The sequence below is a fragment of the Solanum verrucosum genome, unplaced genomic scaffold (assembly GCF_900185275.1).
Source record: "Solanum verrucosum unplaced genomic scaffold, falcon-dt-bn FXZP01000150.1, whole genome shotgun sequence".
NCBI classification, from domain to species: domain Eukaryota; kingdom Viridiplantae; phylum Streptophyta; class Magnoliopsida; order Solanales; family Solanaceae; genus Solanum; species Solanum verrucosum.
This window is the reverse complement of record NW_026020371.1, coordinates 1,620,202-1,692,290: the sequence shown is the minus strand read 5'-3', so window position 1 is coordinate 1,692,290 and position 72,089 is coordinate 1,620,202. Positions and strand designations below refer to the sequence as shown.

The window sequence follows — 72,089 nt, the reverse complement described above, 5'->3', positions numbered from 1 at the left end:
CTAAGTGTCCTAATTGTCAACAAGTGAAAGTTGAGCATTAGATACCGTGAGGTTTGTCCAAGACATTAACATTCCTATTGGAAGTGAGAAGATTTGACTATGGACTTGTTGGTTTGCCTCGCACCCGGCGACAACATGAATTGATTTGGGTTATAGTAAATCGGATGACGAAATCGACTCATTTTATAGGCGTAATTCTGAAGATAAAAGATACATTTTCTCCTGTTTCTTCTATCAAGCCTTAGATTCAGTTATATATCTTCTCCTCTTTCTTCTATCAAGATTTAGATGACATCAATTTTTAATCATTTTATCTAGTAAACAAATTTAAGGTTTAATTGATCCATCTAACTTCATAATTTTCTTAGACTTTGTTTTCTATTAGATATAAATTACAATACCTAAATATTAACAATATTAAGATGTGTGTAAAAGCATCATATTCTTAAAAGCCTTTTCAAATTATTTAACACAATTTTTTATTCGAGATATTTTAGAGGTTTGTGCATTGACAACTGACAACTCAAAGCATGCATCAATATCCACCACCATAAATGCTGCATGAAATAATTAAATAAAGTGAATGATATTTCAATAAAAATATGATATTTCTTTCTACAACTAAAACCTTCAAATTTGATGTTCTAGAGTTAAACCCCTTTCTTTTGTGTATACAAAAAATCAATCTTTAGAATACACGTATCATCAAATATTTCTCAACATTCTTTTAATGATTAGTATTACACACATACAAATAATACATGATATAAAGAATCCTCAAACAACTGCATGTGACCGTAGACATATATACTCAAATAAATGACTCAATGTTTCAAATCTCTCATGACTTAATTAATGTTATACTTTATCATGCAACTATCAACTAGCATCAAGGTAATCAGAAAATTCTACAATACTTTTAATTATTTAAGAAGAACTTAGACTTGGTTAATGTGAAGTTTCTCCAAACAAAGAAGGTGTAACGACCTGTTCATGTCGTTATAGAAAAGCCAACGGGAGAAAATTTGGGGCCGAAAAACTTTTTCGTAGTATTTGGATTTTCCCAACCTTGTCCAGATTACGAAATCGGAGTCATTGAGGTGTAGGGAAATCTGGTAACAATCGGGTGAATCATTTATGATTTTGATTACATGAGTAGTTACATAACTCGTTAAGGAATCCGTACGACTTTACGAAATTGAATTCGGGCGAGTAGAACTCCCGGAATCGATCTTAGCGTAAAGGGTATTTATTGAGCATCGTGGGTTAGAGGTGTGTTGTGAAATGGGAAATTTTGGAATTCTTGAAATAACTCTCTGTCTCGAGAATGCCGCTTTGGCGCTGGGTTTTGCCGCTTTGGCGTGGCCGCTGTGGCGGGGTGGTGGCCGCTGTGGCGGGTCCGACGCGAATTAAAGTCATTAATAAACCCCTAAACGACCTCATTATGCATTTTTCGACTTTTAGAGCTAAGGAACGACCCTCAGGCAACTCATACTTGTTTTTCACCATTCTTGAGGCTAAAGGTAAGCTTTTCACTCCCCGAATCCATTTTTTGATTCGTAGAACGTAATAGAATGGGTGAATATTGATGGAGGAGGGTTTTGTTATAGATTCTATGGTGGAAACAACCCTAAATTGGATAATTGGGATCATGAGTTTGATCTAGGGTTAGAATTGTTAGTAATCCGGGTAATTAATGATTGTTTATTGATTCACATATTATATTGATTGTTTGTAGATCAAGAACAAGTGGAACGAATCCAAAAAGGGATGGATCAAGTTTCTTAGGGTTTCAAGCTTGTTTCGAGGTAGGTAATGGTTATGATTCTATGATTGTGTGTTGTATGCTTGTTCTTGCTTCATTATGATACTTGTATATGTATGAATGTTGCAATGTTGATCACACTTGTTGTAAATGAGATACATATTTGATGAATGCCATGAAATCATGACTTAAATGTATGATTTTGATGATATACTTGTGATTGTGATTGTGGTGTGTGAATGGGATCGGTTGCCACGTTCCGGCATAACTAACTTGGATCGGTTGCCACGTTCCAGCATAACTATGGGATCGGTTGCGACGTTCCGGCATAATTATGGGATCGGATACCATGTTTCGGTATGCTAACTTTTTGGGTTTGGGTTCCATGAGAGGACCAATGATTTAATATAAATGTGAAGTTGTTTGTTGTTAGTAAATGTTGATAATGTTGGTATGTATGCGTGTGATTATAATGTTGTTTGACTTGTTTATGTTGCATTAGTGGGATAGCCGCGTGATCCTACCAGTACACTATGGTTGTATACTGATTCTGCACTTGCTCTTATTTTTGTTGAGTACAGGGTATCTTCAAGCGGCTATTGACAGACCTCGCTTAGAAGATCAATGATCGTAGTTCAAATTCATGGGTGAGCCAATTCTTTCGGGCTGCCATGGAATTCTCTTTCGTCTATGTCCACCATTTCCAAACTTATATGTTTGTTTTAGTTAGTTCATTAGTATGGGGTTGTATCCCCTCTTGTTTAGACTTGGTTCATTGTTAGAATGTTTTGGTACATTGACTTTCAGGTTCTAGGTTATTCTTCCGCATTGTTAGTTATTATTGTTAGAGTTTTATTAGAGTTTATGGGAACTCTATTTTTATTTCATTAGTGTTTGATTTAAATGCCTTAGTTTTTAGATTATTTGCTTGGTTTGAGTTGTAGTAGTGGTTCTCCCACCAGAGTGTTAGTGTGGGTGTCAATCACGACGGTCTGGATCATGACAGAAGGTAATTACAACTCCAAGTTTGGGTGCCACTATTAATATTCAATTTTGGTCCTTCACAGTCTAATTAATTTTCAAGTTTCTTCAATTTCATATAATTTGAAATAATTATTTTTGGAAATAAAAAATACTTAAAGATCAGTTTGAAATCAATTATTGTCGTTTCTCAATAATAAATAATTATCTTTATATACTTATAATATATAGATTTATATAATTTTTACTTAGGATAGATATTTGAAAAATCATCTTACCAAAGAAAATAGTGTTTTATTTAAGCATGCATTTTATTTCCTCCAAAAATTAATCAAATTGCATATTTGGTATTTTTACGAAATAACTAAATCTTTAATGATTAAACAATTATTTTATATTGTTATAATTAAGAAACTTTATAAATTAATTAAGTGAATTATCCTTCTTGAACTCCAACGGACTTGTTCCCTTTGAAATCTTTTAATTCTATTTCTTGTGGTTTACCTTATTGTAACATCTCAAAAATTTCCAAGGTAAAATTCAAATCATTCTTTGTATGAGGATAGGTTCGAACCAGATGATTTCTTATTGTGCGGAGAAGCTAAGGTCAATTTCTTAGTGTGAGAAAAGTTTTAGAGATGAATTAATGACATAAGAATATTCTAACACAAAGTTGATTTGAAATCACATTTACTAATTGAGTTACGGTATAAATTTTTAGCAGAGTCAACTTCAATCAATCATATATCCTAGAGTTTGAAGATTTATATGTTCCATAACAATGAAATTAAAGGTACTTGAGCCTAGTTTCCAACGCAATAAACAATGTTAATCCGATAATTTTTCAAGAATTTATGTCCACACTGCCTTGTTGTGCATCGGTTGCACGATAAAAATGCCCCAAAATTGTGGGTCACTTCTTTAATCCGAAAATTTTCTCTAGAAAGAGAAGCTCTCAAGAATCCAACTTTCTCCAAGCTTCATCCATCATTTAAAGTATGATTTACCATAGAATATTGATGATCTCTTTATCTACACACTGATTAATACCTTCTATTCATAGAATCCATAGGTTTTCAAAACAATCCACCTCTAAGGTTCAACAAACGAATTCTTGCCATCTTTTTTTTCAAAGACTTCACATTGTCAAAAAATTGGAGTGTGTAAGGTATTTAAGGCTACGATAGTGAGGAACTTAATTATTCATCATGCCATACATCTACAATTTCAAATATATATATTTTTTATTTTATTTTATTTTTTTTAAAAAAAAATTAATTTTTTTTTTTTTTGTTTTTTGTTTATTTTTAAAATTTCAATTAGAAAGCTCAAAGTTGGGAACTTTACCCCAAAGTCTATGATTTTGAATCCTCTTTATTTCAAAGTGTTGATTCTTGAGCCTATTATATTGAAATTATTATTATTCATGTTGGTGATTCTTGATTAATGGTTCGTGCTTACTCTGCCATATGGACCATTTCTAGGTAAAGTTATTTGAAAGTCTTATCATAGCATTTCAAATGCATTGTTTTCATGACTAAAGTATATTACAAGTTTTAAAAAGGTATTTCAAGAAAGAGTTCAAGAAAATATATTAGCTACAAGTGCATTATTTCGAAAAAAGTGAAAGTACATTTTCTTGAAATTCTTTTATACCTATTTTAAAGATTACTTAGTTACTTAAAAGATAGTTTGCAATCTTTCATTACAAATAGATATAATTTTCAAAGAGAATAAACTTTTATCATGAAAACTCAGAACATCAGTATATTTGAGATAGTTGTGAGCATAGTCTCACCAATAGTATAGTTTTACATATTTGAGTAAAGTCTCATACTTGATTCAAACAAACAACAATTTATCTATTTATGTAGATTATTTTGTAAGGATTGTTAAGAATTGAGAAGATGCGGGTTTAGAAAATCTAAGATTCATAACGACGTGTCACCGTAGAATTTGAGTATATACCGCTTTGTCGATCAACTCCTTTTGCCTAAATGGTTCATTAGTGATCCACTTTAGAAAAACAAGTTCTATACCCTGGAAAGGTATAGGGAAGCCCTCCCCAACTGAGATTGTAAGTTGGTGCAATATGAGCTCACGTCGTGTATACCGGTGGTAAGAAACTTCCCAAGAAAAGTAAAGTTATTTTATTTTCAGTATTTGTTATTGTGCTTATTTTCAATCATAAAGTTTTGTGTTAAAGTATACATGCATGCATTACTATTCAGTTGACTTTATTTTAGTCTATCTTCAGCGTTATTCATTCATCTCAGTATGTTCAGTTTTAGTCAATTATTACATTCTGCTATTTTACATATTGTACATTTTATGTACTGACATCATTCGATGTTGCCTCATTTTATGATGTAGATTCAGACACTCACAACAGACAGACACATTATTAAGATCACTTTCCTCTAGCTTTGGTGAAACTTTCTTTCCTTTGGAGGACTCCTATTTATCTTGAGAATTAATAGTTAGTAAATGTTAGTAGTAGATCAAGCTACTCATGATAGTAGACGCATTATTAGAATCACTTTTCTCCATTTTTGTTGATACTTTCTTGCCTTCATAGGGCTCAAGTTTATCTTGAGAATTAGTAGTTAGTATATGTCATTAGTAGAGTATTTAGGTAGGGTCTTGAACCTGTAACCTTATGTTAGAGGCTTCATAGACGAGTCAACTGAGTTATGGCATTCACCATTGTTGTACAAGCATATGCATAGCATACAAATATCAAATTTTCAACTATATATATAGTTACTAAGCTTGGTTTCTAAGTTACTGCATCGCATGCTCATCTTTTCAAAGTTTCCACATTAGTCAGTATTCAATCTTATAGTATGCCATGCCAAGGGTTTTTTTGAGCCAGCAATGATTCTGAGTGCAACCACGTTTAGTGTGTAGACTCAGTCGTGACACTTATAATTTGAAGCCATTATAGATTTCATATAGTTGTTCACTGCCTATGTTGAGTAAACAATGGGATTTGGTCATGATTTTAGTAGAATCAATAAAGTTCTAGCTTGAAAGAGTAAATTTATTTCTTTGTGTTCTAAATACAACTTCATTATACAATATATAAATTTAGTGTCTTGCTTCTTATTTCGCGCATCTTTTCGATGATCAAGTTTCATGGTATCCTAACTTGTTTCATTTGCTTAAAATCTTTGTTATATGGGTTTTGTTTTCAGCTACACCGTTTTTTGATTGATTTCTCATTATTTTAAAGACTGAAATGTTGGAACTCTTTATCCTACAGTTACAAATTATGTACCTATAATTGAGCATGACCAGTAATGACCTTCATATCCTATTGATTTGTTGTCAAGATTGCAATCTTATTTGCTCTAAGCCAATATCATGTTGTCTCAAATACTCCCTGTTGAGTTTCACGAGATTAATTGGAATGGGGGACACTCCCAAAACTAAATTTGCACAATAGCCACTTAATTTCTTTTTTATTTAATTTGTAGGGTTAGGGTTAGAAAAAGTGAAAAAGTGGGGTTGGGTTGTGCATGGGCCTTTTCATCACTTTAAGAACTTGGGGATAAAAAACAAGTATATAAAATATCATTTTCATCCCAACACTTCAACATTAAATAAATTCATCCCTCCAAATAATTATCTTACAATCCCAAGGAATATAAAAATTATTTAATAAAATAGGATAAACATTTTCCGAGGAAACCTCAAAACACGTTATTAGAGAACGCTTCGTCTTCCATCAACTTGTTTTACCAAAATCATCAACCTTCATCTGACCATTCTCCAACATAGGTCTTCCATCTTCCATTATTGAAAACATAAAGAAAAAAGAGATCCTATAATCGTTTATGAAAAACGAAGTGGAGTTTGTCTATTTTTCATCAATCTTCTTCCCAATTTCAGTTGAAGCTTTTTCAATCTTCTTCCCAAGTTTAGTTGGATCTTTTTCAATCTTCTTCATCTGAAGTAAGTTTAATCGTGTTTTCAATAACTTTTAACTTATTTGATTTGTTTATTGAGATAGTGTAGCGAAGTTTAGATGCTTGCTTAAAGTTCTGAAAATCTCACCCATTTTAGTTCATGCTTTTTATTTGGAATCAGTACTAACGTTTTGCTTTGGATAATGCATATAAATTTTTGATTTTTTATGTTTATCGATTTTTTGAGTTTTTATGTTTATATGGCCTATCGATTTGAAAGTTTTTACTGTATTTTGGTCGACTTTAATGGTATTTATTTCAATGGCATTGTCGAATTTTGTTGGAACTGATACTTTTTTTCATATTTTTTTTAGCATTACTCTGTTTGTATTAATAGACTAGTGGTCGATATTTTGATATGAAAATCATGTTTTTGTTTATAATACAGTATGGCTAAAACTAGAGGCGGAATTGTTAAAAGATCTATTTCTAAGCCTTCTAAAAACAAGAAAACAAAGGCTGAAGAAGTTTCAATATCTTCAAAAAAGAAAAAAATTGTAGTTGAAGAACCTAAGTCTAACTCGAATTTTGATACAATGGCTGAGATCGACAACTATGAGGACAATAGTGCCCAGACTACTGACGATGTTGAATCTAGTGAAGAAAAAACTGATAGTGGAGGTGAGGAGAGTAGTAGAGATAGCCGAGATACTGGAGATGAGGATGATGACCCTTGTCCTTGCCAATCTGTGCAAGAGAAATCTCTGGTAAGTCCTATAATCTAACTACATGGATGGATGAGTTAGGATCTTTTCCAGCGAAAATTTCTGTGAGAGCAAGAATGACTCTTTATCGTGATTTTAGAAATGTTTTAGTTCAAGAAAAAATTTATAATGACTTTAAAGGTACTTGTTTTGAACATTTAAGACATATTCCAGAATATTACAAGTTCAATAGAAAAATGGTCAATTATATGTTGTTGCGTCATGTAAAAAATGATTTAAAAAAATTTGCATGAGATGTGATTCTGTGTGAATGATAAGCCTGATTGTTTTGGCTTAAAAGAGTTTGCATTGATTACGGGGCTCAATTGCTCAGCATACCCCCGTGATGCAAAAATGAAAAAAAGTTCTTTAGAGAGGTGAGAAATTTTATTATAAAGTGACCAAGAATAAGAATATCACTACTACAAAGTTGATGAGTTTGATTAAGGGTACCAGATTGAATAAGGAGCAGAAGTTGAAGTGCTCTTTAGTTTGGTTTGTCCACTTGATGTTGCTTGCCCATGATCGATCTAAGATTGTGGATTCAAACCACATTAAGATGGTCGATGATTTAGATTTTTTCAAGAGTTATCCGTGGGGAAAAGAGTGTTTTGATTTAACAGTGAAGTATTTGAAGAACAAAATTAATCTGAAGAAGCAGAGTGAAGTGTACAATGAAAGCATCGTATGCTCTGTATGGCTTCCCCTGGGCCTTTTTGGTACTTATTATCATTTATGTACTTGATTTATAATAAGCTCTTATATATTTATATAGTATTTGATAGTCTCTGTTTATTTATTTGTTATTTTATTTATGTCAGGTTTGGATATATGAGGCTTTTCCTCATCTTGGTAAGTATGCAAAGAAGTCCTTGGATTCTCCTCTGCCCATTCCCCGTTTACTTAGATGGCACACGACAAAGAGCGATAATATTATCGAAGGTGATCCATTTAAGTACAAAGGTATAAGTTTATTTATTATTATCTAGAAATTTTTGTAAATTAGTGAACGTCTTGTACTATTTATATATTTTTGTAGATTGTGGATCCATACCTCATACCTAATGTCCGTGAGACAAATCAAAATTATATGGCAACATTAAAGCCATATACAGACGAAGTGAAGGACATAATCATTGATGCCTTAAAGGCCAATCTGAAAGGTGTCACTATTCTGGAAGTCGCCCCTACAACCCCTTCACTCCTGCGGGCTACGTCTATAGTAGAGAATGAGGAGGATGAAATATTGGGTGAGAACAATTCCAACCAACCTTGTGAGAATTCTGTTTCAAGTGGACAAAAAAATAAAGATGATAATTTGTGTGAGTGTGTTGCATCCCTTGAACTATCAATGATGGAAGTTGTTGCTTTTATACGAGATGAGAAATTGAGGAGAGCTCAAAAGACAAGAAAAATGAAGGTAGACTAATTTATATACTATTTGTGTAAAATAATTTATTTGTAAGAATGCTAAGCCATTAATCTTGCAGCAGTTAATGAAAGACTATATAGCACCAACAGTTGATAAAGATGGTGCTGCAGTTGATGTTGATGAAATCCTTCCATTAGCAATAGTCGATGAAGATCTTGTTGCAGTTGATGAGTACTTTGCAGAAGAAGTTAATGAAGTTGTAGAAGAGATGAAGGAAGGAGAAAAATAACAAGAGGAGGAAAAGAGGAGAAGATGGAAGAGAAGAAACAAGAGGAGGAGAAAATTGAAGAAAAAGAAGAACAAAGGGAAGAGAAGCTGGAAGAGAAGAAAGAAGAAGAAAACAAAGAAGAGGAGATCGAAGAGGAGAAAGAAGAGGAGAAGCAGGAGAAGATCAAGAAAAATAATAAGAGAAGTAGGAAGAGGATCAAGAAAAAAATGAGGAGAAGCAGGAAGAAGAAGAAATTCCAGTGGACGTGATGGGTATTGTTATGGAGCTCAATGGTGATGAATAATATACTGGGGTTTTAAGACAATATGTTTTTGAAGTGGGTTGTAAGACATTGGTTTTTGAAATGGTTGGTTTTTGATGGTTGATGATTAAGACAATTGGTTTTTCAAAGGGTTGGTTTCTGGTTGTCGACTATTAAGACAGTTGGTTTTTTAGATAATTAATTTTTGGTGGTTGAATATTAAGACAATTGGTTGTTGAGGTAGTTGGTTTTTGAAGTGCCTTTTAAGACAGTTGGATTATGTAAATGTTATTTTTGTTTTGATGAATATTGTTGTCAGTTATCGACTTTAAATTATATATATAATGCATTGTCTTACCATACAAGAAAGACTTCATTTTATTAATAGACTGCAATACTACATAAGTAAAAGATATAAGATTGTACTACTGCATCCCTGTTACACATTTTCAAAAAGCAACAACTAACAACAGACCATACAATATTATTTTTAGGCCTTTCTCTTTTTCTTTAGCCAATATCAACCATTGTTTTAATTGATCCCTATCTATTTCGGTGTCTTTTAGCAATCCTTTAAAGTGATCCCTCTGCTCTTCGAATTCTTTGTATAAAGTCAATAGCAAATCCCTATTTTCTTCGGAGTTTCGAAGCCTTTCTAATATTTAAAATTTGGTAATGCCTTGAAAATATGATGTCTTGAGTCCCGGACTCAATTTTGATGGGCTGCTCGTTGATGAATCATTTTCAAGCCACTTAAAAAAAAAGCATGCACCAATTGCACAGTTAAAGAATTGTCGACCTGGGTTCGTATCGGTGTGTGAAGTCCTCAACATAGCTAAATTACCACAACGACAAACGTAAGGCTTTTTTGCATTGGATGTTTGAGATGCTTGAGACATAATTAAAAGAGATGCTTAAGTATTTTAAAATAGAATAAGATGGACGAGTTCATGAATCATTCTTTTTATACACTAAAAAAGCAAATGTTACCATTGAAAAAGTAGCAATTTGTACTTTGTTACCGTTGTAAAATTTGGATAATTGAGTATTGTCACTGTTAGTCAAAATATATAGATAATTAAGACAGCCGATACTTGTTCATGTGCTTGGTTTATATTGTAACAACGACATCTACACTTCAACAGTAATAAGGTATATACGGGTTGATATCATGATCCAAAAATGATCTATACCGCACCTACTAGAATATGACGCTTAAATATAGACCGTAGCTAGTATAATTTAAAAGGGAGAATGATTAACTAATAATAAACTATATTATTGAAATTTATTCAATTAAATAAGTTTAAACAAGTCATTTAAGGGTCAACATACATTGGGGGTGGAGATAAATGATATATGAGAAAGAGTTGTAGTTATACAATCAACATCTTCAATGTAATGTGTGAGAAAGCACAAGTATGTTGAGAGAATGTTGATTGTTCAACCACAATGCTTTATTGATCACCACCCATACATTATTGATCACCACCCTCAATTTGTATGGAACCTTACATAATGTTTTGGAAGAGTTGGGACTGAACAATCAACATTCTCTCAACATACTTGTGCTTTCTCACACACTACATTGAAGATGTTGATTGTATAACTACAACTCTTTCTCATACATCATTTATCTCCACCTCCAATGTATGTGGACCCTTAAATGACTTGTTTAAACTTATTTAATTGAATAAATTTCAATAATATAGTTTATTATTAGTTAATCATTCTCCCTCTTAAATTATACGAGCTACGGTCTATATTTAAGCATCATATTCTAGTAAGTGCAGTACAAATCATTTTTGGATCATGATATCAACTCGTATATACCTTATTGCTAATGAAGTGTAGATGTCGTTGTTACAATATAAACCAAGCACATGAACAAGTATCGACTGTCTTAATTATCTATATATTTTGGCCAACAGTGACAATACTCAATTATCCAAATTTTACAATAGTAACAAAGTACAAATTACTACTTTTTCGATGTCAATGTCTGATTTTTTGATAATTTTTTAACGTGTCGTTTGGTGAAGTGTATATCTAAGTCTTACTTGTATTAGTTATATGTTTGATTAGTTATGCATAGGTAATTATTATGCATTTTTATATTTTGGGCATTAAAACTAACATGCATGAGAAAAATTCACAGTTTTAGTGGGGAAAAAAAATATAAAAATAAATGTTTTGGAAAAAAATACATTCTAATGCATACATTAAAATCATTGCATTACCATAAATTTCCATGTATTAATTATACACACCTTAATACACAACAAGTGGACTTATTAATAAACATTTATAGACGGTGTACAAAATGTATGTCATCTATATAAGATCATGAGTAAATTCGATAATAATTGACATTACATTGACCAAAATATTGGGGTCCAAAATAAACAACACCTTCACATCCAGTAGCTTAGTTACAAAAACATAACTAGTCAAAACTATCTAAGATTTGTTGTTGTTCATACATGTGGTTCTCTTGTGTCCGGATCTCTTACAGATTGAACATTTGTTCCTCCTCTTGCTTTTGAAATTCTCACTGTTCTTTTCTTCCTTCCAAGCTTGGTATCGACAAGGGGTGGAAAAATATTCACACTTAGCAATTCTTCTGGCACACACCATTCCGATTTGATAGGGACAACATTAATAGATTCAGAGTATGCAAGGAGGTATGTTTCAGCTTTATATACAGGCGAAAAATATTCATAGATGCTCATACCATACTCAACTCCATGCTTCGATCTCAAAGCAGCCATTGCGTGAGCGCATGGTATCTTGACCAAGTCATATTCCCTACAAGAACATGACTTTTCCAGTAGGTTAACAGTGGAAGTAGAACCTGGGCCGAACACGATGAATTGATTTCCATCCCCAGTTATGTTCTCTATGTACAAGGAGTCACCCTCGATCATTTTTTTTCTTGCAATCCTTTCGGCAGCCGGCACCATTTTATTACCCTTTAATTTAAGGACATATGCATGCCTCTCCCTAAACAATTCTCCAAATCTCTTAGCAATTGAATTAAATATGAGTGCCACGGGGTACTCTCTCTCGTCTATCAACATAGCGTTGTGTGACTTGGCAATATTTGTGGTCATCACATATACATGTTGCCTAGGAAATGTGCTCTGCTCCACTTTTCAAAACCAACATCATGCTCAAGGACAAAGGCTGCCTCAGGGGATTTGTCCTTGAATTCTAAAAAATGATCGTTGAACTCCTTCAAAGAATATGCCTTTGCCGCGTTGTAGTATAGATAGAGGGAATCTCCACATTGGTGATTTACGCGAAGATTTTCACCAAGGTGCCTCATGCAATATATGTGATGAGCATAACTGTAAACCTTTACAATACCATTGGCAATGCTCTTGTGTCTATCAGAAATAAAACATAAATCTGATTCATCGACTACAATATCCTTCAACTTTTCAAAGAAGAACGTCCAAGATGCATCGTTCTCTTTGTCCAAGACACAAAAGGCAATTGGATAAACATGATTCTCTGTATCTTGTGCAACAACACTCAACAATACTCCCTCGTATTTACCATGTAAATGAGTGTCGTCAACCACAATTACCTTTCTCATGTGGGAAAATCCCCTAATGCAAGCACCAAAAGCTAATAAGTAATACATAAATCTATGATTGTCCCCGCTTACCATGATACAATAGCTAGAACCAACATTAAGAGTGTCGAACATATATGAGAAGGCCGGTAAGCATGAATATTTGTGCTCTGCTGTCCCTCAAACCATTTCCTTGGCAGTCACACCTCATTTCCAACATTTCCAATAGCTTGGACTACAATGAAAAATAGTCCTCTGAATCACTTTAACATTTGGACCCTTGCCATCGCGATAAAGATTCACACAAAGCGACACAATGACTTTGGACGAGAGTTTTCTATGGCTGTTGATGGCATGTTCAACACCGCAACTGTGATCACTAATATACTTGTAGATACAAAATCTATCCGAACACTTATATTTCTTTGTCCGCAGCATCCACGCATAAATACGAGACACACATTTCACCTTTAAGTATTTACTACAACTCTTCACTGTAGCAAAATCAAAAGATTTTCTCGCCGCTGCTTCGGCTAATAACAATTGTAGCTCACTCTTGGTAATGAAAGTTTGATACATGTAAAAATTAGTTCCATTAGAAAAAGAATGGTTGGGTAATGAATGTTTGATACATGTAAAAATTGCCTGGCTCGCAGGCTTATCACCAAGTTGCCTGGCTCGCAGGCTAGCTCACCAACCTCAATTACGCTTGCAATCATATCATCATATGAACCATTGCGACGCAACGCAATGGGAACTACAGTCTTACTAAAATATTTCCAATACCAGCTTTTTGGAGTCTTCTCCCACACTCCCATATAGTCACCACCAACAACAACAAATTCAGCTATTGCCATATATAGACTACACTGATAGATGCTAGATTACGATATCGGTAACTAGCGATCGATGACTGGTACAGAATCTGTACAAAACGTGAATGAACAAGAATGGGTTCAAATCAAGCTCGAAATGGAAAACATGTATCTATAGTCCTTCTAAACAACTAAAGTTTATCTAAAAACGAGTTATGAAGTGATTTTGGAAGATTTTTGCAAGCTTCAAGAATGGCGGTAATTTTTTTTCTTTGAAGCTATTTGAAAGAAAATGGTATAAAAATGGAAGCAATGACTAGAATGATGATGATTTCACCTGCGAAAGCTAAAATATTATCAGAAAAGTCACCGGAATCAGCTAAATCAGCTACAAAAATGACAGCATTTTGGTTTCTTCTTGCAGAGCTTCTCCAGGTAAATTTTTTAATAAATGGAAAAATAAAAAACAATACCACATTTGTGTTGGATGAGTGGGAACCAAAGTGTTGTATCAAAAACTTGAGAGTAGGATGTTGTATGTTTTGAAAGAATATTGAGTGATGTCATATATGGTGTCTAAAGTACTATTTTTAAGACTTTTGTCTAAATGTTCTATTAAGTTTGGAGAGTGGCTATTTTTCCAACTCTCCTAAGTTTCACAGCCAACTGTGATAATATAGTTGTTTTGATTAAACTTTGTTCCTCATTGGGTTGTCAGTTGGTAAATTTGTGTGGTTGCTTGTTTGCCTATTTTATTGTCACTAAATGAGTTGTCGTTCTTTAAAATTCTCACCAATGTTCTGTTCAAAAGCCTCTCCAATAGCACAATTTGGGATGAACTATTTTATGCTAGAGTATAATTTGTTTGACTTGGACATGTTTTTGTTTGACTTGGACATGTTTATGTGCTAATATTAATACTGCATGTTTGAGGCTAATTAACGCATATTTTTTAAAATATATTCACGTTTTAATAGCACTTCTTAATTAATTTCATTGTCACGATCCAACCCGTCGTGAATGACACCTACACTAAACCCCCCTCCCCCCAACACACAAACAATAAACCAACTTTAGAAGAATATTTTAATAAGTAAAACAAGTCTTTATATTCAACCATTGTCAAACATTCACAAAAAAACCCGCCTAGAATCTGAAATTCATGCACCAACCATTTGTATCCCGTACTAGGCATGGTATCTGAGCTAACCATTAGTCATACAAACACAATCACAATCACAATCATAATGAAATATAATCACCCTTGCAACACAAGTAAACAAAAACACTTTCATTGCATAAGATTGTCAATGTTGAAATTTGTCTCATGAGTTGTTAATTGATGTTGAGTTGGCAGGATGACATAACTACTGATGTGTTTTCTGTTTTCAGAAAATATATTTTTTCTATTTTATTTTCAGTTGTGAGTTTCCTAGTCTTTAGGCATGTAGTTCTTGGTAGACTAAGTTCCTAGTTATTAGGAAGACTCTGTTTTTTGAGTTACTGCATTACTTACTGTAGACAGTTAGGGTTTCTTCTATTTAAATATATTTTCTTTCAGCTTAATAAAACTCTTTTCTTTTTCTTTTGCCGTATGATTTCTTTATCTGTAAACACCAACAAATTGGTAATTAGAGTCCTCATCTTAAGGGACCTGTGAGTGACTTGTGAGTGTAGTTTGAGTGAACAATCATGAAAGTCCCTACATGTTTCCTTGCAAAGCCATTAGAACACATGGATTCTATACACTCATTTGGTTCTTATGCTATTTCTCCACTAGTGTTTTATGGAGAGAACTACCAAGTATGGGCTATCAAGATGCAAAATCACATAGAGGCATGTGATCTCTGGGAATCAGTAGAGGCGGATTACAAAATTCATGTTTTACCTAGCAATACAACAATGACTCAGATCAAGCCTCACAAGGAAAGGAAGACAAGAAAATCCAAGGCGAAATCTTGCTTATATGTTGCACGTTTACCTACAATTTTTTCCAGAATCATGGCATTGGAATCGGCAAAGTCAATAGAAGAATACCAAGGAGATGAGAAAATCAAAGGTATAAAAGTTATGAATCTCATTAGAGAATTTGAGATACAAAGAATGAAAGATTATGAAACTGTCAAAGAATACTCAGATAGGCTTCTTAGCATTGTGATCGAGGTAAGGATGTTAGGCAATAAGCTTCCTGATAGTAGAGTTATTGAGAAACTTCTTGTTACATTACATGTACAAGAGCAAAAAGGCTAATGAGACGGGTGGGGTTAGTAGAAGGTGCACTTCAGGCCAAGTTGCAAAACTATCTCGGAAGAAAATACTAGAAAACCAAAGGGAAAAAGAATTATGCTGAAAATAATCAGGTTTCCGCTAGTAATAGAAGTAGCCACAATTCAAGCAACAACTGCCATGACCCGAGCCTACACCCTGGACATGGCCGGCACTCGAGAGTTATTCTTGGTCCCCAAGCAAACCCTCATCATGGTTGACTACAAGCGGAAGCCTAACTCAAGCATAGATAAGCATCAAACTGAAAGAAACATTTAAAAAAATAGTTTACTGAATCTCAAAACTTTGCTGAATATATTGAGTATGAAACATAAGTTTATAAAATATCTGAAAACTGAAAGACTCTCCAAAAGAGTCAATCTATGAAGCCTCTACTATATAAAGATGAGTGTCTGAAAACTGAAGACTCTCCAAAAGAGTCAATCTATGAAGGCTCTACTATACAAAGATGAGTGTCAGGACTAGACCCACGACTCCTCAAAAGAACTACTACTAACAACTCAAAAAACTGGAGTACTCCGAAAGCAAGGAGGTCTCACTCTTAAGCAGACGAGCGGATTAAATGATCTCAACAGACTCTTATTGAGGATCCTAAGAACATGTATCTGCATCATTAAGAGATGCAGGTCGAATGACATCAGTAATTGAATGTACGAGTATGTAATATAGCTGAATAACAAATAACTGAAATAAAGGACTGCAATAGATAATAATGTACTCAAGCTAAGTATAAAGAAATAAATGATTTAAATCATTAAAGCTTTACAAAATATTTTCTCATCTCTGAACTCAACATAATAAGTGATATATAAAAATACTCTTTCACTCTATTGGGAGATTCTCTAACCAACAATCATTACTATGAGCTACATGATGATACAGTGTCTCGCCCATGCTGCCAGAATTGTCCTATACCTTGCTGGGATATAGGACACCTCAACTAAGTAGATCCACTAAGCTCTGCCCGAAGGCAAATATGATTCATCTAAAAAGTTTGATCATGTACCCATGTTGGCATACATGGTTTATGAGGAATGTGAGTTGGTTGAACTCATCCCTATATCGGTGCTCAATACTACTCCCAGTAATATTTTTTTTGGTAAGTAAGATTTTATTTACCAAGTGAGAAATACATCCCGGGAAAAAAATGTAGTTTGGATAGCTCCCAAACTTACACTATCAAGTATCAACAATGTTGAGCTCTACTAAGAATATCATGTATGATCTGACTAACTACTTGATCTAATGTTATGTGCCGAGTGTGAAACACTTTAACTCAATGTTTAAAAAAACATACTCTTCCTCTGGTTTGAGATAATTGCTCAAACTGTCCTCTTAAAAGGGGTAACTTCTCTTGAAATATCTTTGAACTCATAAATCATTGAGAAATCAAAGTTTCTCTTTTATCAATGTAAAAACTAATACATTTTGGAATACTTAGTCCCCTTATACTCTTACTCAATTCATACTTGAAGTCTCTTTCTCAAAAATATATCAAAATCATATTATGATATGATCATTGATGACTCGAGAAGTCATACTGCATAAACATTGATGGCATAACTAGATATCATACTGCTTAAACATTGATGGCATACTCGATTGTCATACTAATCATGTTTTAGAAACTCCTTCTCAAAACTCATCTTTACTTCTTCAAAAGCTTAGTTTAAACTCAAGTGTCGACTTTAAAAAGCTTCTCAAGATTTATAACATAATTCATAGGATTCATGCCAAATTATGGACATGAACGACTCAACTCAGGGATTTTAATAGCAATATGAAGACTCAATACTCAGAACTCAAGAACTCAGAACTCAACGATACTACTCATCTCACAAATACTCAATTCATAGGGTTCATAATGAAATATAGACATGAACGAATCAACTCAAGAATCTTAATGCATAACATATAGCAATTAAATAATTAGGAATAGAATTTAAAAAAGAAACAGGAACTCGAGAACTCAAAATCAACTCATCTCATGAATACTCAAATCTAGGGGAAGAATCCTACATCTCTCTTTGACTGATTTGAAAGTAGATGTAGGGCGTGAGGACATACTAGTCCAACACTATGATAGTCTTACATACCTGAAAGAACAAGGTTCTTGAAGAATCTTGAAGAATCCTGAAGAAGAACTTGATTAGAAGCCTTGAAACCCTAGCTTGAAGTTAAACAATCAAGAAAACCTTTCTTGAGATTCTTGAATTAGTTTCTTGAAATCTCTATGGCCAATATTATGATTTTCCTTAGTGATTCATAATTGTATGGAGGAATTTGAGTTGGAAAGAATGGAATTCTTGGAGAAAGACTTACCTTGAAGAACAATCTTGGAAAAGATTGAAAGAATCTTGAATGGAGTCTTCTACTTGATTTTTCCTTAGGGTTTTGCTTTAGGGTTTGAGAGAGAAGAGAATGATGAATTAAGAGATGAAGATATGATTGTTTTGGGTCTTTAAATAGTCAATAGAATATTTTAGGGTTTTCTTAGAGGTAAAAAGACAAAAATGACCCTTTTTAGTTTTCCCATCGGTTAATTCGTCACTACACTATATCAGGTTACTAAAATGGTCATAACTTTATACTCAAAACTCGGATTATTGCGAAATTGGTGGCGTTGGAAAGAAGATTCAAATACCATTAATTTGGTAGGTCATGGGTCACGTAAATCTTAATATTCTAAGAGATATTGTCGTTTGAAGTTGACCCAAGTAGAATCTTACATCAAAACTTAATCGGTAAGGAAACTTTCAACTCAACTTTGTGCTAGGGGATTCTAGTGACCTTAATTTATATCCAAAATCATTCCCACACTAAAGAATTTACCTTTACACATATGGGAAATTTAAGAATCGCCCGATATGACCCTATAAGTAAATGAAAAATGGTTCGAGTCTTAACTTAGAAATTTTCGGGGTGTTACAGCAACAGAGGAGAAGAATTCCCTCCCTGTCAATATTGTGAAAGGAAGAATCATCCTCACTTCAAATGCTAGAGAAAGTCGGATATGAGATGCCGAAAATGTCAAAAACTTGGGCATGCTTAGATCATCTGCAAGAAAAAAGTACTTCATCAACAAGGAGAAGTTCAAATTGCAAATCAACAAGAGGAAGAACAACTATTTCTTTGTCCTTAATTTATGAACATCCTGATCCAGAATTGCAATTGGCTCCTCTTCGTACTAAAGCTTACCCTTTTTTTCCAAACCTCATCACCCTTTTCATTAGAGACACCTACAATAAAACATGTTCGCCAACCTGAAATGCTATATCACTTACCTTGCAATCTCCATTATTTTTTCTTCTCTAAGCTGCCAACAACATGGTTTGGATTCCCCTTACCTTTTCTTCAGATTTTCTCACCCACTCAACAACCAAAGGTTTCACATATACCATCTCAAACCACCCTATGGTCGATCTATATCCCCTCCCATAAAGTGCCTTAAATGTGGCCTTTTCTACACTGGAGTGATAATCGTTGTTATAGGAAAATTCACACAACGGTAAGAACTGATCCACATGGCCCCCAAAGTCAATCACATATGCTCTCAGCATGTCCTTCAACTCATGAATTATCCTCTCCGACTTAACATTTGTCTATGGATAAAAGGTTGTGCTGAAAGTAATTTAAGTTCCTAATTCTTCATGTATCTTGCCCCCAGAACTTAAAAGTAAACTACATACCTTGGTCTAAAATGATAGAAAATGGCACATAATGCAAGCTTACTATTTTTTGACATATATCTTAGCCAACTTTTGGGAGTTTTAATCCAATCTGACTGGAATGAAGTGGGCTGATTTAGTCAACCTATCAACGATAACTCAAATTGAATCATACTTCCCCGAGGTCTCAAGAGTCCCACCACGAAGTACATGGCTATCATTTCCCACTTCTACTAAAAAATATGGATTCTCTAAAGCTGTCTGGAGTGCCTTTTGTGCTCATACTTTACTTGCTGGCAATTATGACACTTAGAAACATATTATGTTATGTCCCTCTCTATTCTAGACCACCAATAAAGTCTCCTCAAGTCTCCATACATCTTGGTTACAGCCGGATAAATCGAATATTGTGAAACATAAGATTCTACCAAAACTTTATGAACCAATTCATCAACTCGAGGAACACAAATCCACCCTCTAAAATTAAGCACCCTGCCGGCGTTGAATGTGGCATCCAGAGCCTCCCCAGATACCACCTTGTTCTGAAGCTTATTCAATTGCTCATCCTTAAACTACTTGATCTTGATGTCTTCAATAAAAGTGGGCTTGAACTCAATACTGGCCAACACTCCTCCCTTTTCTGAAATACCCAACTGCATGAACTTGGATTCTATAGTTTAAATCTCTCTAGCAAAAGGTCGCTTAAACACCCCAAAGAAAGCCAAACTGCCCATGCTAACTGTTATGCATCTACCACCATATTGGCCTTACTCAAATGGTACTGGATGGTTATGTCATAACCCTTCAACAACTACATTCACCTCATCTACCTTAGATTCAAATATTTTTCGGTGAACACATGTTACTGGTTGCGATGATCAATAAACACCTCACACTTGACACCATAAGATAGTATCGCCACAGTACCCAAAGTTTAATGTAAAGCATCATAAAGCACAATAAAGTATTTACCTTCCTCTGGCAATGATTAGATAAGGGCTGTAGTCAAAAATGTCTTGAGATTTTTGAAGCTCTCCTCGCATTGGTCAGAAAACACAAAGGATACCTCATTTTGGGTCAACCTAGTCAAATGTGTGGCAATGAAAGAAACGTTCTTGACAAACCTTTGGTAGTAGCTAGCAAAGACAACAAAGCTCCTAAACTTAGTCACAAAGCTAGGTCGGACCTAATTCTTAACTGCCTCAATATTTTGGAGATCCACCATAACCCTTTTTTTCCAAAACAACATACCCTAAAAAGGCCAGCAACGTCAACCAGAATTTGCCCTTAAAAAATTTGGCACACAATTTATGTTTCCCCAAGATACCCAGAACAATGCGAATGTTCTCTGCATGCTCCTTCTTACTCTTGGGGTAGATCAGAATATCATCTATAAACACAATGACAAAGGCATCCAGAAATGTCTTGAAGACATCATTCATCAAACTTATAAAAGTTGTCGGTGCATTAGTCAATCCAAAGGACATTACCAAGAAATCATAATGCACATATCGAGTCTTGAAGGTTGTCTTAGGTATGTCCTCAGGTCTGAAATTTAACTGATAATACCTTGACCTCAAGTCAATCTTTGAGAACACTGAAGCACCCAACAACTGGTCAAAAAGATCATCTATGTGGGGTAAAGGATATTTATTCTTGATAATGACCTTGGTCAACTGTTTGTATTCTATATATATTCTTATAATACCATCATTTTTCTTCACAAATAAGACTGGAGCACCCCAAATGGAAATACTGGGACGAATGGATCTCTTATCTAAGAGTTCCTGAAATTGAGTCTTGAGTTCCCTCAACTCTATCAGATCCATGTGATAAGGTGGGATAGAGACTGGGGGAGTTCTCTACTCCAAATCTATACAAAAATCAATATCTCTATTTGGAAGCATACCAGCAAATTTGTAGGAAATACCTCTTGAAATTCTAAAACTACTAGGATTGACTCAAAAAAGGGGACTTTGCACTAGCATCTCGAAGGTGCGCCAAGTAGGCCAAACAACCCTTCCTCACTAGCCTTTTATCCTGAATAAAAATATATGATATTTACTGGCTTGGTCATGTATACACCTTCTCACTCTAATATAACCTTACCCGAGATTTATAGGGTTATTGTCTTAGTTTTACAATTTAGCACAACATAATAAGGTGACAACCAAGTCATACACTAGATCACATCGAAGTCTAGCATATCCAAAATTACAATATCTACCCAAGTCTAACAAACCAGAGGTATCATAGAGCAAGCACGGCATACATATGTTACTACCACTAACTACTCAACTAGGGTAGAAATATGAATATGGGCATCAAAGATATCACAAACAAGTCAAGTCTCAAAGAAAATTTAACATATATATGCAAAAGTAGAACCCGGATCAAATAAGACAAGAGTCATTCGGTCACATACAAGAATAATACTTGTTATCATGGTGTGAGATGCCTCGGCCTCTAGCCTACCTGGGAAGATGTAACACTAAGCTCTATCATTATCTTGGGCAACCCCTCTACCTAGTTGCACCGCTCCCCTCTCCACATTACCATTTCCTCGGTTCCCATTACCTCCTTAGTTGCCCCTTACCCTATCATGTGGGATTTCTCTACCAGTACCACCTCTACCTATTGGAACTCCAACTCTAGTATGATACTATATCGAGTTACCTACATGTTTATAAAGGCATTCTTTCTTAAAGTGACCCCTCTCACCACAGTTGAAGCATTCTCGATCAAGTAAGTGATTATTGGCTGATGAATAAGAAGCTCTTTGACCACCTTGAGCTAGAGACTATTGTGTGAGCCCAGAATAACCACCAGTTGAAGCTGGTAAATCCGATTGGATCAAATGATGAACACACTTGCTAACGAAGAATCTTGGAATAGGAACCACGAAAGTTGTCCATATTCTTGGACCTCTTAGCCAATGCATTGGCCCTCCTAACCTACCTAACATCTTCCAATTTCATCATATAGTCGGTCACCTCATTGAAGCTCTTCCCTGTAAAAATTATGTGCATTATAAGACCTGTAATACAGTGTTCAGACCCTTCACATAAAGGTGGATTCTCTTCTCTTCGATGTCCACAATTTGAGTAGCGTAATGAGACAAGACATGGAACTTAGCCTCATATGCTGCTACAGACATGCTACCCTGCTTAAGAGCCAGAAAAATCATCTTTCTTACGATCGTCAAGAGTTCAAGGTACATAATTCTCTAGAAATAGAGTAAGGAACTGAGTCCAAGTCAATGGAGGCAGAGCTGATGAATGACACTAGACATAAGGTTTGGCTTCACTCGACAATTGGAAGGTAACAAACTCAACCCCATGCTATTGTATAATGCCCAACTTATGCAACCTTTCATAGTAGTCCAAAATGAATGCAAACGCATCCTCATTCTCTATATTGTGGAACACTAGAGGCTTTAATTTCAAAAACTTATTTAGTGTTTTGTTCCGGTCATCATAGGGCCCAATAACAGATAGAAGAATGTGTTATTACTTGAAGTTTCATCCATCCTAGGTGTTGTAGTAGAAACACGATGAGTACTTGGAGCCTGAGTAGCCGACACAGTGGGAGTGGCTCAGCTGCCTGCCAACCCACTCAGAAATGCCAACACATGTTGAACCACTTGAGAAGACATAGGAGGAAAACATGTACCCCTAACATGTGTTTCCACCCATAGGTTAGCATTCTCCTCAATATCCACCTCAACCTCTTGTTAAACATTAATAGAGGGTGGGGGAGGGGTCGCCTACCTTGGACTAACCACTGTTCGAGCACCACCCTTGGTGGGTGTTTCCCTCCCTCTTCCCTTTCCCCTTCCTCTGCCCCTTCATATTCCTTTTCTAATGCAACCCTTGTTTTGATTGTTCCCCTACTGGAACTGGTACCCTAAGTCCATTACATCTAGTATCAACCATTAACGGAAAGAAGAGCGAAGGAAGTTAGATACCAATTTGGATCGTCAGATACCAATTAGAATCACGTTATAGAATGTAGTAAAGAAGAGAAAAGATAGTTTCCTAAGTCTTATAGCCTCTCGAAGAAAAAGTACATACATCTCTGTACTATTGCATAAGACTCTACTAGACACATTCTGGACGACGAGATCAATGAATCTAGATCTCTGACACTAAATTTGTCACGATCCAAACCTCCATGAGTGGAACCCATATTAACCCCCACCCCTACCCTAGTGGGAGAACCAACTATCTACCAATAGATAAGTAATAAACCAACTTTAAAACATGTTAATAAGTAAAACAAGTCTTTATATCAACTGTAATATTGAATGCATGGTACATAAATATAGAAACTTTATCTGAAAGCATCTCATGCATATATGCTGAAAATACTGAACATGAACTGATCATGAAAATCCATACATACTGACTGAAACATAACAATTCTACGTCTTCTGAGGGTCCATAAAAATATAGTCTAACAAACCTACGGAAAATCATGAGAAAACATATGCTTATAGACTGCTAACAGAGAGAAATAGAATTACTTCGAGATTCATGCTAATATAAGAACCCTAAGATTTTTATGTAATTCCACATCTGAAAATATAGGAATTTCTTGGGACTCAATGGGTGAAAGAATACTCATTAATGAAATCTCATATACCTGGGGTTGAAGTCTTAGCTTGAATCCTTGAACTGACATGTGAAACTATGAAACCCTAGTTCTTGCTTGAGAGGAACCTTGAGCATAAAGAATTTGATTTCTAAGTGTTGGGGTGTGAATGGGGAGGTTTAGTCGACTAAATTGCCCTTAATCTCACTTAGTATAGGCCATAATGATATAGCATAGGGAGTAAAAGAGTGGGAAAAAATCAAAACAATACTCAAAGAAAATTGGCATCGACCAGGTTCCCCGAGGCCATCTACGGTCTGTGGATTGATCTATGGGTCGTAGATACCTCTCGTGGAAATCAAAATAAATATTGAATTTCTGAAGTTCCTTTACGAGGCCCATTAATGGTCCGTAGTTTCAACTACAAGCCGTAAACATGGTTTGTAAAACTCAGAAAAATTACACGTTTCAGGACTTGTTTATGAGTATAACTATGGCCCATAAATTGGTCTATCAGCCGTAAATTGGACTCGTAAAACTCAGGCTAATCCCTAGTATCTGAAGTTAATCTACAAGCCTCATCTACTGCCCGTGATTCCATCTATAGTCCGTAGATGCTGCTCGTGGATTCCAATGTCTGTAAAAAAAAAATTAACTTGCCATGATCTGATCTAGACTTAGATTTTCTGAGGTGTTACACCAGTCATCTCAGTAATATACTTGGTAAACTCCACTTCTATGTCACCTCATTCTAGACTTAGAATATGTCTAATATGAGTTTGTGAGGGTCCAGTCCTGACTATATGACAGTTGTACAGTTTCTGATTTCAATAAAGGCTTCTTAGAGACTGTGATATTGTATATATGAAGTCATTTATTTCACTTGTATCAGTTTGCCAATTGACCTTCACTTATATGTATAAATAAAAAATAAATATACAACTTTATTAGTTATATCACTTGATTGTATTCACTTGTTATATCCCACATAAACATGTTTGTTACCATTCAAAATAACAAAATATGTATATTGGATATCTTACAAAATGTATAAGCGTTCACAAAACTTTAAAGGCTAGTATCACGATACCAATTCAATGACAGAATTAATTATCAATTTTCAAGCAATCACCATGAACGTGTGCGTTTGGTATAGAGGAAAAATATTTTTTCTTGAATTTTTCCATGTTTGATTGGTCAAAATATTTTTCAAAAACTTTTTTTTCTTAGGAAAACAATTTTTGTAAAAAAATAAATAAGAAAAAATAGATTTCCTAATAGAAAAAAGGAAAAACAAGTTTCATAGTTTCACTGAGGGGATATAATGTATTTGTTAGAGATTCATATGAACTCGATATATTTACCTCAAACTCTATATGTATGTTAAATTACTCATTAAATAAATATAAATAATATATTTTGAATCCAGTAAATCAAATAAATTATGTTAGAATTTCAAACTCGAAACTAAAAATGCAAATCTTCGATCCGGCTATGATTTCACTGCATGAATGTGATGCTCCCAGTAATGTAGACAGTAGACAATCTAAAATCAATCAGAATCCATGCTAACTACATGGATTCTCCCCTTTTCGAGTTTCAATTCATGTATAATACATTTATATCCCTTGTAGTGGTGTTCTTTTCTCGAACCCTGCATATAAATGCATTTGGGGTGAGTAGTGCATCAAATTGTCCTTTATGTATAATCAAGATTACTCATATAATCTAATTCATTCTAAACGAATTAGCTTTGAGGTTAGAGTTAACAAATTTTATAATTGTGGTATTGGACCAACTAACGTACACCTCAACTAGTTCTACATATGTTATCTTCCACCAATACAATTTACAAATAACCTTTTAACCGCTAAGACTCTGAAAAAACCTTACTTATAGAAATTTGTCATAGGGTCAAGCAGACTTGAAAGGATTGATTAATTCATAACTAGTTACTTATAGTTTTTATAAACAATGTACTTCATCCTCTTTAATATAAGTTGTGGATCAATAGACATAAATTGCCTTGCTGATGGTGACATACAAATTAATGTTATTTATGTGAGACACATAATGAAATTTTGTCAAGATGGGGTTGTTGTGTTCCAATTATAAAAAAAAATTGTCAGCATTTAAAATGGTTAACATTTCACAGTGAAAAAAAAAAACCACTCCAAAATTCAAGGACTAACTATGCAGAAGATATGTTTAAGGAATTGATCGTTTAGTTCACTATTTAAAATAGTCTCCTTTAAGGAATTTGTGAAATATGGATTCGACACTATACACATGCAAGAATAAAAAATTACTGGCATAACTTTAATACATTTTCATTCTATCTATCTTGTTAAATTGATCGCAAGTACTACTAAATTGACAAATCTTGCTTTGTTCACAAGTTATGTCAAGCCTGACATAACTTATACTATCTTAATTCTATCTATCTTGATTAGCGAAACTTGCGTGTATTTTTCAAATGTCCACTAGTTTCAATTAACTAACAAAATTTAAATTATTTACGTTTTTGGATTGGCAAATCTTGTGTTGTTCTATGTAAGGCTATCTGAAACAACTGAATGAATCCACATTGTTCATGTTGCTTCATTTAAACTCATCTGTGTTAATATGAGAATAGCATAACTAAATTTACGAGCACACGAACAAGAAAATACTAAAAGCATCCATAGATGGCGTATGGCAGCTGGAAACAGACACTAAATTACATGTTGAAACAACAAAAGACAAAATCAATTGAATGGTACTCGCGATTCCCTGACGGAACATCTTTCATAGGACGCTAGAAAAGGACACAAAATAAATGCAAGGAAACAATGGAAGTCAATCATGCCATTGTTGGAGAAAAGCAGTAAGGAAACAACAAGACAACACCAAAATTAGTAGCAATCAAGATCAAAATATCCAATTCATCAACGAGTACGAGCTAAAGCAGGTTCCTTATTGCGGTTTAACTTTGATCACTTGTCCCTTTCCCATGTATTTCAAAACATCAACTAGAGATTCCCACTCCAATATTCATGTACACAACTGCCTACTCTATACAAAATGCAAGTATCTTCTCCCAGATGTCGCAATCTACCAATAAAAAGACATTCTAGCACCTTTGGGAGACCGGCCATCTCAGTCGCATACAGAAATCACAGAATACAAAGATAGATGCAGAATAGCAAGTGCCAATATCTCTTCATTCATTCAGGAAGTTTCTTCCAGGCGAAACATCGTGATCTCTTGCTGTTTGAAGTACCGACGGTCCTCTTCGTCAACAAGAACAAGATTCAAATAGTATTTCACACTAAATTTGTTGTTGATATTGCGGTATGTTGGTGTCAGTTCATATGGACTAAGGAAGAGTCTAATGGGTATTGATTCACCTGTCAATCGAGCACAAATATCAACAATATATAACCACAAGCCAACGAAGAAGATGACTGCTCAACTACTAAAAGATGACGGAGTATACCTCTGACTGGAGCACCATCCATCAACTCAAACTTGGCCAGCGTCTCTGTTTCAACATGGGTATTTGCCCCAGAACCTGTTGATTCTCGGCGCCTAATCTCAAGATCCATGTTCTTTATCTTAATTCTTACAAGGAGAAAATATATTTTTCCTATGATGACATCTTTCAGGTGATACCTGTTATGAATTATAATACACATTAGAAAAGGCAATTACAATCAATAGATGCTTCCATGCAAAAAAAAAAGACAACCAACATATACAGAACATGTTTTTTTTTCAGGATCAGAGCACACAAACACACACACTAACTAAACCAAAGCTGTTCCCCTCGTGCTAAAGCAAAACATCTAAAACCAGGAGTTAGTTCACTTCAGTAAAGATTGCAACATTGTAATAATTGAGACGGTGTTTAGTGTAAAAATCCAAACACAATATATTTTTAACATTTTACTCACTTGCTTTTGTTGTACTCAAACTCAATATGGAGGCAATCTTCAATACCAACTTCCATCTGCAAGTTTAAACAATAGAAACCGATAAGCACCCTTAGCAGTGCAATTCTCCTCAGATCTAAATGTCTCAATATAATCACCATGTCAGCCATTTTGTTACAAGTACCATGCCCATTAATCAAACTTTTGAGTCGTTTACACCCAACCCAGCAAGCTGTTTAAATTACTTTCCTTTTCATGTCTCTGTGACAATGCTATATGTAAATGTAAAACACATTAAAAAGGAATACTACCTTAATACTATTGTTGATTGATGGAGGCGGGCTATAGTTGCGCACCTGATTCAAAGAAGTCAGATAAATAACTCAGTAAATAGTCAATATAGTTACACTCGAGATCTCCATGAAACAGATTTAAATTGGAAACTAACTAGAAAAAGAGATTGAGATGCAGAAACTATTATCTGATATCCAACCCTGCTCCTTCTCCCGATTTGTTTTTTCTTTTTGGTGGTTCCACCAAAATGCCCTAGACTCCTTTTTTCTTTGTGATAAAGGATGAATTCTGAATGCCCTTAATATTCAAAGGAAAGAGGTAAAGGCTACTAGACTAGATGATCAAATTCTGTGCTACACTAAATGAGTGGTGAGCGTAGGCTATTGAAAGGGTGTATATGTTCGATAAAGATACCAAGAACAACAACAACATACTCAGTATCTATATCCTTTATCTTTTTTTTTTGATAAAGCAACCAAGAGCACAGGATTGATTTATTAACTCTAAAAATTCAAGAAATGGAAAGAAAGAAACATATGTAATTAGGACATCATAAAGTATGTCGACTATTTAAGATTGACAAAATATGAAAGGAAGAAAGAGAATGTTACCACGAAGTCTTGATATTCAACTATGCTACCGGCATAACCACGGCTGATAGTAATTTTAAGGATATACCTAAAGCCAGCACAAAATCCCAGAAAATTATTGTTAGTAATCTGGCATAAGATCTATCAAGCTGCTGACAAGACAAACATTTCAGCCAGAACATGCAAACAAGGACTACCAGGAACAACAAATTAGAAAACATAATTGGCACACCTACACTACACAAATAGAATGGCCATTCTTTGGTTCAACTCACCGTGATTTAATTTCGGAACACCTCCCTCAATATTAGTTCTATCTTCCATTCAGCTCTTTAAAAATTTATATCACCCCTTTTCAAGACCTCAATAAAATGGTAGAATGATAGCCCATTTTTCTCTTTTTGGTTAATTAACTGTTCCTTCATATTCTTCTGGCTAATACGAGTTTTTTCAGTAAACTGCCTCACTTTCAGACATTTGAGGTACTAATTAGCTCTATCTTTAAGGACGACCAAACAAAACTTTCTTGATTTCCATGTAAAGAAAGAGAGATGCAGAGGGAAGAAGTAAATGAAGATTAATAATGAAAGAACAGGTTTAACATACACTGACAAGTTCAGTCAATGTTCAAAGTCCAAACATTCTCAGATGCCTAGGATATAGACATTTACTAACTACTCAAAGCATCCAATTTGAATATGAGGAAAGAGATTCCTATGCCAAAATGAAAATTCTGATAAAATTAGCTTATTTATAAGAAATGAAAACAATCTATCTAAAGATGAGAGAAAGAACCTAGCAGAAAATGATGCAAAATGCACCTTCCCAAAATAAAAGATCTTATTCTTACACTTCCATTTAAGGCATAAAAAGATTCTTTTTCCTAGTGACAATGATGTCCAGGGAAACTTGTGCACGCTTAGACTTAATCCACCGGTTTACCTGCTACCACCCACTAGCACAAGCATTGGGTAACTCTGTCCACCAAGGCTTAGACAAATAGGAAAAAATCACAAGGCTAAACTCACAATTCTCCCCCACTTCATTGACCACTCAACCACACCCTTGGATGCAACACACAAAATGAAATGCTTCATACATCCTGTACTTCTTTTCCTTCATACCTCACTCTATCATCTCCAATTTCCATTCTCATCTTCACTCAATTATTTTCTTTACTTCCTTAGACCATCTCCAACCCTACTCTATTTTACTCTCCATTCTCTATATTTGGAGAGTAAAATAGAGAATGTCCTCTCCAACCACTCTCTATTTTACCCTCTACTCTCCAATTATAGAGAGTTGAATAGTAGTTCTCCAAATTTGGAGAACTACTATTCACACTCTCTATTTCACTTTTTGAATATTATATTATTATTTCTACTATTTTGTAATTAACATATTATTTTTCATATAAGGCTATTAATTAAATCTCTAATATTTGCAATTCATTTTAAATGTAATATAACATTTTTTTAAAATATTTAATTTTATATATACTACTTTCATCTCGAATTAATAATATTTTAAATATTTTTTTAATTTTCGTGACTTTGTGATACAATTTGATGTTATTATTAATTTTCACTATGAAGAATGCACAAAATTTAAATGATAAGATAAAATTTTAATTAAAAAATATAATACATAACATAATAATTTAAATACAAGATAACAATACAATACAATGCATAACATAATAATTTTAAAAATCACAACAATAATTTAGTAATCCGGTAGGTCGTTTCTAGATTTAACGATATTCGAAAAAGGAATTAGTGTATGACTTAGAGAAGTTGTGGTTGTGCTTGTTGATTTCTTTTTTCAATTATTCGTAGTTGTTCTTTAGAAATTCAGAATAAAATATAATTTAATATTAAACAAAAAAATTCAAAAAAATATTTTTTTATATAACATGAAATTATATAGGATGATTATTTGGAAAAAGGAAAGAAAAGATTTATATTATGGAATAAGAAAACAAAAATGAAATAGAAATAATAATATAATATTGAGGAGAGAGAAGAAGATTCTTTTTTAGAGAGTAAAATAGAGAATTGGGTTAGAGTTGGTTGTTTGAAAAAATAGAGAACTCTATATTTAGAGAGTGAAATAGAGTGTAGGGTTGGAGATGCCCATAATCAATTAGGCAATGGTTGTGATGATGAAATTGGTTGGTGGTGTTGATGGTAAAGCCTGAAAAATGTGGTGATTGACGATGTGGTGGTGGTAGTTGGAAGCTGTGCTAGTTGTGATGGTGGGGGTGGTTGACAGTAGGGATTGATCGCAGTGGTGGTAGTGTTTGATAGTGGTGGTGGAGGTGGTAACGACGGTGACTACATTGGTGATCAAAGAATGTGTGGTGGTTGATGATGTGATGGTGGTAATTGGCGGCGGTACTAGCTAGGATGGTGAAGTTGGTTGGTAGTAGGGATTGGTCGTAATGGTGGTGGAGGTGGCGATGGTGAGGGAGGTGGCGTAAATGGATATAATTATATTGATGGAGGTGATAGGTTTGTGTGGTATGGCTGACAGTAGTGGTTGGCAATGATGGTGGTTGTGATGACAGAGATAGTTGACGAGATAATGGTGGTTGACAATGGTTGTGGTTGATAAAGACCTAGAGGGTATTTGGATTGGCTTATTCTAAATAGCTTTTGGCTTTTAAGCTCTCTTTTATATTTGGATGTGTTTGGGAAAGACAAAGTGCTTTTTAAGCACCTACTTTTAGGCCAAAAAAGTACAAAAATAAGCTAAAAGTCAAAACTTGGGTATGACCAACTTATGGCTTTTAGCTTTTAGCTTTATACTTATAAGCTACTTAAAGAAAGTCAATCAAAAAAACACTAGTTAAATGCTTAAATCTTACTGAAACAAATGCACTTAATGGCCTAAGGTTTGAACCATTCAGATTCAAACCTCCATTAAGTACAAATAAATGAGACTTCAGATCTCATCGCATGTCCTTTCATGCCATTTTATAACTACACGAAGTCATCACTATAAACTTTCAAAAGAAGGTGCTCCACTCATCCTAATCTCAATTTTCAATCGATCTTTGGAAAGATACATCCATTGGATAAAGGCATGGAAATCACTCCTTCATTGAGAAATTTTAATCACTAGTTCTCATTACTCTCATGTCCCAATATATGTGACACTCTATCCTATTTTAGTCAATCCCAAAAATAATGACATTTTTTCTATATTTAATAACAATTTTACTTTAAACTTGCAATCTTACCCCTAATGAGAAGATTTATAGCGTAGGAATTTTGATGACTTGTTTTAAACCACAAATTTCAAAAATCTTTCCTTTTCTCTTAAACTATGTGCCCAATCAAATATCTTCACATAAATTAGGACGAAAGGAGTATATAGAATGACTAACTTTCGAGAGACTAAGTCATTACATAATACCTGACTCCAAAATATATATTATTCTAGAGATCACACTATGCACGCTACACTCACTAACATCTAGCGTTCTTGTGGAAACTGAATCAATACCTTTACAAAGACAATCCATCTGCAAAGGAAATTCCGAAGGTAGAGTTGAGTTGAACAAGGAAAGAGCCCTATGGACTAGATGGATCCAAGGGCTACATCAGAGTGAATCCTAGGCATGGCTAGGACATTTGTTCAATTGGGTTTTCGGAATGCTTGGACAACAAGATAATAGTTGCAGAATTAGGAAAACCTTGAATATCAAAGGTAGCTACATCACTGCAAAGAGATACTACTATTGACAGTTTGGTGTTATTTTTTTAGAATTGGTACTTATTGAGATTTACTTATCCTTATATACATGTTGAGTCAGCATAATTAATTATAGCTAGAATTAGTTAGTGCTGGTGTTAGTCAGTTACACTTGTCTGTTACACAGTTAAGTAATTAGTGATTTAGATTAGTGACAGCTAATTGACAACTGTATAAGACCATCTCCAACCCAACACCAAATCATATTTTGGTGTCAAATTTGGTGTTTTAGTGCTCCAACCCAACACTAATTCTTACACTACTTTAGTGTGTGAATAGTGTTACACCAAATTGTGCAAGACTATTCATCAATACCAAATCTCTGTTATTTATACTATATAAAACTTTTGAAAATAAAAATATAATTATATAATATCAAAGAGAGAAGAATATAACGAAAATATTATTTTTTAGTGTAAAATTTAGTGTAGTGAGTTGGAGATGGTTTGCACTAAAATAGTGTAAAATTTGGTGTTATGGACGGGAGATGCCCTAAGGAACTAGTAATGTGTATACATTCAAGTACATTCTCTCAGAAATGAAGTTGAGTATTATCATCTTCTCCAAAATATCTCTCAACGGTGCTTCTATGGAACCATTTGTGCATTGCTTCTTAGCTGCATCTACAACAACTTCAACTTAGTTTTTGATATGGTGTCAGCGCCAGGTTCTTCTGTTTGTTTTCTTCTCGAACCTTCGTCGTCGAAGGTCGTGATTAACCCATAATTGTAGGTTTTGAACTAGAGTTTTCCCATATCCAGTCAATTTGATTGTTTCGATTGATCCACGTGGCGATTGAGCAACGCGAAAGGTCTATTGGTAGTGGAAATGGTAATGGATAAGTTGATTCCAGCAATCCATTGTACATGCGTCCTTCCGATAGTCTTGGTACAATGATAGTTCCAGTTCCCTTCGATGGAATGGGATAGCAATCCTGGAGAAGAAGTATTCTTCGCGCCCTAATTGACTAGAACAAATTAGGTTTTATTAATGGAGAATGTAAGAAACAAGAGCTCAATTCCCCCCAATTCTGGCAGTGAGAGAGATGCAGCGACATGGTGACTTCCTGGATCTTGAACTCTCTGTCTAAAGAGATAGTGTAGAGTATGTCAATGATTCAATGGAATTATGGAGAGAGCTCGAGGACAGATATGATCAGACTAATAAGGCAAAGCTTTACCAGATTCAGAAGGAAATCAATGATTTGACTCAAGGTAATCTCGACATCACTACATATTACTCGAGAATGAAGAAATTATGGGAGGAATTGAGCACCTTAAGCAACAGAAACCAGTGTACCTACACTTGTGTGTGGGGAGCGAAGGAAAGTTCACACAAGGCAGAACAGGATAGTAGATAAATTCAATTTCTTATGGGGGTGAATGAAGTCTACACCGCAGTGAGGGGGAACATCTTAATGATGACTCCCTTTCCTTCTATGGCACAAGTTTTCTCAATTCTGATTTAAGAGGAGAAACAAAGGGAGTTTCGACCTAACAACATGATGAACATGGATTCTGCAGCACTTGATGCTAGGTCATCTGGGACGTGAAACTTCAGGATAGCACTCTTCCAATCATAGCCCAAATTACCTCTCTAATGGTAACATTGGAAACCTCTCCAAGGGAAACTATGTGGACAAGTCTAAGTTGTTTTGTGATTACTGTAAAAGGACGAGGGACACAAGGGCAAATTGCTACAAGCTAATTGGATATCCCGCACCAAACCCCCAATCAAACCATCACAATCAAAAGTTCAATGCCACTAAGAATTTCAACGTAATCCAACACAACAATATAATCCACCTCATAGATACAATAAAGGAAAATGCATTGTGGCAAATGTACATGGGATGCCAGTCGATATGTTGTTTGGAAAAGGGGAGGAACCTGAGACAAAGGAGGATGATCAACCCATTAACATGTCCAAGGAACAATATGGTAATGTAATGACTATGCTGCATCACTTCCCGATGAACAGTTTAGGAGAACACACAAACAACCTCAACTTGGGAAATGGTTCAATGAACTTTGCAGGTATTGTGGTTTGCACTTCCTCAATTGATTTTGGCAAACCTTCATGTAGACATTTTGAATCAAAATCTAACTTATGGATATTAGACTCGGGGGCTTCGGATCATATGTCCTTTAACAGACTTTCTATGACCAACATTAAGACCTTGCCATATCCTATTTTGATAAGCCTACCTAATAGATATAGAGTGAAAGTAATTGAATTAGGAGATGTGATACTTACACCTAAAATCATCTAGCATAAGGTGCTAAATGTGCAATCTTTCAAGTTTAACTTTATTTCCATCCATTCCCTCACAGCAAACCTCAAAGGCATTGTCTTGTTTACTGATACTACTTGTTTGTTGCAGGCCCCTTCCATGAAAAGGCCTCAAGAGATTGGTAAGTGTAGGGATGGTATCTAATTCTTGTGTTCAAGATGCTTGGGAAATGGTAGTGCTACTTCCACTGCTGATGCTTCTACCAATGTTGATGTTCCTTGCTTCTGCATTTTAAATTTTGTAGCAAATAAACAAACATCTTCTTTTCATTCTCTTCATTCATGTCATTTACTTTCAGATGTAAATAACTCCATTTCAAGCAATAAGAATGAACATTCTGTTTTCACTCCTCACTTGTCTCACAATGTAAATTTGTTGTGGCATAATAGGCTTGGTCATGTTCCTTTTGCAAAAATGAGAATCATAACCTTGATACCTGCCAGTTTTTCATGCAAACAACCTTTCTTATGTTCACTTTTCCCTATGGCAAGACAAACTAGATTGCCCTTTTCAACCACTGAATCCATCAAAGTGTTTGAGCTATTACATGTGGATCTGTGGGGACCTTACCATGTGCCTACTCATGATAACTACAAAGATTTCATCACCATGGTGGATGACCATAGCAGATCCACATGGACACAATTGTTAAGTTGTAAGAGCAATGCTCTACAAGTGATCAAGACTTACCTTTACATGATTGAAAATCAATTTAGCACCACCTTGAATTTGTAGACAATGAAGCCACTTCTTTCTTTTTGTCAAAATGCATTGTCCATTAAAAGTCTTGTCCTTACACACCACAACAAAATGGTGTGGTTGAAAGTAAACATAAATACTTGCTTGAGACAGCGAGGGTGTTGTGGATGCGAGGAAGTCAATTAATTTAAGTAATTAATTATATTTTTAAGTAGATTAATTTATTATTTATTTATAATTTAAGTAATTTTATTTATTATTCTAGAATGGGGTTTATGTTTCATAGTTTCATAAGGATTAGGTTAAGCTATAGTTATTAGTTTGGAATAGGATTTAGGTCTCCTACTTTCATAAGAATTAGGCTTCATATTGATGTAATAAAACTCCTATTTAAAGGGCTTTTGATGAATAAATCAGTAAGTCATATTTCAGCAAAAAGCAAAAGATTAGAGTTCTCTCTTCCATTGAACTCTAAGGTTTCAGTCTCCCTTTAAAGAGCTGAAGAGATCGGAGTTCTCTCTTTTAATGAACTCTAAGGTTTCAGTCTCCCTTTAACGAGCTGAATTTATTATATCGCCTTGTGAATATATCCTTCCCTAAAGATTCATAACAATTCAAGAAGAACGTGCCAATACAAAAACCCTAATGGACTCTACAATTGCAGCAATGGAACAACGTCTCGGTGAAAGAATTGTCCAACTCATCCAAGAACAATTGTCTAGATTGTGAGTTGGCTCCACAAAACCAGCAACCCATAGATCAACAATTCCTAGTACTAAAGGCAATACACCACCTATTCAACTAGGTGATAAGAATCATCCAACAAGTGGTAATTCACATTCGATAGTACCAAGTTATGCAAAGATGAATTTTCCTACTTTTAACGGTATCAACAACCCATTAATTTGGGCACATCGTTGTGAACAATTTCTTGAGCGATTTAGACCTCATGAAAGTTACAACTTGATGCGAATTAGTCAAGCTTCAGCAAGCTGATAGAATTGAAATTTATCAATGCCAACTTCAAGATAAATTGGCTAGGGATGGAATTGGATAATTAAGTTGATACTATTCCAGATCTTCTAAATGATTCGCCTGAAATTTGAGCTTGAGGACAAGCACTTTCAACGTGAGGGGAGTAATGTTGTGGATGCGAGGAAGTCAATTAATTTTAGTATTTAATTATATTTTTAAGTAGATTTATTTATTATTTATTTATAATTTAAGTAACTTTGTTTATTGTTCTAGAATGGGGTTTATGTTTCATAGTTTCATGAGGATTAGGTTGCGCTATAGTTATTAGTTTGGAATAGAATTTAGGTCTCCTACTTTCATAAGAATTAGAAATGAGTAAGTCATATTTCAGCAAAAAGCAAGAGATTAGAGTTCTCTTCCGTTGAACTCTAAGGGGTCGTTTGGTAGAGTGTATTAACAAAAATAATGCTTGCATTAGCTTTGTGTATTAGTAGCACCTTGTTTGGTACCTTTTTTCATGCTATGTATAATTAATGCAAGCATTAGTTATACACTCTACTGTGTATTGAAAAGTGTATTACTAATACCATAGATTTCTAGGTATTAGCAATCTTTTTTGATAACAAATAATTGTAGCTTCAATTAATTGATAATTCTCATAAATATTAATCCAAAATGGGAAACTGGGACAAATAAACTAGGAAGTTATGATGCCCAACCTTAGAGGAATGATCACTAGTCTAGATTCAAATCTATATATAGTACTAAATAAATCTCAATGGAGGAAACAAACAATTATATTGTCACTTCATCTGTTCATCAAAACAAAGCAAGAAAGAAACATTATAGATAAAAGTATCATATATATGCTGCAAGGTTCCAAAACAAAAGAAACTTACCTAAGTCGAACATTAACCCCATTGTATGTTTCATAGGGCATTTCAACAGTTGAAAACTCAAAAGGATATGTTTTCCTTTCATAAATTTCACCAGGAACATCCAGTTCTCGGACTACAAGGATAAACATTAAATGGAGTAAATGAAGCAATACAAGGAAAGAAAACCAGTGATAAAGAAGAAGTATGATTCTAAATGGATGTCAAAGCAGTAGATTTGAGTATTCTATTTCAAATAACTTGTAGCACCTAAATAGCATACCCACTAATACCAAACTTGCATACCCCCTAGACAACAGCTCAAACTGAAAATGACCAACGTATTGCAGTCCAGCAAAGACAAGTATAAGTAGCACAACTTAAGAGGTAAACATGCAACAATTGGCAATGGAAGAACACCAAATTTTTGGGGTCTCTGAAAAAGTTGTCTCTGAACCATGGATAAATAGAACAAAGGGAAAGGTTCAAGCAAAAGAATGAACAGGGCAGCCTGGCACCACTACAATGCTGTGATGGGAGTAATAGAAAAGCAGTAGATGAAATAGGGGAAAGAGAGTCTAGCAACCTCAACTAAATTTCCTAGGAAAAACCACTAAAGGAATGCTGCATAATGAACCTAAGAACAAAAGTGGCTGTACAAAGATAATAGAAATTAATCCTGATTCTACATCCTCTACTATGAAGCAACTAAAATATTGAGAACCTGAAAAAAATTCCAGGCCCAGCTAAATTTAAAGTTAAATAAAATTGGGTCTACAGCTTATGAGTCAACTCCTAAGACAAGTAAAGTGAAAAGAAAAGAGAAACATTAGACTACTCTTCTAGGTCCCATGAACAGGAAATATGGAAACTCACAGAAAAATCAACATACTAGAATACCCATACACTCTAAAAACTTAACATAATCTTCCCTGACAATAGCTCATAAGTCAGAAGCAACAGTCAAATTTAAACAAGAAAGCCAATATAGCATGTTTTTACAGGTTCACCCAGCAAAGGAATAAATTTCTCTCTTCTGTTTCCACTTGCATCATGTATGAAATACTCACCAAGGGAGGTGAAGTCGTAAAAGTTCCCCCTGTCAAAGTACATTTCTGGACAAGAAAAATATTGCAACATGAATTAACTCTCCATAGCAGGAATATCAGGAAAAAAAATTAGAAAACCACAGATGTAGAATAAGTAGATTGCTGCATAGCAAGATAAGGACTGAAAATGAAACAATTATACCAACAAATAATCACACATGTATCTGAACTAAAAATTTACAGCAGCGGAAACATGAACGTACAAGTGAGAAGCTGCAAGAAGGAAAGCTTGCTTTCCCTTTTCGATAAGTCAAGCAGATGTTCAAATTGTCCAATGCAGTTTAGCCGTTAAAAGAAGATACACACAAAACAATTATACCAGCAACCAAAAATTTACCTGAACGAAATAGTTGTACCAAACTAAGAGGGTGTTTGGATTAGCTTAAATTAAGTATTTTTGGCTTTTAAGCTCCTTTTCTATTTTTGTGGTGTTTGGGAAAAGATAAAATGTGCATTTAAGCACTTACTTTTAGGCCAAAAAGTACAAAAAATAAGCTAAAAGTTGGGTATTCCCAACTTATGGCTTTTAGCTTATAAGCTGCTTTTAAAAGCCAATCCAAACACCCTCTAAAACCTACATTGGAAAGCTAGTTCTTCCTTTTTTGAAAGTCAAACACAACCATGAATGACGTGGCAAGGGTAAAATAAGGAGATAGCCAAGCTTATTTATTGAAATATAGGATAACTGACTATGAAGATATAAGCATATGGACTGAAAACTGCACTCATTTCTCAGGTTGATTGCAAGAAGCATGTATGAATTGAAATATAGGATAACTGACTATGAAGATATAAGCATATGGACTGAAAACTGCACTCATTTCTCAGGTTGATTGCAAGAAGCATGCTACCTATGTTACAGAGAAACAGACTTTCACCGTAACTTTTACTTAGATTGCCAGTAACACAAAGTGGTTACCTTAGTCCAACCCACCTTGAACACCTTAATGACAGAAAAGGAAAAAAAAAAGTAGAAAGCAGATAGCAGAAAGATTGGGTATATTGATATGTGAAGGTCAAATTAGAAAAGATCAATGTAATTTCATTCGTAATCTGTGCACTTGATTCGAGGACACGAGACTGAAAATCGCATGCGGATAAAAAGTTGTTTAAAATTGTCACGAGTCAAAGCTCACCTATCTGACCAAGAAGCTCAACTTTGATCCCATTATGTTCAACCTTCTTTCCTGATACTGGTTCTACAGAAATCTGAAGTCATAATGAAACTATATTCTCAAAGAAAGGTCTTGAAACAATTAGATACTTTTCTACAAGTAACAAATAAAAGCGTATTATCATAATCATTAGTATGCTACATGAATAATACCTTTCCAGCAATGTTTTCTTGACTTTGGAAAAGTGGCACCATAACAGTTTGACCATTTTCCTTCTTCAAGGGGACCTAACAGAAAATAGTACACCAAGCAAGCAGTCAACTTGTAGAGTCAACAAGTCTCCAATTTTGTTTTGACACTTCTTCAGTTGAGATAGGTTGCACCTATTTTTTTTTTCTTTTCTATTTTTTATTTTTTCGGATAAGTGAAGTAGGTTGCAAGGAGGAGCTGAAGGAAGAAGGCAAATTTCATCGAGAAAATGCAGATATTCGTGAAAACTCTGACCAGTTAAACCATTACTCTGGAAGTCGAATTCAGCAATACTATCGACAATGCTAAGGCCAAGATACAAGACAAAGAAGGAATCCCTCCAGACCAGCAAAGGCTGATTTTTGCTGGTAAGCAGCTCGAGGATGGCCGCACCTTGGCGGACTACAACATCCAGAAAAAATCAACTCTACATCTAGTGCTAAGGCTTCATGGTGAGAATCATTGAGCCATTGTTGATGGCTTTGGCTAGGAAATACAATCAGGACAAGATGATATGCCGCAAGTGCAATGATCGGTTGCATCCTCATGCTGTCAACTGTCGCAAGAATAAGTGTGAACACAACAACCAGTTGAGGCCTAAGAAGAATATTAAGTAGATGCTGAATTCCTATTGCTACCGACTTGTAGTTGCTTGGATTTTCTTATAAAGAAAATATTGCACTTGGATTTATTGTTGGGTTTCCTGTTCCTTTTACCTTAGAGATTAGTTGACTTGTATTTGGGAGGTATTGAAGAGTTTTTGCTACTTTCCTAGTTCTTGCAGGTGCCCAATCTTAATCAATTACTTAGCTATATGTTCTTATAAATAAATTTATTTATTTTTTAAAAAGGAGATAGGTTGCATCTATTTACATGCATATTTTAAGGCAGTACATCTTGTTTCACAGTTCATCTGCTTTACACTAATTAGACACATAATTACAGCATTCATCTGATCTGGACTTTGATATTAAACTTCTCTTTTTAAATATTTTTGGGGGGGGTGTACCAATAATGGAAAATGTAACATGCTTATTGATACTACTCCCTCTAAAGAACAACTCTATCCAATTCCCTGACTTTAAGTTACTATCTTATGTCACCTTTTCTCTATTGGCACAAGTATAAACTGGGTTTGTGGTTTAATGATTTTTGACTATCTTTAACAAGGAGGTATCATGCCTTATTTTCTGATAATTACATTGTCTGTCATGCAAAAATAGCTTTTGTTGTTTAGGGGGAGGGGGCCGGAGGGGATAGTTTTGTCATATAACAATAGTGCACCAAATTAAATGAAATTTCATGGACAGCAAGCAACAAGGGTGAGCTTTGATACACAATCGATTAATTTATATTAAGCAAAAAGACCAATTAGCAGCATATAGATCATCAAAGGGGGGGAAATATCTCATGGAACAACAAGCTGCTATTAGCCGAAACAAAGAATATATAGTATCTCAGCTACTTTTTTCCCATCCAGGTTGTGAAGTTGATATTGAGCAATTTCTGCCTACTGGCTGTCTTACATGACTGAAGACAAAAGTGTTTCTACTAACGTGACTAAAGCTCCTGATCAGGTAATAGAATAAAATTCATAAAAATAATAAGCACATTCATGAGCTAAAGTTGCTACACGTAACTGTAGAAACTATTTCATCAATATCCACCAAAGGCATCATCTTGATTGACAAGTGTTATAAACATGATAAGTTCTAAGAGACTGATAACTTACCTGTTTGCGGGATTTTCCATCACCAAACGTGATTGAGATGTTGCATGCTGGCTTGAACGCTCCAATAATATAATTCTGCAAGAAGTAGTCCCAATCATTTTAAAGGGCAGAAATCATGGCATTTGTCTTAAAATTTGGCATTTATGCATTTAGATTGCATACAGATTAAGTTAAACCGCATATATGAATGCGGGGCATATAACTGATGTTGAAATTGAAAGGCCAATTACTCATCACACATAGGTAATTACATTACACATACATATATGTTTGCATAAGAAATATATGTCCAACAAGAATAAGCAATTGGTGAAACTTTACCATGCTAAGACAAGTGAATAGTGGACCAAAATCCTCTTAGAAGAATCTGCAAATGAAATAGTTCAAGATTAGTTAAAAGTTAGACCGTAAGACAATGAAATCAAAACCCTAAAGCAGTGACTTTAGACCCCAAAAAATAAGGGCCTCCAATGAATCAAGAAACCCCCAAATTCAGTTCGATCAAATACAAAAACATACCGAAGATGCAGAATTCGAGCAAGAGGCAAGATTAAAGGAAGAACCAAAAGAACTGAGCAGACAAAAGATGAAGGAGATACATACATAAAAGAGACGACCAGATCTGATGAAGGCGATGTAAAATGGAGTATAAATGGTGAGAAGCACCGTATAGCACACTGGAAGAAAATGTTACTATTATTATTAATTAGAAAGTTCGTTTCTATTTATATGTATCACATTTTAGATGGTAACTGGCTTAACAAACTATGTTTTGATCTCTCGTTCACTTTTATTTGCATATTGTTTTTTTTAAAGGTTAATTTGATTAATTTTCAAAAATAAATTAAATAACATTAATTCAATATTTTAAACAAAAAATTTAGATATTCAAAAATTATACGAAAAGTACTATGAATTACAATTTTTTGCATATCAATATGATGGAAAAAATACAGTAAAATGTTAGTCAAAGTTTTTATAGTTTGACTCTAAAAAGAAAACTATGACAATTAAAAATGTATGGAGGTAGTATTTTATTTTTTTTTGAAGTCAAATTTTCAATAAATGAACATAAATTAATTTATTTTGATTAATTAAATTGTCCAATGAACATGAATGTTGCTCAAATTCATACTTTCAAGGTTAATAACTCTCAAGGATAAAATAAGAAGAATAGCGTCATTTATGCATTGATTTTGTGAAAATGACAAATATTAATAATTATATATTTTTTGTAAAGACAACATATAATAGAAACTGAAGAAGTATAATTATACTTAAAATTGTAGACAAATAGATTTACATGTACTCTTTATTTCTTAATTTATTCAATTTGAATCAATCATGTTTTAATATTGACTTTGTAAGATGTTTTATTAAACATTTCATCTCAAACTAATTAGACTATCAAATAATTAAATTTAAAAAAAAAATTGTCTTAACTTTGAATGTCTTCTAAAGGTAACAATCAATATAATATTGTTTTTTTGTAATTAAAAATATTATGAAATATTATATAAGTAAAAGAATGATACTTTAATTGGCATATTCAATGAAATGAAGTCTTAATTTTATTTTTAAACACTTTTAGAATATATTTTTTTTAATGTAACAGTTGATTCTATTGAAAATATTTCAAAACTATAACCAATAAGAGAGATTTAAACATTTGTTTTGTTATGTAACATACAATAATTTATATATATTTATTATTGTGACAAAATATTACAAGAAATGGTATACAGTCAATTGAAAAAGAAAAATTAATTATTATATTATAATCAATGACAATATATTTTTAAAACTTATGAGAATAAATTTTTAAAATAAATAAATAAATGTATCTCTTTTTTCTAAATTTTGGTTTTAGATCACTCATTCTATTGAGTCCACTACAACAAAAATAATTTTTGGCGGCAATAAATAAACATATTAATAGAGAGTGCTAAAGTCTTTATTGGCATTAATTAAGTGCCATTAGATCCAATGTCGCTAAAGGCTTTTGGGACATATACAAAGAGTGTTAATTGCCGCCAAAAGTATATATATAACGGCAATAAAAAATTTATTGCCACTAAAGATCATTTTTTGTTGTAGTGGTCGCCTTGATTATTGTGTACTATGAATGTATTTGTAAATGACTATAATTTTTTATAACGTTCAACTATATAGCTTACAAATCGATGTATAGACAATTGTTCACAATATATAACCCAACAAGGAGTTCGGGTCCATCTCATAGGGAATGGTCGATAGTAATTCAACTTATGATGTGATCTCAAGCACTAGAATTCTGTATGTTTAGCTAATTTTGCATGAATGTAAATGGGGGTTGATTAACAATTCGAGTTTAGTTAACAAGATTTTAACAATTAACAGTAGCAATCTTAAGACAATGGATATTTCAAGAATAAGAGCAGATTCTTAGGAATTAGGAATGTGTGTAAATGAATGATAATTTTACAAAATGAGTTTAATTCAATTGCTAAAATCATTTGATTGTCAATGAGTAGGCTAGATTTACAATAATGACAACTATTTATCAATCAGCCATCTTATCTCAGGTGGGTTTTATCAAACCCCAACATGTGCAACAATAGAAATTAATTTGAAACATTGATTCAGCCAAACTTCATGTAATGACCCTCCTGGTCATTTCTGTATCTTGCCTACTGTGTTTCGTTTAGAGAGTTTCTGTAGCGACCCCAAGTCATTTATGACTTGCTGGGACTGACAGTTCGGTCACCTGGTCGTTCGTTTGGTTATGGTGCGAATTTTAGTGTTTTAGAGCTTATGAACCTTGAACGATCATTTTCGATCAATAGCTTAAGAAGACGACCTCAGAATAGAATTCTGACGGTTCCATCAGCTTCGGAATGGCCAAATTAGGCTAGTAGCATAGTTGGCACGAGTATCAAGGCCTTCGATGCGAGTTTGGACCATTAGGCATTTTAGCCTTTGAAATTTGGACTAAGGTTGACTTTGGACAACATTCTTGGAAAACGCTCGCAACTGAAAATTCCGTCAGCGCGGTTAGTTCCGGAGTGTCAAGTTTGGTCTAGAACGACCTTTCGTTCGCTTCCCGAGGCTTCCGGTCTAATCCCGAGGCCCATTGTGGAATTGGGTAAAAATGACATTTGGGTGTGGGACCCACTTTTTATCGAGATGACCTTTGATGGAAATTTCGACGGCGCCATTGAGTCTGGATTGTCAATTTTAGTAGGTTAGCATATCTGTTTTATTTTTATCGGGTTCCGAACGAATTCCGAGCACCCCATCGGAGACTTTGAAGAATATAGCCAAAGCTGAAATCTGGTGCAGTTCTTTAGCGGCCAGATTTTGGGCTTTTAACGACCATATTTGTGGGCTTTTTAGCGACCAGTGTCGCCCTTATAAAACCCCAACTTAGCTTTATTCCTCATTCTAAAAGTGTGATACCTTGAGCTATAGAGGTCCGATTTGGGCGATTCAAGAGGCTAACTTGAGTGACTTTTCGAGGAGAACGTGTTGGCATGGTTAGATTTCATATTTAAAGCTTTGTTGGAGGTAAAAAGTTGTGTTTTAGCTGCTATCTTAGCTCATTTCGACCTTAATTTTAGCGAAATTTTAGAAGATGATTTCTTGGTCATTTTAGGTCCGAATCTGGTGATTCAACAGTCTAGATTGTGGGGTTTTTCGTGAGGATCGTCATGGTATAATTGGTTTTAGCATCTGGACCCTCGTTTTTGGTATTTTCTTGTAAATTAGCTGCTGCTATTGTTGTTCCTTTTTAGTATGATTTGGGTTTTTCATTGCTTGTTTGTGTTGGGACTGTCTCAACCCCCGAATTTTGTTCCAATTTGGAACACAAGTTCGGGAAGGTGTTTAAGAACCTATTTTTGGGGTTAATTCCAGAATTTTCAGCGCGAGTCTCACTTTTTCCGTTTTGACCCCGAAATTGGTCCGTCTTAGTTTCTTGCGATTTTAGTGTCTAAACGACCGTAATAACGTTCTGACTCTATTTTTGATAGTGTGTCGGCGTTTCGAGGCCATTCGAAAAGGGAAAGCTCCAGATGAGTGTTTTGGAGCGCGCGTGATCGGCCTACAGGTAGGCTACGACTTCCCTCTCTTAGATTGAGCTCGAGAGTGTGAATGCATGTTGATTAGTTGGGATTTGGGTTGGTAGTTATTGAATCATGCATATGTGTTTAGAAATCATGTTTCGACCACTTTCGGGAATTATCGGGTAACTGTGAGCATGCTATGTGTTCTAATTGACCCTCTTTGCTATGTGGAGTGCTTGTATGCTTGATTACAATTTATCTGAAGCATGTTGGACCTTAGTTTAGGTTTGACTAGGGTTTGCCTTAGAAATACATGATTTGGAACCAATAGGCTTTAGTTTTTCCCCGACGTTGCTCGGCCGGCTTAGATCCTTGTAGATTGGTGTAGCAGACTTAAGTCTGATAGTTTGGGACTTAGCTAGGCGATATGCTTGCTCCGACGATAGTTATCCTTATTTCCCCGATATTACGGCTTCACGAGTTATGTCGGCGACACTAGTTCGGCTTCACAATTTGAATTTGATTTTCGATTCGGTTCCAAGGACTTACATTGATTGGCTAAGTGTGGACGGCGTTCCACGGACATTTATGAGCATGGATCGATTGTGACTCTTTCAGCAGCTACATTGGCACCTTTATAGAGCATCCGGTTTAAGGTCCTGCCTCTATCACCCAGATACTTGTATAGAGCATCTGGTTAGCCGTTTGGCCTCAATTACTTGATACTTGTGATTGGTTACTTGGGTACTTTTGGTGAGCATTCGGTTCGAAGTCCGGCCTTCGTACTGTCAGATTCTACTAATTGGGGTTGAATTCTGGTTCGATGTTCTCCGTTTTTGAGTTCTCATATGCACTTTTCTTTAGTTATAGTTATTATGTGTACTCGTCGGGCTTATGGGGGTCCGTTTGGGTTTTAATTAAACTTGCGCACGAGTGTACCTTCTGGGCTTATGGGGGTCCAGTTAGGTGTAGTTAGCTTATAGATTACTTTAGTTAGTTCTTTCTACACTCGTGTGCATTCCATTGTTACTTAGATTTCCGTTCTTGACATCTGTTTGTGTTATTCCTTCTTTTCATATTGCCTTTACTTTTCAAGTTCAGTCGGCCTATAATGCCTACTAGGTACCTACTGTTTTGATACTCATGCTACGCTCTGCATCTATTTCGTGATGCAGGTTCGAGCACCAGTGGCCAGCGTTGATCCAGTTTGGAGTAGTCTGATCTGGAGACGGGGGTGAGCACACTGTGTTTTGTACTATTTCAGTCTCCATCTATATATATAGACTTGTATTTTACCTTTCGAGATAGCCTAGTCTTTGTGGTCAATTTTTGGGACTTGCACTTGTTTTGTTAGTAGCTTTGTACTAGTGACTTCTAGGTTCTAGGATGGATCTTTATTTGTATAAATGTTTTGGTTTGCTTCCGCCTGTTTATATTGTTATCTTAAAATTTTGCCTACTCTTGTTAATTTCTGCCCTCAGACCCATTACTTGTTGTTCCGGGTTGGCTTACCTACTAGTGGGTTATAGTAGGTGTCACCATAACTCGAGAAATCGGGTCGTGACACTTCATCAAGCTATGACTATAAAAGGAACTAAATCAAGTAATCATTATCTATCTCTTCTACTCTAGATATCTTTCATAAGCAATACTAGAGGTCTAAATTAAATAAGAGTTTGCAACCTCAAATTATAAGTTAAACAATGAAGAGACAACTGGACTCATATCAAATCAACATTATATTAAGCAATTAACGAAAACACATATGCTAATTAAGCCTCCATTACAAGTGCACGCCCTAAGACTATAATTTTTTAGTGAATCATGTTGAAAAGTAAAAGTAAGTTATCAAAATGATTCTCCATAGTAGCTAATTGGTTGAAAAGATAATGAGAATATAATTCACAATCTCCTTCAATCCCTAAATCCGCAAGTACAGGAAAATCTCCCAAAATCATAAGTTTCTCTGGTGTAGAAATATTCAAAAAGTGTAAAGTAATTTTCTCTCTCTAAAAAATGTTATTTATACATTTTCAAAAATCTTAACAAAAGGGCACTTTTTAGCCAATTCAGTGAGTCAAGTCGTGCTCGCCGAACAGACTGACAAGTCGGGGAATGCTCATCTCCGTCGTTAAGTTGGCTTTTTAGAGTTGGTTTTGGCCCCTTCAGGTTTAAGTGACATTTGGTGACCTCAACAAATATCGTTGAGTAGAGTCGGCGAGCCACCAAATAAGATTGTACATCGCTGACCTAGCCTAATTCTTTGAACAATGTTCTCTAATTTTTTAGGCGAGCTTGGGTGCACGCAGTGCCGAGTGACTTAGGCGATCGACAGTTTCACCCATTTCATCACTTTTTCATGCATTTGGCTTCTTTTACTTTCAGTTGTCCTCATTTTTTTCTTAAGCTCTCATAGCTGAAATTCAAATAGATTTGCATCATAAATAGACATAAACAAGCATTGAGGACACAATTCAATGAACTAGAAGTCTATAATGAGTCAAAAATCTCTGACTCATCAACACCCTAAATTTAAACTTTTGATTTTCCTCAAGTAAATCGTGAGATCAATTAGTTCAATAAAGATGTCTACAAACAGTGCTTCTTGAGAGCTAACCTGCAAGTGTTATCACAAGGCTATGTTCAAGATATGCAACTTCCAATTATACATCAAAAACCTCAAGCAATGTCTAATTGCTATCAACTGAAAGATATTCTCACAAAACTCACTATGATGCAAAACAAGGCTCAACAAGAGTGCCTAAGTGACCTCACACCAAGAATGATTCTATTTTCTCATATCACAAACCAATTTTTAATTTAAGGAATCAAAATGAACTCCCACACTGACAAAGAAAAAAAATTGCATGCTTTTACCCATATGATTGCTCATATTTTCCTAACGATCAATGAATTAGTTCTCATAAAATCACAAAGGACTTTCAAGGCTTGTGACGGGGTTGATGGTCTTGGTACGATAAATTTTTGTTCATAGTGATATAACCTTCTCAAAGCATTCACACAACCTTACTAATTTCCCATTTTCTTTCCTCATCTTGTACATGAACTCTCACTCAACTTCTTTCTATCAACTTTTCATGACTCAACTCATTAGAAATTCATTTTATTTAAATATCTACAAAAACAAACAACACTTACTAACTATAAACTCTCTCTCTCTCTCTCTATATATATATATATATATATATATATATATATATATATATATATATATCAAATATCAAATATCAGGATGAGACTCTTTCATTATCACACCCCCAACTTAGGTATTTGACCTAAGTTGGCTTTCAGTCACAATCTAATGCTTTTAAGAAGGTCATGAGTGAGAAATAAAGGTAGTGATTCTCAATGATTTGAAAATGAGAGTCGTCAAAGAAAATTTTAAGCTCAAATAGAGCAAAGATGGTTCACACACTCACAAAGTAGTCACAACGGAGGTTTAATTGATATTTTCACTCTCAAGAATAATATCAATGGTCACTTCTTGCATTTACCAATATTCATCTATGGGACCAACAATGAAAGCTCTAGGTATTCACAATACATGAAATTCAGGAAAACCTCACCACACATGGCACTCAAACACAATTATTAAACACAACTCTACGACCCTAGCTTGCTTGTAACGATCATTGTAAGTCTTACAATTCAATATTCAACTAATCAAAACAAAATTCTCAAGACTCATGCAAGGATTATGCAACTCAAATTAACCAAATTGAATCTCCCCAACATATATCTCATCAATAACACTATTGAGTCAAAGATATTGATCGCAATTGGTACCCGAAATTCAAGACAAGCATTCATACATTTCAATATAAGAATCAACCAATATTTGGAAATCAAAATGAAGGAAAAATCATAATACTAATAGCAAAAACAAGAAGTTAACTACATCATCATCAAATTAAAAATTACAACCCAAAAAAAATAAAACAAAAATGTATCAAAAGTCAAATTACAATTCGACTTTCATAATGAAAACCCAGAATGTGACAACAGAGATCACAATTTAGGCCTTCTTGTTCAATTTATTTTAAATAAATCTTCCAAAGTTAGTCAATAACATCCACATGCAGATTAATATTCTACAAAAGATTGAAGTCAGCATCGAATGTAAAGAAAATTAGAATGCAAAAGAACTTGTAAAATCATAAAAAAAAATAGTGAAAAATCGAATTGTAGTCATACTTCATATAGTGGTAGCTAACACAGAAAATCGAAATCAGTTACCAAAAGAATTGAAACACAATTCATAAATTTTCATTCTAAACTGAAATAGTAGGAAAAAATGAATTAGAATTTTTTCTGATAAGATGAAAGAATTTGAAGAGAAAGAGAAAAATGAAGAACTTACAAATTGATTTTGCAGAGAAAACAATTGCGAGAGAGCTCACCGGAGAAAGATACGAGAGAGGAGTAAGTAGGCAGTCGAGATAGAGTGGTCAATCAAGCCAAGATAGAAAATATAAATATCCAACAATGAATGATTTTGCTTGACTGTTGCATATGAGCAGGGGTGTTCAACAAAAATACCAAAATGGAACCAAACTAAAGAAAATAAAGTCTTAAATGGAGCTATTTGGAGGGTAGAATGATAATTGTTATTATAAGCAAACCATGAAATAGTAAGAATGATCTCAATGATCCTAGAGTCAATCACATAGATTCGTAGTATCTCCTTAAGGATGCTAATAGTATACTCGAGTTAACAGTTTGTTTATAGGTGAAAAGTTGTATTGAGCTCTACTCGAGTACCCAACACCTTGTGCATAGACCTCGAGAATGAAATTTGAATTTAGTATCCCAATTTAAGTGATAGAAATAGAAACCTCATGCAAATGAACTATCTCTTAAATGTAGATCTTGGTCAATCTCACTGAAATATAGATAGTCTGAACCAGAATGAAATGAGAAAATTTGGTTAATTTATCCACAATGACCTAAACACTATCAAACTTTCTCAAAGTTTATGGAAACCCTACCACAAAGTTCATAGCGATTTATTTCCAAGTACACTCATGTATAGGGATTATCTAAGCCATATCATCCATTTTTTTGTGCTCGTACATCTCTTGCTTACAATTCAAGCGTCGAGACATATTCACCATAATATATATCTTTATCTGACACCATCAATAATGTTATTTCAGATCATGATTGTAACACCCCGTATCCTAGACAGACCAGAATGCAGATTCAAGAAGTTACAGGTGCCACCGACAGGCATGACCCACGGACCGTTGGATGACCCATAGATCGTAAGTGGGGTTCGTGGATGGCCATCTGCAGCCTCTCCCCAGAAAGCCCAGAAAATTTGGTTAAGGGTAGACCTACACCAGGACCTACGGATCGTAGATGGGACCACGATCTGTGGTCCAGGGACGTAGGTCGGACCCCAGATTTTAAGTCCCAGAACCCCGTCGATGGTTGACCAGGATGGACCGTGAGTCAGTCCACGGACCTTCGGTCGGTTCCGTCGGTGGCCCAGACAACTTTTGAGTCAGGGGTCGTTTGGTCTTTTCCCTATGCATTAGACCCCTAAACTATGTCGATTAACCCCTAAACTACGTAGTTTTGGTCAATTTTAGCCTAGAAACTAAATTAGAACCTAACCTAATCAATCATTCACAATAAAAATCATTGATATTAGAGTAAAACAAGAGGAAAAGTCGAGCAGCCCTAGTCCAAGAACGCAACAAGATTTCGTCAATTCCAGCCCGAAAATTGAAAGATTTCTCCATTAAATTCGTCACAAGGTATGTGGAATTTCACTAGTGGGTTCCTTTCACCCATTAGGTCCCTAGAATTCAATAAGATTCTTGATTCTCTACTTCATGCTTAGACTTAGGGTTTCTAGAATTTCAGATTTATGTTATGATTTAATTTCTAGATTAATCCAAATCAGATTATCATGTCTTTAAGGAATTATTGCTCAGTTCTTTCATGAAACTCAGAACCCTAGTTATGTAGTTCTTTTAGTTCATGAATTACATTAGCTAGGATAGATAAACAGATATACATGCCTTAGATTTCGATATTTCATTATCAGAAATAAATGTTGCATTTTCAGAATTGCATGTTAGATTAGTGAGCTATCTAGTTTACTTCAGTTATGTTATAATTTTCACATATTCAGTTGGGAGTAAGCTTAATACCAAGTTGGACTACAACAAGTCACCCTCAAGTCCCAAAACTACGTCTTCCCATAGGTTGTAAGTCCCCTCTGTGGGCATCAATTTAGTGATCACGCCAGTCATGCCTTTATACCTCTGGCAGGGTATATTGGGTCCTCTTGATGGGGAGTATACATCGGACTCCATGTTTACATCACGTAGTTTTATGTCGGTTATTAATAGCTCCAGCATGTTATAAACTTGGTCATTGCATTCAGTTTAGTTCATATTAAGTATCTTCAATATATTCATCATGTTCATCTTATATCATTGCTCATTTATACGCCTTGTTCAGTTATGTATATTATTCAACTTTATTCTATCATGCATGATCAGTACCTTTCAAGTACTGACGTATACTTTACACTACATCTTCTCGTGATGTAAGTTCAGGTCCTCAATATTTAGATCACGCATAGATCGGTTCCTGATCTCCAGTTCAGCAACATCAGTGGTGAGTCCCAACATCTCTAGTCAGTTAGAGGCTTTATTTCACACATAGTTAGATTTAGTTTTAGCTTTAGAGTTTGATCTTTCAGTTATCATTACACTCTCAGTTTACTTATTCAGATAGTAATGTGTATTCCCCATCATTTTAGTTTACATCATGATTCAAGCTTCCGCACAATATTTCTATTTCAGTAAATCTTTATGTATGCATATGATATGCCAGCAGGGTTAGCTTGGGGTCACTTGTGATCCTAAGTCCCGTGTTTACGCCCTGGGGTAGCTTCGGGGTGTGACAAACTTGGTATCAGAGCACTAGGTTCAAGTGTCCTAGGATGTCTGAAAAGTCGCACTAAGTAGAGTCCTTTTCATGGGTGTGAAGTGCACCACATCTAATGAGAGGGCGGCTACAAAGTGTTTTAGGAAAACTTTACTTTCTTGATATTATTATTTTGCGTTGGTATGATCACTCTTTTTGATCCATCGTTATACGTTTCAGATCATGCCTCCTCATAGAGCTTACAGAAGGAATGTGAATGCCCCCAATGCTAACGCAGCTCCTCTAGTCCCAGATCAAGAGGTTTCGAATGTAGAGTTTCGGAATGCTATTCAGCTTTTGGCTTAGAGTGTGACCAACCAGAACAACCAGCAGGTTCCAGTTCCTGCAAATGCTAGTGGTGGATCAGTGGTAGCCAGGGTTCGTAATTTCGTTAGGATGAATCCACCTGAGTTTCTAGGGTCGCAAGTTGGTGAGGATCCCCAAAACTTCATATATGAGGTCAAGAAGATCTTTGGAGTGATGCAAATGACTGGAAATGATAGGGTAGAGTTGGCATCCTACCAGCTCAAGGATGTAGCTCACATTTGATTTACTCAATGGAAGGAAAATATGGGTACATATGTTGCTTCTGTAACTTGGGAGTGTTTTTCGAGAGCTTTTCTAGACAGGTTCTTTCCGAGAGGGTTGAGAGAGGCAAAAGCTCAGGAGTTCATGAATTTGAGGCAAGGTTCGATGACAACCCAAGAGTACGGACTTAAGTTCACCCAGCTCTCCAGGTATGCTCCTCACATGGTTGCTAATTCCAAGGCTCAGATGAGTAAGTTTCTATTTGGGGTATCTGACTTGGTGAGAACATAGTGTAGAAATGCTATGCTGTTGGAAGATATGAACATCTCTAGGCTCATGACTCATGCTTAACATGTTGAAGGAGATAAGCTTAGGGAACAAGCTAAGGAGAACAAAAAAGCTAGGACAGGCAACTATGAGTATTCTCAACAGAAATTGGGTGGTGGAAATCGCTCGCATTTCAACAGAAATCTCCCGCTCCAGCACCTTAATCAGCTAGTGTTCCATCTTCCAGGTTTCGATAGGATCAGAAAGGTAGGGCATCAGGCTCTAATTCTTAGGGGAGTGTTTCAGGCACCAGAACCTACCCAACTTGTCCAAAGTGTGGTAAGAACCATCCGGGTAAGTGTCTTATAGGAAAGGCAAGATGTTTTAGGTGTTGTTAGTTTGGTCACATGTTGAGAGATTGTCCTTATTCTAAACAGGGTCAAGGAGGCAACAATGCTAGGGCTCAGTCTACAACTTCAGCAGCACCAACAGGTCACTCGACTCAGCAAGGTAACTCATCTGGTACAGGTAGTGGACAATGCCAAAACAGGTTGTATGCTCTTCAGGCTCGCCAGGATCAGGAAGATTCTCCTAATGTGGTCATTGGTACGTTAGGAGTCTTTAACTTAGATGTTTATGCCTTGTTAGATCTAGGGGCTACTCTTTCCTTTGTAACTCCTTATTTAACAATCAATTTTAGTATCAGTCCAGAAAATTTTTCAGAACCCTTCTCAGTCTCTACTCCAGTCGGTGACCCAATTATAGCTAGATGGGTATACAAAAATAGCCCAGTCACAGTCTCTCAGAAAGTCACCTCAACAGATCTTGTAGATTTAGAAATGGTAGACTTTGATATCATTCTAGGCATGGATTGGTTACATCATGTTATGCCTCAGTCGACTGTAGAACTAGGATCGTTCGTTTTTAGTTTCCAGATGAACCAATCTTAGAATGGAAGGGTAGTAGCTTAGCGCTTATGGGTCGATTCATTTCTTACCTTAAGGCCAGAAAGATGACCTCTAAGGGTTACCTCTATCATCTAGTTCGGGTTAAGGATTCAAGCTCTGAAACCCCAACTCTTGAGTTAGTTCCATTAGTTAAGGAGTTTCCAGAAGATCTTCTCGGAGTTCCTCCTGAAAGGGAAATCAACTTTGGAATTGATCTCCTTCTAGGTACTGAACCTATTTTTATTCCTCCTTACTGAATGGCTCCAGCTGAGCCTAAGGAATTGAAAGAGCAGTTTAAATAACTTTTAGATAAGGGCTTCATCAGACCCAGTATTTCCCTATGGGGTGCACTAATGGTGTTCGTGAAGAAGAAAGATGGGTCTCTTAGGATGTGCATTGATTATAGACAGTTGAACAAAGTCACAATCAAGAATAAGTACCCTATTCCCAGGATTGATGACTTGTTCGACCAACTTTAGGGTGCTAGTCATTTTTTGAAGATAGACCTCAGATTCAGTTATCATCAGCTCAGAGTCAGAGATAGTGACATTCTGAAAACAGCCTTCAGAACTTGGTATGATCATTATGAATTTATAGTTATGTCATTTGGACTAACCAATGCTCCTGCAATTTTCATGGATTTGATGAACAGGGTGTTCAAGCAGTAGTTGGACTTGTTCGTTATTGTCTTTATTGATGATATCCTTATTTACTCTAGGAATGAGGAAGAACATGTGACTCATTTGAGGGTTGTCCTGCAAACTCTCAAATATCGCCAGTTATTTGCTAAGTTTAGCAAATGTGAGTTTTGGGTGCAGTCTGTTGCTTTTCTTGGGCATATTATGTCTAGCGAAGGGATCCGAGTGGATTCTCAGAAAATAAAAGCAGTGAAACAATGGCCCAGACCTACCTCTCCTAGAGATATAAGAAGTTTCTTGGGTTTGGCAGGTTATTAAAGAAGGTTTGTGGAAGGATTTTCATCCATAACTTTTCCATTAACTAATTTGACTTAGAAAAATGTTAAGTTCCAGTGGTCAGATGAGTGTGAGAGGAGCTTCGCAGAGCTGAAAACTAGGTTGACTATAACTCATGTTTTGACTCTACCAGAGGGTTCAGACGGTTATGTGATCTTTTGCGATACGTCCAGATTCAGCCTAGGTTGTGTGTTGATGCAGCGAGGTAAGGTTATAGCTTATGCTTTTAGACAGCTTAAAGTGCATGAGAAGAATTATCCAACTCATGAACTCGAGCTTGTGGCCGTAGTATTTTCCCTTAAGATCTGGAGACATTACTTGTATGGTGTTCATGGACCATAAGAGCCTTCAGTATGTGTTCACCCAGAAAGAGTTGAATCTTCGCCAGAGGAGATGGCTTGAGTTCCTCAAGGACTATGATATGAATGTGCTTTATCACCCTGGTAAGGTCAATGTAGTAGCAAATGCTCTTAGTAGACTATCTATGGGTAGTGTAGCACATGTTGAGGAAGAAAGGAAAGAACTAGCAAAAGATGTTCACCGGCTTGCTCGCTTAGGAGTTTACCTCATGAGCATACCAGATGATGGTGTTATAGTTCAGAATGGGTCAGAATCTTCATTGGTAGCGGAGGTTAAGGAAAAACAAGACAGTGATCTGATATTGCTTCAATTAAAGGGTGCAATTTATTAGCAGAGAGTTGAGGTTTTCTCCTAGGGAGAGTGGTGTGCTTCACTATCAAGGTCGATTGTGTGTTCCTAAGGTGGGTGATTTGAGACAACAGATTCTTGCAGAAGCCCATAGCTCTAGATATTCTATTCATCCAGGCGCCACTAAGATGTACCGTGATTTGCGGGAAGTCTTTTGGTGGAATGGCATGAAAAAGGATATAGAAGATTTTGTGGCTAAGTGCCCTAATTGTCAGCAGGTGAAGGTAGAACATTAGAAACCGGGAGGTATGACTCAAGAGATCAACATTCCTACATGGAAGTGAGAATTGATCAACATGGACTTGATTACAAGTTTACATCGTACTCGGAGACAACATGACTCCATTTGGGTGATAGTTGACAGAGTTACTAAGTCTGTGCACTTTTTGGCTGTTAAGACTACATATTCGGTGTAGGTCTATGCCAAGCTTTTCATTAATGAGATAGTAAGGTTGCATGGGTTCCTTTGTCTATCATCTCAAATAGAGGTCCTCAGTTTACCTCTCATTTATGGAAGTCATTTCAGAAAGCTCTTGGTGCTCAAGTTAATCTTAGCACAACATTTCATCCACAAACAGATTGTCAGGCAGAGCATACCATTCAAACTTTAGAGGACATATTGAGAGCTTGCGTGATCGATTTCAAGGGTAGTTGGGATGATCACCTTCCTCTTATAGAGTTCGCCTATGATAATGGCTACCATTCTAACATTCTAATGGCCCTTTATGTGGCATTGTATGGGCGCAGATGTAGATCTCTAGTTGGGTGGTTTGAAGTAGGTGAAACATCCTTGATAGGGCCAGTTTTGGTTCATGATGCCATGGAAAAATTTCATCTCATTAGATATAGACTTAAGACAGCCTAGAGTCGCCAGAAACCTATGCGGATGTAAGGAGAAGGGACTTGGAGTTCTAAATTGATGATTGGGTTTTCCTGAAAGTGTCACCTATGAAGGGGGGGTGATGAGATTTGGCAAGAAAGGGAAGCTAAGTCCTAGATATGTAGGCCCTTATAAGATCTTGAAAAGGGTTGGTAAAGTGGCGTATGAGTTAGAGTTGCCAGCAAAACTAGCAGTAGTGTATCCGATATTTCACATTTCATTGTGAAAGAAGTGTGTTGGTGATTCAGCATCTATAGTACCTTTAGAAAGTGTGGCTGTGAAGGATAGTCTCACTTATGAGGATGTGCCAGTTGAGATTCTTGATCGTCAGGTTCGAAGGTTCAGAAATAAAGAATTCATTTCAGTGAAAGTTTTGTGAAGGAGTCAGTTCATAAAGGGAGCAACTTGGGAAGCAGAAGCAGCCATGAAGTCTAAGTATCCTCATCTCTTCCCTTCCGATTCCATTCCAACTTGAGGTAATAGTTCCTCTCCAGTCTTTCAGTTACTCATGCGTAAATTCAGTCTTAGAATCATGTTCCTTCAGCTATACTTTCATTTTCAACGTAATTGCATATTCTTGAAACTTAGTTGACTGAAATTTCAGTTTCCAGTATTTAGTGGTAGGGTTTGCAACTCTCTCCCTCCATATTCAGCTAGTTTAGTCATCATTCGAGGATGAATGTTCCCAAGGGGGAGATAGTGTAACATCCCATATCTTAGATAGACAAGAATGCAGATTCTAGAAGTTGCAGGTGCCATCAACGGGCACAACCCATAGACCGTAGGTGGGGTTCGTGGATGGCCACCTGCAGCCCCTCCCCATAAAGACTAGAAAATTTGGCAAAGGGTAGACCCACGCCAGGACCTACAGACCGTAGGTGGGACGATGGTCTTTGGTCCAGGGCCATAGGTCGGACCCCAGATTTCAAGTCCTAGAACCCCGTCGACGGTTGATTAGGACAGACCATGGGTCTCTCCACAGACCATTGATGTTTGCGTAATCAAGACACAACTTCCGATGCAAGTGTCTACGATTATACAATAGTTCAGTAACCCAACCAAGGGTTGGGATCGTCCCAGGAGAGTGGTTTTGAGAATTTATAGAAAAATAATATTTCGTTCTAACTAGTCATAGCTAAAGACATTAACGAGTAAAAACATTGTAAATTAAAGAGGACACAAATGTGTCAATTAAGAATGGTGATATGCTCAAATTACACCTCCTTTTAGAAGCATAAGCGATCGTTATCAAGTAAAGAACCCAACTTGTAGGTTGAGATCGATCCCACGAGGAAAATGGTTTAGACTTTACTTTTAACCAACAATTATATTCAATTAGTCAAATTATTTCCAGAAACAGGTAATAAAAATGGGGGTTGTGCTTGTGTGAAACAAATAGTAAGAACTTAATAAGTAGTCAATAATTAAACTCAACTTTGGTTGTTATCAAGATAAGAGAAATAACTAGGGTATACGTGTTTCCCATAATCTCATAACGCAGTAATCCTAGTAATAACAACCCTTTTCTAGTGTATTACATGCAAAGTGATAAGTTAGGTATCTCTAAATCCTTGGTCCGGCATCTAGAGAATTTCACCCCGCACCTTGGTCCGGCTACGTGTGTATAATTTACTAACCCTTACCTTTACCTCATATTAGACATCATAATCGATGTTTGGCTTAGTTATTACTTCGCACCAATCGACACTAGCCTATTAGATAGTATCACACTAAATCTATGTTGATAATTCTTTTCTTGTTAATTACCTCCTTGGTCCGGCAAGTAGTAACAAGGCGAGTTCTAACATTGGCCACCGTTAAAAAGACTTTTAAACGAAAGAATTATCAAAGCATGCAAAATACTAGTCAAGAATTGCTTATTTACTATTCATACTTTGTTAATCGATCATGGTTCCCACAACCCTAGTTATGGATTTAGTTACTCATATTGGCAAGAACACAATTCATAATTGTAGATGAAGAAATCATGAACTTACGTAAAGAGAATAATATACCCAGAAAATTAACTTGAATTGCAAAGCCCAAAATCTTCAAAACGAACTTGGGAAATCAATAATTGCTAGGGTTGCAAATTAATCTCCAAAGTTACAAAGCAAAAATAGAATAATAGTGTCTAACCCCAAAAACGAGGTTTAATCCACGAGACTGACTTACGGACCGTCGATGGATCTACGGTCCGTAAGTCCCTTCCGTCACTCGGGACTTAGAAAATATTTCAGCATCCAACAATCAGCTTCTCTGAAGCAAACGACGGACCAGCAGCACGGACCGTAAATCGACCTACGGTCCGTTAATCCCTTCCGTAGCTCCATACTTAGAATCTTCAAAAATCAGGTACTGAAACCCTCGCAGTCTCACTCTACGGATCAACAGTACGGTCCGTAGATCAATCTACGGGCCGTCAATGGGCACCGTGGTTCCACACTTGGTCAGATTTCCCTGATTTGTCCTCAACACATGCCTGCTGATCTACGGTTATCACCTAGGGACCGTGAATGGACCTACGGTCCGTAGATGACCTCCGTGGATGCCTTTTTCTGCATTTCCTTTAGCTGTCTCTAAACTTCCGCGCCTGAACACCTTTCCTGCAAAACATGATAAAACACATAAAAACCAATATAAAAAGGCCCTAGACACACACAACTTGTAAGTGAAATGTATTAGAAATACCGTAAACTCACGGTATATCAACACCCTCAACTTAAATTCGTTGTTTGTCCTCAAGCGACGCACTAGAACTCTAAACGACACTTGTACAGAAGCAAGCATTTCTAACTCAAGCAATCACATGGCTCTCTACCTCCTCATTGTTCGGGTGCACATTCGTTCTCTTAGACTCGACAAGCCAACTCATGTGGATCACATCATGACACATACCAACCAACTGACACATAACAGACACCCTCTCACTGTCACCCAGGTACCAACTTTCCAATAATGGAACTAGTGCCCTTACTTCAAACGAAATCCTCTTTTCGCAAAAATTTAATTTCATTCATAGTACAAAGATTTATTCAACACTCACGCTCAGAAGTAATTTCAAATACAGTTAGTGCTTACTGCCATAAGCTTGCCCTTATTTTCACTGCTCAGACTCTTCAAACTAGACTCCAGGATCACTATAGGACTTTATTGGCTTGTAACGTAGGCTCAGGGTCAGGTGTGGTCCATTTGGGTACTGTTTAGTGACTTTCTGCCCTCCTTGTCATTACACTAGGCTTTTAACCTTTTTTTGCCTTATTTTTGTCATATTATTGATTTACCGCTTTCCCTTGATTTTCTTCAACCACGGAAGTGACTTTAAACTTTGTAGGTCAATTTCCTTTTATTTTATTGCTCCTTTCTCTTTTAATAATTCACATCCTTTCCTTACGTTTCCCCCAAAAAAAAATTCCACTCTTTTCATCCCCATTTTTCTTTCAGTTTCCTCTTTCATAGCCACCCTCAACTTATAGATTTTCCGTTAGTTGAGGTGCACAATACCCGATGTCAGGTCAGGGCCAAGATTGAAGTTACTTTTTACACTAGCCACCCTCAACTTAGGCTTTTGGCCTAAGTCAAAGTGCACATGTCCAAGGAGGGACCGGGGCCAACATAGTAGATTATGGGAAAATGAGTTCGGGGTTTTAGAAAGAAATGGTTTATGTTTAGGTTCAAAGTTGGATCAAAGGGAACAATTATTTCATTTGGTTGAATCCTTCTAGGCAGTTTATGGATTTTTCAGAACAACGGCCTATGATCACTTCCTATCTTCTAGATTGAATTATCTTAGCAGGACTAACCGGGCAAGTTCTAGTTTTGCACAAAACTGTTTGAACAGTCAATGATTCTCACCCACTCTTGGCACATAGTTTCATTATCAGATTATCAGATTACCCAGTTCAAGTTTCAGGTTTAATCATGCAATCAGGTCGATTGTTACTATGTCATACTCAGAGCCAACACAATCAACAAATCGTAGCCTACTTCTAGCATACAACCCAGAATCAGACGGGTATCATTTTTCCTAAACTATCATGCTTCGTTATGTATCATGCTTCTACACACACAATCCTAAGACATGCCAGTTCAAGAAAAATTAAACAGTCTCTTGGGGTAAAAGAACACAGGCAAGAAAACCCCAAGAGAGGATGAGTTGGGTTACTCAGACTTCACCCTATCACTCACGATCCATTTACCCCACCCCCAACAAAAATAGATGCAATTGACCACAATGCATACATAGACAGTAAAAGTGAATGGATTTGAGTGAAGCAAACCTGTGGCGCAAAGCGCCGTCGAATCATCAACAAACAGGGGGATCCGGTTTCCCAGAGCCCTCTGTAACATCAATGGGGGCACCTTCAGTAGTGCCCACCTCAGCAATCCTAGCACCCTCAGTAGTGCTCTCTATCAAACGCTCCGCACCATCAGTGATGCTCGCAACGCCTCTCAAAATAGGCTGATCCTCTGCAACTGGGGCAGAGCTCGATGCCCCTGCAGCTCTCTCACGTACCCTCTGCTGGCGTAACTCTTCGTCTGCGATCGAAGCCCTCCTAGCCTCATTTTCCTGCCGACGCTGTCTTTTCTGAGCTTTCTCTTCCTCCGTGGGATGAGAGCGGTGCCGGTTGCCCTTGGCATGTGTCGGTGAAGGACCTTCCTCGGCGATGCCACTGAATAGAGCATCTAGCACTGTATCATCAGCTAGCGCAATATGGGCAGTCTGAGTCTCAACTGAAGGTGCAGCAAGAATGGCATCAACATCAGTCCGGAGGCTGGCTATGTCAGCCTGCAAAGCAGATAAGTCTGTAGCCGGAACTGATCGCTCGAGGACTCGCAACTCAAAGGCGTCAAGCCGCTTATTAACCACCAGGACCTTACGGTCCATCATCCCCTCCATCATGCGCTCCATTCTAGCCTCAGACTCGGCAATCGACTTTTGCATCCACGGCTGAATGTGATGCAACAGTGTGGCCATCTGCGCCTCTAACTTTTGTACTCTGGCCATCGGGACAACCGTCGCACCTAACTGTGGTGTGGACCGGGAAGAACTAGGAGCAGCACTAGCTGCCTGAGAAGAGGAGCCTGGGACAGTGTCAGTGTGGTCTAGGATAATGGGGTCACCGCCCTGTGCCTGCCCCACACTGTCTGCAAGATCGAAGCCCAAGGGGGGTACCTCAATCTGGGGCTCTCTGCGAGGTGTTGCCACATTTGCGTCATCCCAAATAAGGCCGATGTCCAATGCCCTTGTAGGGTGGACTAGCCTGTCATAATGCCAGATCGGCACTCCAGAGTCCCTGCACAAGTGAAAGATCAGACAGGGGAAAGGGTAAGTAGTGGAGGTCCTGAAAGCTCTCTCGTGGATCTCTGCCAGCAGCATTCGGGCAAAGTCGATCTCTACTCCCACCACCAATGCAGCAACCATCACCGCTCTGTCCCAAGTGACCTGATTGTCAGCTTTTGTAGGCGACACTCTGTTGCATACCAACAGCCAGAAGAACTTTGCTACAAAATTCAATGTGGCTTTCCGGATGCCCAACCGTGGAGCAACGACCCATTCCGCTCGCTCTCCATCTGTAGCAATGTACCGGGCCAGCCATAGTATCACAGCCTCTCACTGCTCAGCATTCCTCTGGAAAGCACCACTCCGCACGATGTCCCAGTGGTAATCAAACTCGGAAGTGTTAGGAGACCAAGAGTGGCCCGTGGTAGGACCATAGAGAAAACGGCTAATGGTGGCGGGTGATATGTCTACCGGACACCCTCGAACCAAGGTGGAAGTGAGTGGGGCCTGAGTTAGTGGCTTTGACCGCTTGGAAATGGACCCGTGGAGAGTGGCAGCATAAGAAGCATAGAACTCCCGGACGATCTCCTCGCTATACGTCCCTGGGTCTCGAGCCATCCAGTCACACTTGTGTAGTTTGAATAGCCGGTGAATATCTGGCACAGTATGCAAGCTCCCCGTGAGGACTCTGCGCTCCTCTTGAATTAATCGGGCCATTTTTTGTTTGTCATTTACCATCTTTGCATCCCGATAGATTTGCCATTGACCCTCTACACACCAAAATAAACAAGGGTTTTTAAGCAATGAGAGGGGATCCTTGGGATGTGACGGGAATACGAATTAAGCTAGATTATTGTGTACATGCTTTCGATAGAATATTCATAGAGTAATTGTGAGTAGGCTAAGCTTTAAGGGGGATAAGCTCTCTCTTGAGCAACTTACCCCGTTTCAAGCAGGTTCCTCTCGGACACCCACTTGCCGCATGAAGACCAACCTACACCTTAACCCACTCACACTCTCAAGCTGAGTGTGTGGACATGGGACTAGGGTTCTTTAAGCAATGAGAGGGGATCCTTGGGATGTGACGGGAATACGAATTAAGCTAGATTATTGTGTACATAGTTTCGATAGAAGATTCATAGAGTAATTGTGAGTAGGCTAAGCTTTAAGGGGGATAACCTCTCTCTCGAGCAACTTACCCCGTTTCAAGCGGGTTCCTCTCGGACACCTACTTGCCGCATGAAGACCAACCTACACCTTAACCCACTCACACTTTCAAGCTGAGTGTGTGGACATGGGACTAGGGTTCACTCTCTCTCGATAAACCTCATGTCGACCCACTCACACTGGCCATTAATCTAGTGGTCTTAGTTTTATGACCTCTCTCTCGAACAAGCCGAAAACACATAAATAAACTTGTATTTGCAACTACAAATTCATTAAATTCATCCACAACCACTAAATGAAGTCACAATTAAACTACGATTAAACTATCAGCAAGCAAGACCCAACACTTATCTTAACCCATATTCGCTAAATCACACTCCAAGAATTGGGGGTTTTAGCCACACATCAAGAGATATAAATATATGCCTAAATGAGCTTGCATTCAAATGGGTATGAAGATTTAAGTCTTGTTACAGGCCAAGAATGAAGAATCCAACAGACCTAAGTCCAAATCCTTGGAGATGAAACCCTCTTTTTCTTCAAGTCTTCAAAACCCTCTCAAACTTAGAGCAGAAATATCAAACAGTACTATTCTATATGAAAATTATAATAATTGTTCGACACTTAAAACTACAACTCTAACTAGTATTTATAGCTTTCACAGATTTATGCTCTAGCGGATCATTCGGCGTCGTTAGTCGAAATCGCCGATCAACTCGACGATTCACCCTTTAGTGTAGTTCATCGCCGTCTTGCACCAGCCTTCAGCATCGTCGTGCTCTGGGTCATTGGGCGACATGGTACTGCTTCGCGAAACTGCTCGGCGATGCGCCAACTGCTTCATTTTTCTCCCGACTTGATCATTTCCTTCAGAGCTCAGCACACTGGAACAAAAGGCGAATTAAGACCCTTCAGCGACTCGCCAAGTGGACTCGGTGATCCTCAAGCCTTCATTTCTTCATTCTTTTCAGCCTTTTCATTCATTTTTGTGACGTAGTGTCCATGCTTTCCTTCAAACTTCAAATACCTGAAACTTAAGGGTTTTCATCAGATATTAAGATAAAATAAGCATTTGAGGACACAATTTCTGTCAAAATATAGCCCTAAATCAGTCCAATTTGTGGACTCATCAACACCCCCAACTTAAACTTTTGCTTTCCTCAAGCAAACTCAAGTTCAGCCGTTCAAAAAGGGTGTCTCGAACAATGCTACACAAGACTCAATCATGAATGCACACAACAAGACTCAATTTATTTTGCAAAGATCAAATGTGCACTCAAAGATTCAAGTTCTGACTCACCAATATCAATGAATCTCATGCTCACAATACTTGCTTCAAATGCAAGTTCAAGCTCAACTATAGTGTTCAAATGCCCTCACACAAATAATGATTCCATATTCACACAATGGTTTCACAGTTTAAAGTTTTGGAATCAGATGCAACGCTTACACTCACAAAGAAGAACATAATGCATAATTTCACCCATAGGTTTGCCCGTATTTTCCAATCAACATTTGTTTCAGCTCACTCAAGATCAAAAAGGTCTTTTCAAGGCTTGTAATAGGGCTGAGTGCAAAAGTATGGTCATTTAGGCTCAGTGACTTTCAACCTCATGAGATGTGGTGTTCACAACACTTCCTTCCCTTTTCCTTCATCATTTTCTTTAGTGCTCGTGAGTCATCCTATTATTCGCTTCCCATGAATTGTTAGGAAACCCCAATTCTTTTGTACTTTATTCCACAACTTTCTTTTTCATTCTTTTTTTTTTCTTTTTTGTCTTTTTTTTATATATGAAGGGGTTCCATTTTTCTTAAAATCATGGGTAAGAGGAGACTTTCCTTGCACTTCTTGACTTGCCCCTATCTTTTCAATACACCCCCAACTTAGGCTTTTGGCCTAAGTTGGCTATTCAACTAACCACAACTTCATGAGGATTATGGGTGATGGATTAAGAAAGGCCTAGTTTTCATAAACTTTTTTCCAAAGAAAGGTAAAGCTCAAGGGGTGTTCAAGAGAGAATCACACACTCACAAGGTAGGTCACAAAAGAGGTATATGTCAAATTGGTTCACACTCTTCGAAGTTGCCTAAGATCATATCAAGAGATAGCATTACTTAATTGACCGAACCAACAAGGCAAATTCTAGGATCTATCATGCATAGTTCACATGTAAGCTCGTCACACTAGGTATTAACACTATAAGTTAAACAAGACTCCACACTTTCGCTAGTGTGCAATGATCATCACAAAAGAATCAATTTGATACTAGGCAAGTCATAACGAGATGCAAAGAGTTCACATATTTTCTATGCAACTTCATTTGGCCTCATCGTAGCCGTACATTCATGTTTGTTCAATTGAGAGCACTATTTAAGTCATCGGTATTGATCGGAACCGAGACTCAAATTTTTGCAAAAGAATAGCCACATTAAAGAGCATATAGCGGGTGGCAAAAATGTGTGAAAAATTCAAAAAATTTCGAAAGGGTCAAACTCATTTTGCAATTAAGAACAAAAGGAGCTATAAGCTCAAACATCCACAGAAAGCAGTATTTAACACATTAATAGCTCAAAGCCCAAATACATAAGTGAAAACACAAGTCACAAATAACACACAAAAGGTGGGTTTCACCCCACCACAAACAAAAACAATTTGTCCTCAAATTCAAATAACAAAATATCCAGAATTTAGAATAAAGAAAGACATAGAGGGAGGTAAAGAGGTGATCCTGGCTAATCGGTCACTCTATCTATCTAGGATTCAGTGACTAGAGTGACCTCCAAAAGGACCAGCTTCATTGGATCCAGCAGCAGGAGCTTTTGCCAAGGAAGCCTGTACAACATCATCTATCATCATTTCTTCAGTCTCGGCTATATCGTCCACTGCAGCATCCTCAAACATCTCTTCATCAGTCTCTACCTCCGATTCAGGATCGGCTTTATGCTTCGCTCTATTCCCATGTCCAGTGGTGGTCTGAGGAATCTCAGGCACGTCTAGAATCTCCACTATTCCAAAGACCATGTACATATCAGTGGACTTCAGGTGGTCCACATCTTCTCGCAGTTCAGCAATGGTAGTTTTTAAGGCCTTCACTTCCTCTGTGGACCCTTGGTTGTGCTCACACACCGCTATCCAAGCCGCTAAGGCATCAATTGTAGTACTCAGAAGTGTCACAACATCAGTTAGGGTAACCTGGATCATGCCTGGAATAAAGGCCTCTAGTTTAGCAGCCCGACGATCAGCAGAAAAGGCCAGATGTCCCATTCGGAGTAGAGAAGCCTTGGTGAGTGAAAACCGGGAAATAGCAACAACAGTAGTTGGTCTTGGCGATCGCGCGGCAGCAGAAGAACCTGGAGTATCAGTGGGAATAACAGTGGCATTGGATATACCTAAAGGACCTGGGACCGGAGTAGGCAGAGTTGCCTCTGCAAGTGATGATTTTGTGTTCACTAACTCCACCGATGCTGCCTTTTTCGTTTCTGCTTGATCTTTAAGTTACTCGGCTTTGATCCTCCGGATATCAGTAGAGGCTGTGGGCATCACTTCCACATCCTTCTTGGTATCTCGAGCACTCAAGCTCGTTTGCATTATTCTGTGATGAAGATTGGGAATGGAAGAGAGGTTCGGCTCTTTCTTGCCCGCATGAGTATTTCTGAAGCAATGATTGTACCCAAGTTTATCTGAGTCTCCTCTATGACGCAACCCAGGCAAGCTGCCTTGGCAAGTCGAAGGATCGACTCATTCTGGGACGACATAATTGTGCTGTTGATAAAACTGAACTAGATCCTTGCGGCTATATTTAGTTCTTTCTTTTCAATCGAAACTCTTTCCGCCGACCACTTTGGAGTCTCATCTGAAATTAGTGGGGCTAACCACTTTTTCATCTCATCCAGCTTCTTTGTTCTGATCAATTACTGGCAGTGATCCCCAATATTCGTTGACATGCCCAAGACTGTTTGATTTTCTCACTATCACACTTCACACTCATGCCTCTGACAACCACATAGTCAACTTCTTTGAAGGCTGCTGCTAGCTACTTTTGCTGGGGTATTAGTGTATTGTATGCAATGTAGAACTCTCTTACCCAGTTTGGAATATAAGGGCAACGGGATTTGGTGAAGATTTGGAACTTGTGGTATCTCAGATACTCAATTATCTTTGGGTGCTTCTCTATAACCCCATCTATGGACAGACGCTTTCCCTCCAGAATTGTCCTCAGCCTCTCAGCCTTTAATCTATTCATTGATTTAGGTGGAGGACCTTGTACTGGAGGTGCTAATATCATTGCCTGTTCTGGAACTGGAGGTGTAGTAGTGGTACGCTGGGGAGTCCTAGCCCCTGGATGGATCATTCAGCTTATTTATTTGCCGCTCAGACCTCTGTGTTGTTAACATATCATCCTCATCATATCTCACACCTTTGCTTTTAGATTGGTTGGGGTCATTTCTGTAAAAGCCATTACTGCCAGTGCTTGCATCTGATAATTCAAAGGTCTTGTGTTTGCTCTTGCCTTTTTCACCAGTTGTGGAAAGTTTAGCAACCTTGTTTTTGAATGCATCTGCATCCTCGTTGATTGTAATACTTTTTGTTTTACCTTGGAGTGGCCTGCTTCTTCTTGCAACTTTAGTTCTAGCCATTTCTGCAAAGAATTCAGAAGAAGTTAAAACAACTAAATCAAATTCAGAGGGGTGCAATTGCAGAAAAACTCGCCGAATAGATCGACAAGTCGCCAAGTTGCTTTGGCAAGCAGGATTTTATCCACCGAAGGATACAGTGGTAAAAGGTTCAGGGGTGCAGACAAAAAGGGCGACCACGGAGACTTTCGGCGAGTCGCCGAATACTTTTGGCGATCAAAGATTTCTAGCTGATCGTTACAGAGCCCTTATCATAAGTAGCATGAAATTAAATGTGAGATGGAGTCATTTGGCGAACCGCCCAGTGATTCGGCGAACTCGCCTAAGCACGCCGAATAGTCTAAATTTATCAGAAAGGCACAATACATGACATATGATAATATTACTTGTAAAGAGAATATAAATATCACAATTAAATGCGGGGTTTGGAGAACCAACCTTTTAGGCAGATTAAGTCAAGTTTGTGATGCTAGGCTGCAGGTTAGTACAGATCCAAGCACTACTAAAGCAGCTAGAACACTTACGAGGTGCGAAAATTCTGAAAATACTAAGTAGGTGTGATTTTGCGAAAATTGATAGTGAGATAATATATAAAAAAAGTTGAAATTCAAGGCTCGTGGCTTTATAAAAACCATCCAGATCTCACTCATTCGGTGACATTAGTTGAATTTGGTCCACTACTTGGGCGATCCACCGAGTGTTTATCTACCTCGCAAAGTTTTACAGGACCTTCAGTCAAAGTAAGGATCCAAACGACGGTCTTTGCGGGGTCGCTGATCTAGTCGGCGACTCGCCAATTGAACTTGTGTAATTCATGCTGTACTTTTCACAAACTTTCATGCCCAATCCTATAAAATCAAAGCACCTTTATTTCAAAAATAACATAATCAAAGCAGTTAAGGGTTTTGGGTTGTCTCCCAAACAACGCCTTAGTTAACGTCGTGGCACGATGCGGGTTAACACCTAAACTTCACTTTTGGGGCTAGCCAAAACATCATTTGGCTGCCCCTTGCTTCGTGCCTGATGGAGATGAGGCATCACATGACCCAAGAGAGTTTCAATTAGCTGGATAGATCTAGAGTGAGAACTGCTCATCTGATTTAGCACTTCTACATTTTCCCTAATCTCCTCTAATACTCTATCTTGCTCATTTAGTTAATTGGAAGGATGGGGAGAAGGATATGTACGTGTCTCCCCACGAGCGTTAGAAGCAAAATGATTCGGAAGGTGGTTGGTCGGAGGATATGCTTTCTCATATCCTCAACAAAGTTGAGGGGTAGGACAAGATTTTGAAAGAAATGAAAGAATATATGTCGATCCTTATCTAGACGGTTACCTCTCATTCTGTCTCGATCAAGCAGTTGGAGACCCAAATGGGTCATATCTCGTCTCATTTAAACTCGAGATGATAAGAGGTGTCGCCTAGTGATACTATGACCAACCCCAAGAATGAGGTTTGAGCGTGGATTTGCTTCGTGCTGCGACGTTAACTAAGGTGTTGCTTCGGTGGCAACCTAAGTTTTATTTTCTTTCTTTTTGAGTTTGAAATAATGGTGTGTGGATTATGTAGGTCAAAGTGTGGAAGTTGTTTGAAAAGTGCAGGTTGACGAGCTAAAATTCCAATCGGCGACTCACCGAACAGGTCAGTGAGCCCGAATTGGACTGCCATTGGACTCAAGAAATTTTGAAATTAAAGTTTGTAAACCTCATTGAGCTCAGGATCAAATTGGTGAATCGCCGACCAAGTCAGCGACTACGACTTTGTCCGCCGTTTGGACCCCCAATTTAACTGGAGGTACTGTAAAACTCAGCGAGGTAAGAGCCCACTCGGTGTGATATCGAGTGGGTCGGCGAGCAAAACTTATGTCACCGAATGGGCGATAATTGGATGGTTTTTAAAGGCCAAAAGTTTAAACTTTCAAACTCTTTCATTTTCCCTCACTTTTGAACTTCCCAAACTCACACCCGCACAATATTTTCCATATTTTTGCATTTTTATCACATTTTAATCGTCATTTGTGTGTTCGGAGTTGGAATTGTTTGCCGCCTAGCGTTTCAAATTATTTATTCAGCTTCTAAGGTTGGTTTTCGAACCCAGAATTCACATTTAGTGATTTGAACTCATTTGCAATTGTTCTTATCTTAGTGCTATGTGATGGCCTCTCTAATTGTAATTGTATGCTTGATTGTCTATTGTAATTCAAATATCTTGCCTAAGTTGTCGATCTCATTGATTTCCTGAATGTTGTATCCTTTAAAATTGGTCAAAACTATTGAGTGTTGCTTTGTTGATGTTGGGTCTAGTCGGGTGAATTCTAAGTAACCCGAATTTGTGCCAAATGACGTAATTTTCCCAATGATGGAACGATTGAAGTCCTCCTTATCGCCTTTAATTTCATGATTAATCTTGACTTTGATTCTGTTAGTTTCGGTGAGAAGCCTGAGTTAGCCGAGTGCACTCGACGACTAGCCAAAAGTCCTTCTTGATCGCCCTTTCTGCGCCCCTAACCGCTAAAATGCACTGTAACTTTCAGCGGGCTAGTCTTAGCTCACCGAATGTTGTTGGCGATTCACCGAAAGGCCTTTCCCACCGACGACATGCCATTCTTCTGAGAAAATTTTGAGCCAATCCTTTCGACGAGCACGTTCTGGCTCACCAAAGTGATTCAACGACTCGCCAACCGGATCGACGAGTCTGTCTGCAAATATTCTTCTATGTTTTTACTTGAACTGTTCCTCACTTTCTTTGATGTTTTTGCAGATATGGCTAGGACCAAAATTGACATGCCTCCTCGTAAACCAGCACAAGGAGTAATCATAAACGAAGGGGGAACCAACCCTCCTAAAAAGGGAAGAACAAAACCTCAAACATGAGGCAAGGGCAAAGGCAAGAAGCCAGTTGCAGAGGTTCTGGAGCACAACTCTGGCAGGGTGAGAGAGTCCATCGACTCCCAAGCTACACTATTTGAGCTGGAGGACGACCAACCACTACAATCCAAGCAGATAGAACTCCGTGCTAGATCTCATCCTGACTCATCTAGAGTCCTAGCAGCTACCACTCCTTATCCAACAGATACAATGTCAGCTCCAGCACCTCATGTTGCTCCAGTGCCACATGTGGTCCCTCTTCCCAAGCTACTCAACATACTGAAAGTCGATGGGTTACAGACTATCCTAGATGAGAAGCTACTATCTACATAAAGCCTTGAGGGAAGACACTCTAGGGTGAGGGAGACACTCTAATACCATCGGTTTGAGCAGTTTACCAAACCCTGAGGCCCATACATCCCTATATAGGTCTGGGAGTTTTACTCAGCATATGGTGATCTGGTTCCTAAAAGCAAGGAGAAGTTCAGTGAGTTCAGACTGGTGGGGTCCATTATGGTACGGGGGACAATAGTACATTGTAGCCCTGATCACATCAACACGACACTTGATAGGGGATCAAACTTCGACTACCCCATTCTGGATACCACTACAACGTTATTGGATGAGCTCAAGGGCTAGCTGGCTCCCCTCATATCTGACCCCACCCCGAGGTGGATTGAGGCAGGAATCCCAATCGAGAAGAGGGACTTGAGTGTAGCTGCACGATATTGGTTTGGATTCATCAGCAGCTCAATTATGCCATCCACAATGAGTCCATTCTCCGCCATCCTAAGGTGGCCTGCATCGGGTCGATTATGTCTAAAAGGAGCATCGTCATGGGACTTATTATTGAGCAAGAGATGGCCATGAGGTCCAAGCAGAGACAGACCTCCCTGCCATTCCCGGTGCTGATTACAGAACTATGTCGACGTGCTGGAGTTCTTCGTGATGAG

General features: G+C 36.8%; 1 protein-coding gene and 1 pseudogene across 2 annotated transcripts; one reads left to right on the top strand and one right to left on the bottom strand.

Annotated features, from left to right (window-relative positions):
• Window positions 1–27,236: 27,236 nt before the first annotated feature.
• LOC125838340 (vacuolar protein sorting-associated protein 26A) lies at window positions 27,237–42,586 on the bottom strand. Of its 2 annotated transcripts, none has more exons than XM_049517404.1 (12): window positions 42,473–42,586; window positions 42,191–42,236; window positions 41,870–41,944; window positions 40,101–40,175; window positions 39,910–39,982; window positions 38,735–38,779; window positions 37,689–37,800; window positions 29,085–29,151; window positions 28,491–28,535; window positions 28,201–28,256; window positions 27,744–27,919; window positions 27,237–27,654 (listed from the first exon to the last, which is right to left on the bottom strand). In XM_049517404.1, the coding sequence occupies exons 2-12, from the start codon at window positions 42,191–42,193 to the stop codon at window positions 27,476–27,478; spliced, it is 906 nt and encodes a 301-aa protein (XP_049373361.1). In that variant the 5' UTR covers window positions 42,194–42,236; window positions 42,473–42,586; the 3' UTR covers window positions 27,237–27,475. The 2 variants fall into 2 exon arrangements, with proteins under 2 accessions (XP_049373361.1, XP_049373360.1); XM_049517403.1 differs by having other exon boundaries at window positions 42,389–42,560.
• LOC125838341 (ubiquitin-like) lies at window positions 40,367–40,975 on the top strand (annotated as a pseudogene).
• Window positions 42,587–72,089: the final 29,503 nt, after the last annotated feature.

What these genes read in the sequence shown, in the direction of transcription:
- LOC125838340 (XM_049517404.1), bottom strand. An exon ending in ATGGAAAATCCCGCAAACAG is followed by an intron (nt 40,176 to 41,869) that starts GTAAGTTATCAG and finishes ATTTTCTGTTAG; the next exon opens with GTCCCCTTGAAGAAGGAAAA. An exon ending in TTGAATATCAAGACTTCGTG is followed by an intron (nt 28,536 to 29,084) that starts GTAACATTCTCT and finishes TCTTTGAATCAG; the next exon opens with GTGCGCAACTATAGCCCGCC.